Source organism: Peromyscus leucopus, chromosome 6 (genome assembly GCF_004664715.2).
Source record: "Peromyscus leucopus breed LL Stock chromosome 6, UCI_PerLeu_2.1, whole genome shotgun sequence".
Taxonomy (NCBI): domain Eukaryota; kingdom Metazoa; phylum Chordata; class Mammalia; order Rodentia; family Cricetidae; genus Peromyscus; species Peromyscus leucopus.
Genome location: NC_051068.1, coordinates 110489158 through 110549407, shown reverse-complemented (window position 1 = coordinate 110549407; position 60250 = coordinate 110489158). Strand labels below are relative to the sequence as shown.

Sequence of the window (60250 nt, the reverse complement as noted above, 5' to 3'; positions counted from 1 at the left end):
CATGATCTTACATGTACTGAAACGTCTCTGAATTTAGTGGCAAAACCAAAGTCTGTCTTTAAAATCTCTGGTTTTATTTGGGATGTGAGCCAGGATTCTCCTGTGGATCTCTCAAAAATAAAAGATTTCTGTTAACTGAGCATTGGCATGAAAGCTGGATCCAATTATGGTCTGTTGGTAGGACATCTTTTTTCAGCTGCCTCCATATCAGGGCAGAGAGTAGCTGAGCAAGGATTAGTAATTGGATATGGAGCCCTTCACATGTAGGTCATTAAATTCAGGCTGGCATCGCAGTGTGCCAGATCTTTCAGCAGCTGTTCAGTTGCCCCTGTGGGATCATTTTATAAATAATGATACATTTTCAGAGGTGATGCCTAGCATCCTCCATATTTAAGAGTTTTTAAGCTATGAGAAAATCCTCATTTTAATAATGTCAGCAAATTTTTGACTTAGTTATTTGATCTTGTAGTTGCAGAAGCAATCCGAAGTATGCAACAACAACAAAAAAGTACCAGCAAAAACTGCAGAAAAAACAGAAGCATATAAAAAGTTTAAGGTAAGGTCATGTGATATGAAGCAGTCACTGATTTATAAGACTCATGTTTATTTAACACACTAAACAGTCATGGAGTTTCTCTTATGACTTTCTATGAGGATGACTAAATGATTATCTCTGTCCTAAAGGAATAGGGGCTCCAGAAGTGAATACATACTTAAGATGCCTCTAGATATACAGGGACAAGTGAATGTTTCTTGAACAGATAGTTTCAGAGATCTTGTGATTTTGCTGTATCTTGGGAAGTAAGGAGTTTCCAAATGTAAAAAAGAAGAAGAAGAAGAAGAAGAAGAAGAAGAAGAAGAAGAAGAAGAAGAAGAAAAAAAAAAAAAGAATTCACAACACAGTGAAAGCAAAGACCAGAATGTGATGGTTTTACACAGTGGCTGAAAAGCAATGGATAGAATAAGGAAGAAAGGAGAAAGCATGGCTCTAAAGGTGTTTCTAATTTGAACAGTAGTAGAAATATAATCCCATTATCTGGGTCATTTAGAGAACACTAGAAGGAAATCGGACTTAAAAATTATTAGCAAGTTTGGGTTTGAATATATGTGGAATCTGGGGGATCTGCAGGCATCTAAATAGAAACAGACGTAAAACCCAACAGTACGTGTTTGTACTTTGAGCCAATAGAAGAGGTTTCCATGGGTCACAAGCCTATCATATCTGTGGAATCAGGAATGTAACAAAGGAGAGGAGTTACCTGCAGGGAAGCCTGAGAGGGCGTTTCCTTTTTAATCAGAGTACAAGCTCCAAGTGGCAATGTGGCCCCAATGATAGCAGACCTTAAGTTTTGAAAGAGAAGTCAAAAGTTGAATTTGGGTGAAATGTGGTTTGTAGGTATTGACACTGCTGTGCATTTTAAAATACTGAGGAGCCATTATAGAAAATAGTACAAAGGTTTCTATGGAAGTTAAAATAGAACAACATACATAAGTCTGAGAAAATGCTATCACTGCCTCATAGATATCTGCACTGCTGTGTTCCTTGTAGCATTCCCCATCACCAAGATAGGGAAACTAGTATCTGTCCATGTCAGCAAATGAAGGATTGAGAAACTGTTAAATATATACAGTGAGCTGTTAGCCCTGAAAAAAAACAAGATCTTGCCATCTGCCAAAGTATGAATGAGCTAAGAAGACAGTGTACTTCGAAATAAATATTTTATGTTCTTATTTATGTGTGGAAAATAATACTCAAGTGTGCAAAATTAGGGGATTAAGCGGCAGTTATGAGGAAGGGGAAGCATGGGGGAGGACAGGAAGATGTGAGTCGAAGTAACATATATAAGATAAACAAGTTGAGAGTAGATGTATAACCTGAGGCCTACGGCCATAGAGTTGTTCTGTATAGTATTTTCATACTAATGAAGTAGTTTTAGCTGTTTTCATCACAAAGGAAACAAAAAAAGTTGGTTAACTGTGAAATGATGGACATGTTAATTTGTTTCACCATAGCAACCTTTTTACTATTCATATCTAGCCCATAGCATCATGTTGTATGCCTTAAATGTATGCAATAACATTTATGAAAAAATAGAGTTTATGTGATTTAATCACAAATAAATATTGAGCAGCCTAAATAAATCATATCTCTGTGCCAATTTCCGACAATTGGTAGCCAGTTTAAGTTAGACCACAGATTGTAAAGTAAGAAGAGGGCTACAGACAGAACAGAATTTTAGGACACAAAACATGGTAAGAAATGCAATTATGAGCTTCTCCATATGTTTGGACACATTGGACAGTCACTAAAAATTCTGTTTTTGTCGATCTGGTTATGACTTTAAATCTGAGTACACTTCAGCAAGTTGGAGTGGTAGGCGGGGGTCAGAGTAACACTTGTGAATTCTTAATTTTATACTGGAGAGCCCAAATGGGATCAAATCTAAAACATGACTTGAAAGGTATCTAAAAAGAAGAAACAGCTTCTCGGCTGTATTTATTTCAACTGGCACTTTGGTTGACTTAGAAAAATAGAGAAAAAGTACCTTGTAATTGATAAATATTGAAGATGCTAGGAAGATGCCTAGGGAGGAATGTCTGTGAACCTCCTGAATATCCTCATAGAAACAAGTGGAGCATCTAGTGTGGCCAGCTGTCTCCAACTGCTGTCTTCCAACAGAAGAGGATCCAAAAGCCCTGAGACCAGGAGGGCCACAAACTGCCAAGCATTTGCTGAAAAGGAAGGGACACTACCGACACCAACAAGAAAATTGGCAGGTGGTCCAGCAGACTCAAGTCCAAGGCGAGGGCAAAAGAATGAGCAGGGAGCTCTGAAGTTGCCACTGTGGAATTTGTAAAACCTGCCTATTGGGGCGCTGCTCCGGGGCTAAGCCCAGCACTTTGGAGAAACTGCTGGGGTCTAAATTGAACAGGACCAGCCAATAGGAAGAGGGAAAAAAAAGTCCAGATGCAAGTGAAGGAAGGGCAAGGTGAAGGTCGTGACACAGGTTCACGTGTGCCATTTTACAAAAGTGACAGGTATTTGTAGTCTTGAGAGTAGGAAAGCAGTTTGACCCCTTCCTTAAAAGTCAGCAAGATGGCTTCCTGAATAAGGATACTTGCTGCCAAGCCAGAGGACCTAAGTTCAATCTACAGGACCCACATGATGGAAGGTGACTTGACTCCTGAAAATTGCCTCTTACCGCCACACCAGCTCCATGGTATAGGCTCACTCACAGTAAATGATTTTAAGAATCCCACACAAAAGGATTATGGCTGGATTGCATTTAAAGGTGCCGCAATACAAAAAGAACAAGGAAGCGATAGACGGATGAGACTATATCCAGCTTTCAGATTAAACATGGGGACATTTTTAAGTGATAAAATACGAACAAAACAAAAAACCAGAAAATTAAGAAATAGACTGGCTTGAGAAAGGAAAAATTTGAAGAAAGTGATGCTGAGAAAAGAATAAGTATTAAAAAGTGCTTGTGTGCATAAGACATGCCCAAAGGCCTAGCCAGTGAAATACAATAGAAAAAGGAAAGAAAATAAAGTTACAGGTGGCATGATTGTCTATCTATATAAAACAAAACAAAACAAGTTTCCTAAATCCTCATTTCACTAACTAGCAATTACAGCAGAATTTTAGGACAAAAAGTTAACACACAAAATCCATTGCTGGTTTATGTGCCAGCAATGTACAATCTGATCTTGACTTTAAAAAATGCTTACCCCCACCTTGTGTCATTGCTGTGGGATGTTCTGTATGGCAAATGTGTTGCTCTGATTGGTCAATAAATAAAACACTGGTTGGCCAGAGGCAGGCAGGAAGTATAGGCGGAACTAACAGAGAGAAGAAAAGAAAGAACAGGAAGGCAGGAGGAGTCACTGCCAGCCACCTCCAGGACAAGCAGCATGTGAAGATGCTGGTGAGTCACGTGGCAAGGTATAGATTTATGGAAATGGATTAATTTAAGATATAAGAACAGTCAGCAAGAAGCCTGCCATGGCCATACAGTGTTTGCAATATAAGTCTCTGTGTTTACTTGGTTGGGTCTGAGCTGCTGTGGGACTGGCAGGTGATAAAGATTTGTCCTGACTGTGGGCCAGGCAGGAAAACTCTAGCTACATGTCATAGTTAGAAATCTAATAAATTTGTAAAGAACCTAAAGGAGGAAGTCTGAAAGGCTGATGAAAAACTCAAGATCTAAGTAAATTCGGAGATGTTCTCATGGACTGGAAATTCAAGACCCTAAGAATATGGATACCTACTACCCATACTTAGATTTTTATGATTTTTAAGATTAAAAGAAACCAGAAAGCATTGGGGAAATACCTGAATCTAGGAATTGTAGAAAGACACAGAGGGTGAGCTAGTAGCCAATAATACTCAGAAGAAGAACCCAGACCTAAACACATAGATGTGGGGTATGCCAAAAGAACACAACAGCATAATTGAAAGAACTCATGAATGTATGTATAGGGCAAGAGGGGGGAGGTTGGATATGTGTAGACAAATTGCTAAATGGTCTTATTAATAAAAAAAATAAATAAATTAATTAAAAAAAAAAAAACAAAACTTAAAGCCAGAAATTGGGGTTAAAGCCTGAGAGGAATCAGAGGAATAGGAATAAGCACAGCGAACCTCACCTCACCAACTCTGCCGCTTCCAAAGAGACCTACTTCTGTATACCCACGCCTCTATGCCTTTCTATTCTGTTCTCTCATTCACCCTTTCAGCCCAGCTACATCACTTCCTCTTCCTGCCCTGCTCTGTCACTTCCTGTCTGTCTGTACAGACCTCCAGACTTCTGTAGTTTGTACTGGGATTAAATCCATGTGTCAGTCACCATGCCTGACTCTGTTCCCCAGTGTGGACTTGAACTCACAGAGATCCAGACAGATCCCTGCCTGCCAAGTGATAGGATTAAAGTCATGTGCTACCATAGCCTGACCTCTGTTTAGTATAATCGTTGGCTTTTTCCTCTGATCTCCAGGCAAGCTTTATTTATTACAGCACAAATAAAATATCACCACAGATATGGGGGAGGGTTTGTGAGTATTCTCATGTATATGTGGGTGTGGGTGTTTGTGAGTTCACGAGCACCGTGTGTGTGTGTGTGTGTGTGTGTGTGTGTGTGTGTGTGTGTGTGTGTGTGTGTAGAAGTCAGAGGTCAGCATCAGGTACCTTCCTCAGTAGCTCACCACCCTACTTTTTGAGACAGGGTTTCTCACTGAATCTGGAGAGTGACTTGACTGGACTGGTTGATCAGCAAGCCCTCAGTGTCTCCTGCTTCTCCCTTCCTGTACTCGTTTACAGCCGAGCACTGGGCTATGCCTGACTGTTTATATGGGTTGGGGATGTGAATTCAGGTTTTCATGTGTTAGAGACAAGCCATCTTCCTAAATCCCTGAAAGAACTCTGAATGATTAAAAAATAAGCAGTTACAGCAAGATTAAGTAGATAAAGTATTGGGCTATAGCTCAAAGTATAAAGTCTCTGTGAGTCCCAATGCAAAGGATTAAGTAAGTAATTGGGCAAAAGAAGAGAAGAAGCCAAAGAAACCCTGTTAATTCATGTCACTACTCTGCTGCTAGGGAGAAATGTAGCTCCCTTTTTAAAGAGGAGGTTGAGCATGGTACTTCCTTCCAAAGAGTCCAGAATAAAGAATGAGAATAAAAATAAGAATAATTGTCCATGGAGCATTCTAAAAACACTGATCAGTTAGGACTCAAAGTAACCATGCCAGTGGTAGATCACATTGATCATCTCAAGCAATGTGATAAAAACAAACCTTGAGCTCTGTGGTCATCTATTGGAATACTGCAGTTAATATTCCAAAGTTTCCAATAGAATATCTTACAGAATACCATATAGGATTCCCCAATATTGACACAGCCATGAAGAGCCCAAGGGGACGTGGCAGTCAAATGTAATGTATCCTGGATAGGACATTAGAACAGGGGAGAGGATTAATTACAGGCAGGTATAGTCTAGGGCCTCGGAGAGATGGCTCAGCAGCTGAGAGCACTTTCTGCTCTTTCAGAGGACTCAGTTTTCGTTCTCAGCATGGACATGGTAGCTCATGACTGTCTGTAACTCTAGTTCCTTCTGAGGGCTCCTGCACACGTGCTACACATTACACTCGGGCACAGACATAAACACATAAAATAAACATGTAAAACAACAAATGTAATCTGTAAGTATGGCTTTTAGTTAACAACTTGACTATTTATATTAAATCTATCATATGGATAGAAAACATTAGCCATAGGTATAATTGGATACAGGGTATATGAGAAATATTTGTATTTTTGTAGTTATATTTGGTGAATCTAACCAAAGTTTTTAAAGTAATAGAATATACAGAATGTAAGAAAATATAAGTAAGATATAAACTAAATACAAATAATTGTTATAATAATTAGTAATATTTGTTGGTTTTGGTGACTATTCTTTTAACCCCTTTGGTGCTCACCTCTATATATTTAAATAAGAAATTATCTCAAAATATTTGTATTAGCTATTTAGTAGTCTGCTTCCAAAATACAGTAGACCTATGAATAAACATACTTGCATAATAGTATTTTTTTTAATTTTTTTTTTTTTGAGACAGGGTTTCTCTGTTTAACAGTCCTGATTGTGCTGGAACTCACTTTGTAGAGCAGGCTGGCCTTGAACTCAGAGATTCACCTGCCTCGGCCTCCCCAGTGCTGGGATTAAAGGTGTGCGTCATCGTCACCACTGCTGCCTCCACCACCCGTTGCATAATAGTATTTTAAATGGTTTCATACTGAATTGATGAACCTTCATTTATTGAACTGATTCTTATCATTGAATAAACATGTCACAAAACGATGTGACATATTTTATATACTTTAAGATCAGTCCAATTCCACAAAATACTAACATTTAAAGGGTGTGTTTCCTCAAATAGTGGTCACGTCTTCATCTCAGTGTCCGACTTAGGGTCAATGTTTTCTGCTGAAGTAGATTTTGTTTTCTTTTGAGACAGGGTCTTACTACACATAGCCTTGGCTGGCCTAGAGCTTGTTACGTAGACAAAGCTGGCCCCCAACACACAGAGAATCCCCTGCCTCTGCCTTCAGGGAGCTAGGATTAAAGGTGGGTGCCACTACACTTGGCCTGAAGTAGATTTTTAAAGATAACTTTTAGAGGGATCTTTTAGTTGTATTTTTTTCCTTTTTTTCTGGGAACATGTTTGCTTCTGTTTTAGGATAGAAACACGTATTTACGTAGACTAGAATACAGTGTTGTTAATTGTGATAGGTGTCAACCACAAATTAATATTATTTACTCTGCACATTTCTAAGACAGTGGTTCTCAACTTTTCTAATGCTGCAGCCCTTTAATACAGTTTCTCATGTTGTGGTGACCCCAAGCATAAAATTATTTCGTGGCTACTTCATAACTGTAATTTTGCTACTGTTATGAATGGTAATGTAAATATCTGATATGCAGGATATCTGATACTTGACCCCTGTGAAAGGGTCATTCAGCCCTTAAAGGAGTCATTTTCATTGGTGATGTTAATAATTATGTGGTTGTCTGTTTTTCTTACCCTTTTAAGGTGATCTGTCTTCTTATCTAGATCTTCACATATCACCCCCACCTATTTGTTAGTCTGTACTTTGGTTGTAATGTTTTTGAGCCAGTGTGCTGTGTGTGTGTGTGTGTGTGTGTGTGTGTGTGTGTGTGTGTGTATTATTCTGCTTGAAGAACCTCTTTGCTTTGTAGAACCTCTTAAATCTGATGTCTGTATCTATAATAGGAAGAAAAATAGCTCCCCCAAAGTGCAGTGAACACCCATGTTAACAATATAGATTAATTTAGGTCACTAATTGACTGACCCCAAGTAAAAAGACTGTGCTAGGTTATCCACATAGGCCTGATATCATCAACTGTGCGTACACAGTGGAAGAAGCAGACAGAAGAGGCAGTCAGAGTGATCTGAGGCTGAAGGATTCAGCCCACTCGTGCTGATTTTGAAGGTGTAGAAAGTGGGCCCGGAGACAAAGAACACAGGCAGCTCCCAGAAGCTGGCAGCTGCAAGGAAATGAATTCCCCCTAAAGTCTTGGGAAAGCTGTGCACCATGCCCACACAGATTTCAGCCCAGTGATGCTCCTGTAGAAGTTCTGACTTCAGGACTGGAGGACAAAATTCTGTTGTTCGAAGCCAGTGACTGGTTATGATGGCTACAGAATTAACACAGTGCTTTCCAAAAATTCTGGGAAATCTTCAAATACTATCCCCAAATACCATATTTTACCTGCACTTTATCCTTCATCTCTTGACCAATCTTAAATATTTTATATCTTTTTTATTTTGGTGGTTACTTGAAAATGATTGGCTTCTGATTCTGCTGTAAATTAATTTACTTGTTTATCCCTATAAATAATTTGTCTATAAATATAATGAGTTTAGTTATATTATGTACACCTTTAAAATAAATTTGTACTTCTACTCAACATCTGATTTTAGGCTTGAAATTTCCATTTTAAAAAGCACAATGGAATTATTTTGTTATTTATTCTTTATTTTATCAAAATTAAATGCTTATTTTCTTTGTCCTCATCTGTTGGAATCACTTTTACTAGTTCTCTTCAGTCTGTCCACCCAGTTCTTGAGTGACCAGACACAGTATGAGAAACCTCTCAGGTTAGCATGATGCACAGGTTTTTCTGATTATTGACAAATACGTGTATATGTGTTTATGTATGTTTACTTAATTCTGTTTTGAAAAAATGACTATGCTTTTATCTTAGATTCCAAATGTCTCATAGTTAACCCCCAATTTTACTTTCATTAATTTAGTAATTTAATATTTCTTTATTTTAACAAAGAAAATCTTTAACAATACTTGTTAAAATAGTATATATATATATATTCTACCATGCCTTAGTATGAAAGAGGTCACCAAACTATAAGAATGTTCTTAACAAAGTATGTTTCTCAGGATTCCATGAAAATGCTAAGTCCCTTACTAAATTAAAAGTGACATCACACTTTAAAACAGTATGAGCTTTTAAGAGTGATTGAAAGTGTCCTTAAGTTTCCGTCCGTCCGTCCCTCCCTCCCTCCCTTCCTTCCTGCGGTGTCACACTCTTTCTAAGAAGAGAGCAGAATGTTCTGATGACACAGATGACTTTTCTTCTCAGGGCTGTCACACATCCTGACTTGCCACGTCCGTATCTAATAGGGTAACTCATTTCCTTCTAACCTTTAGTGACTAAAGTTCATGTATCTTCTAATCTAGGAAAATAAGTTAACTCCTAACTACCTATGATACTCAACAGGACACAGCTGTACTTTGGAATCAGTAATCCATCTTTAATTTCAAAGTTCCCTCATCTGTCAAGGCAACATGGTAGTGTGGTGGGTTGGGTACCACCAAAGGGGTTTGTAGCAACAATGATGTTTTAAAACATATTATCTGCTTTTGTGCTGACTAGTACAGATCAGTGTCTCTTTGTATTGTCAGCCTGGAGTACCCACCACAGAAACGAGTGTTCTGTCAACTTCCGTATTAAATTGTCAGTCTCATGAAAAGACATCCCCTTTAATTAATTAATGACAATGTCAATTTCATCCCATGTTCAAAAATTCAATTTCTTCTGAAATCCCAACTTGAATGTTTTTTAAGCAATCAACGATACTATATTTCACATTTGAAGGTTCATTTTTCTATGCTCCTTAAAGTAGTTTTGAACAATTAACCTGAGCCAAGAGGAAGTGACTGTTGTGATGGCCGAATGTAAACTCTAATGTTCACGCCAGCTTTTGTTACTGTATGCCTTCCTGTCCTGTCATTCTTTCTTGCTCTATGTGCCACGCCACACAGCCAGCGAATTGAGGAGATGTCTCTCACCTGCACCGTCCACTGTTCGCTCTGTGTGATAAAGCACCAAAGTCTGGCGCTTTGTGCCATCCAGAGTTCTCTGAATATGGAGGTGTTTGCCCTTCTTAGTTCATCTCAGCGAAACCATCATGAGAAACAGTTTCTCCAATGTCTTTGTAAAAAGAGAAATCTATAAACTGAATATAAAAGGATGATGGTGCGCATCAGAACAGCAGAAGCAGCTTATTTGTATGTCTTGTGTTGAAATGATTACTGACTGTAAAGCTTTCTAGTGGAAATCAAATGCTCAATGAAACAGCACTCCCTTGATTAGGTAATAGTGATATGCCTTTTATTGGTTGGACTCTGATACAAACACCTGACAAGGACTAGAACTTTACCCAAAGAGACACGTATCACACACCACATAGTCTAACGATAGCTGTAGATATATGCAACAGTGACTTTTAGGTGAAAATACAAGACGGTTCTTACACACTCAGGTAGGGCTCAAAACAGTTCTTGATTGAAATAAATATGTCTGTAAGCATAAGTGACTATCAGGGCTTTCTATGCCTACCTATCTAATGTTATGGACACGTTTGGGGATTTATTAAAATTAAAGCAAAGCTAGAAAGACTTGGTGTTTAATCTCAGCACTTGGGAGGTAGACAGGAGGATCATTGTGAGTCAAAAGCCATCCTATTTTACACCTCGAGTTCCAGGTCAGTCAGGACTGCATAGTAGAGTGCCATTTAAAAAAAATAGAAGTATAGTAACAACAGTAACTAAACAAAAAGCACGTGCCAAGCACTTCATTACATTGCATATGGACACCAGGTAGCCACAATTTTTTTCCAGTGAAGCGTTCTGTGTGTGTGAGAGACAGAGAGACAGAGACAGAGACAGAGACAGAGAGAATGCCCTTTTCTGTTTGGCCTCAGAAGAACTGGTAATAACAAATGCTCTACTCAAGAGGAGATTAAAATAATTTTCCCCTTTTAATTTTGCATATGAAAACACACTTCAAAGGAAATGCTTCAGTTTGGAGATTTTTAAATTTTACATTTCCTTTTGCAGCCCTATTGCCTAGCAGATTTAAGCTCCAGGTTAGGGGAGAACCCATTTTATAGGTAAGACATGGCCATGAGTATTTTCATAGGCATTCCAATCACCCTTGCTACCAGACTTTCTTCTCCCTCCCCTCCACACACACAGCATGCCACTTCAATTCAAAGTGTTAATGTTTCTGTCAGGACTCTAGTGGGAGTTTCCGGTGACAGGTGTTGGCAGGGTCAGCTAGTGTGGCTTTAGGTTACGAGGGCATTCACTTTAAAGAGGTTCCCTAACGAATATTCTGTGGCAGAAGTGGTGAGAACTCGGACTCCTCCTCCGAACCTCTTCTTAGAAATGCAGCTCAGAAAAGACAGGACTCTGGCCCTCAGTCTGGGGACCCAAACAGGTGTTAGCTGTTGGTACAATGAGAGGTCTGCTCTGGTGGCCTCAGTTGGCCCACTCACCCATTCATTAATGGTGGCCCTGCTGGTGTGTCCAACCTCTGTAGTTCACATATTAAGAACAATCAGCCACATTTCAGGGATGAAAGGTCTAATACAATTTATCAGTGGTGGTATGACTTAGTTTAAATTATAAAATTAAGAATGATTTTTATAATGGTTTATGAGTAGTATAAAAATTAAAAAATAAGTCAGGTGGCGGTGGCACACGCCTTTAATCTCAGCACTCAGAAGGCAGAGGCAGGCAGATCTCTGTGAGTTGGAGGCCAGCCTGGACTACAGAGTGAGTTCCAGGACAGCCAAGGCTACACAGAGTAACTGTCTTGAAAAACAAAAAACAAAAACAAACAAACAAACAAACAACCCTCAAAAATAACCATAGAGGATGTATTCTGGTTCAGTTAGGTTCAGTGGGGTTCGGACTAATTGGACCTCACCACGTTTTCATTATAAATGCCTGCTTCCACAGGCAGTCAGTGTTCTAGCTTTGGTGATGATTTTGTAGTTGAGCAGAAAAGTATCACAGCCAGTGTTTGTTTGCTTGTTTGTTTGTTTGTGTTGGCATGGCATGGCTCCTCGGTGCTTCTGCGTTTGTGCATTTGTAGGACGGTGGACTGGTTTAGTGTGGCTCTCCAGAGGAAAACTCCCTTGATTTTCCATCTTGAATGAAACAAACTTCTTCAAAGTGAAAGACTGAAAACTATAGCCCACCTATGTTTAATCATTAATAGTGAGCCCTTCCATGAACTTAGGTCCTGATTTTGGAGTTTGGAATCTGACCTTTCCCCTGTAGATAAACACTGTTGTCGCAGATTCTGAGAAGGGTCACTTCCTTGCTGGCTGCCATCAGGAGAGTCCGCTTCTCAGTCACTCCTGGGAAGTGGATGTGGTAGAGGGTAGCCAGGCAGCATGATCCTCTTAGCTGTGTTCTTCCTCTGCTTCTTCTCCTCATACTCTGCCTCTGTTAAAGGTAAGTGTACGCTGCCTTTTCCTAAACTTGAATCTCGTGTGTGTGTGTGTGTGTGTGTGTGTGTGTGTGTGTGTGTGTGTGTGTGTGTCTATGCTGGAAGAGTTCCTAACTACACCCTTTTTGAAAATATATAAGGTTGAAATATCTGGGGCTAAGTAACTAAGTGGAGATGAAAAAACTTCATTTTTAGCTCTATTTTACGAGAATGGAGGTCTCTTTTCGTTTCAGCCCGCCATCCCTCAGATCAGTGTGTTTCTGGCTTCAGTTTTCCATTCCTGGAAAAAGATTTGAGCTATTGTTACCTGCTGCTGGTGGACACACAGAAGGCAGTGCCTTCATTTGAATTGTAAAACAGGATTTATAAAACCCAGTCCCGAAATTTCCTTCTAGTTGCTTAGCAATGGACACCAAGAAGAGTCAGACCCAATGGGGGGAAAAAGACATTTGATTGCCAAAGAGTTATGAATGAAATGGCAAAGCATATATGGAATTCTGCTGGCATTCAAAAAGAATAGAATAATCCAAGTCAGTGAATTAAAGAAAATAAGGCAGTATGATATGGATTTAAGAAATAAGACATCTTTAAATATAGTGTTACTAGTTAACAGTTTCTGTTTTAAGATGAAAATCACTTTAAAAATATGTGAATTGAGTCCTCGGGGGAGGCTTTGCCCTGGAGGAGGTGGGAATGGGGGGTGGGCTGGGGGAAAAGGGAGGGGGGCAGGAGGGGGGAGAACAAGGGAATCCGTGGCTGATACATAGAACTGAATGGTATTGTAAAATAAAATAAAAGGAAAAAAAATCCCAAAGACAATGCAATATATGTGTGTGTGTGTGTGTGTGTGTGTGTGTGTGTGTGTGTGTGCGCGCATGTGAATTGATAACATCAGAAAAAAAACAAGAGGAGAACATTTCACAGGAAGGGTTTCAATGTCATGTTTCAAATGTATTGATAGGAAATCTTCTATGAATCCACCAGCTTATAGGCTCTTTGGGCTTCGGATTGTTGTCCCGTATAAAGCTGTCACTTTTTATAATTCATAAAGATACACTGTTAAAAGCATCTTATCTCAAGGTACCCTGTTATGGTAGGGGGTCATGTCTAGTGGTGTGTACTGGAGTGAGTGACATAATATGATCACACACAAACTTTTAAAATCTGTTTGTAATCACTGTGACTTGTGACCATAAAGTGAATGTGAAATTTCTACATGGAAAAGGAATAGCTGTTACTACAGCAAGATATAGAGGGTTAAAATTCAGTTATTTCACCTGGGCAAATAGATTCTTAAACTAGAGGGAATATTTTCAGCACGTTCGAAAAGTGTTAGTGTTTAAAATACAACCCTTCCTTAGGTGAAAAACTAAAACTTTTAAATCATATTTGACTTGAAATTGTTAGAAAGCAGTGTTTTATTGTTTGTCTAATATGATGTAAACAGTATACTAACCCAATATCATGATTATTTTGAAAAAAAATGGAGATATAGTAGTTACTGTGTCATCTTTTTTAATTCCCATTCTGTAAATGAAAAACAGCAAGCACACACACCAGCAGCATGCAGGCATGCCACCTGCGCATGGGGAAAATGTGACTTAGAACATGACAGCTTGTTGTGTACAAACTCAATGACAAATACAGGTTTTCAGGACCCAAAGCTTGTGCAATTGAGAGGCTGTCTTTGAGAAAACACCGCAGAAATATCTTATGCTTCCAAAGGTTACCGAGGAAAGATAAGGAACGTGCACAGATTGCTAGGGCCTCTTCCAAAGTCTTCCAAGGACCTGGGCGAGTGAGGGGCCCGGGGCTTCGGCTTCTCTTCCCGAGTTCCTTTCTTTCAGTTCAAAGACTTTCTTATACTAAATATCACAAGCATCCAATACAGGCCTTAATACAGGACTCGGTTCTCTCCATCTACCTGGAGTAGCCTTCGGGAGTAGAGGACCGTGATTTGATGGCAGATTCTTTGCCCTCACAGTGATTGATATTTAACAAGCAAATGACATGAGGTGGCTCTACCTTCTTGCTAACCATAGGATGAAGGGTAATGTGGAGGGCAGTCTAATTTATTGAGTGTGGACTCCAAAGCCCCAGGTTTTCCCTGGCTGTTACTGATTGTAGCTGGTAATAGTGGAGCTGTTCTCAGCACTGACTTGCTTTTTTTTTTTTTTTTTTTTTTTTTTTTTTTTTTTTTTTTTGATGTAGGGCTTTTACTTTCTTTTTGTTTTGTCTTTACCGAATATTAGCTTCTTTATTGCTAATTCCTCTCAGTCCCTGACCCCACCCTTATTTTTAATCCATTTGCACTAATCACATCCCATCTCTCCTTCTGCCTTACACTTTTCTGTCAGATTCTCAAACTCTTTGATTTCTTCCCGTATCTCCAGAGCACATCTCCTGGAGCCTCACCCTAACTCACCTCTGCTTTGCCTTCTTGCTTAAGCCAAGGAGCGGTGCTATTACAGCGCCTTGACCCTTGGAACAAAAATGCCATCTTGTCCACTCTAAAGAGCGGTAGCTAAAAAAGTAACCTTGGAGCACAACCTAGCCATTTGGACCATCTGAAACTCAGCATCTGATGAAACAGACCCTTGAGGACTGTTGAAAGTGGTAGGAGAAGCCAATGAAGATCAGGCCCTTCCTGCTCTGGCCATCATTGTCATGGTGCAGTCAAGAGCTGATCTGTCCTATGCTCCTTGTTACTGGTAACGTAAAAGCTAAAAAACATCAGCATAATAGTTTTGAAAGCTATGGACTTTAAGAAATAGTCCCTCCTACACATTTTCCACAGTGATTTTCATCAGAAGGCTTCTTCACGTAGTCCATAAACTCAGATTTCCTAAAACCCAAACTTCAGAGTCTACATGTGTGTGGGATTGAACTTAGAGTCAGTCTTTGTCAGCTCTTATGTACTGCTCATCTTTCACAACTGCTGTGAGGATTTGATAAGACAGCATGTGCCCTATATGGAATTTTATAGAGCGCGCGTGCATGCGCGCGCACGTAGGTCCAAAATATCCTTCCTGGCAACAAAGTAGTGTTTGAACTGCTGCAGAGCACCCATTTAGAATACAGAAGAGGTGGGAAAAGAAGAGGTTGAGAGAATTATAGACTGTGTCTCCTTCAAGGTCTTTGAACTCCATCTTCCTTCTATATGTCCTGTCCCAGGCTTGGCTGACTTGGGGTTTGAACTTTGTTTTGTGTGGTGCCATCTCTCACTCATCTGTCACTTGCCTCTTCTGGATTCCTACTGAAACCTGTGTCCTCCCTTTGAACCTTTGTCAGATCATGGCCCTAGAATGAGGTCAGAACCTCTTTCAGCTTCCCCCTCAGCCCTATGGACTTGACCCCGAGTCTCCCTGAAGCCGAGGCACCTGTTGAACCTCACCTTCCTCTGCTGTATTCTTTAAGTAGTCAATTCCATTTCTTTCTGCTTTTGTGTCCACATGAGCCCTGTTCAGGGCCTTTGCCCTTGCTGCTCCTTGTGAGAATGGAGTGGGAGGAGCAGAGTATGACTCTTGCTACAGATGTACACGTGGCCAGCCTCAAGCTGACCTTGCCTCACAGAGATCTACCTATTGCCTTTCCTATTGGACTTGTCTCCAGTAGCATGTCTGTCATTCTATGGTGTTTGCTCATACACTCATTCTATCTTATTTTCTAGCTCCTCATCACATAAGTATTAGCTCCATAAGGGGAGAAAATTTGTCTCCTTGTTTATTGGCATAGCAGTTGACCTAGAAAATTGACCATGTCCTAAGAGTTTCTCAGAGCATCATTGTTAAAGGAAAGAATGAATTCCTGGCTCCTTTCCTAGGAATGAAAGAGAAATCAATCTAAAATTTAAGAGGTTTGTGGTAAAAGTAAGAGCATGATCTTTAGGACCAGATAGCTATAGTTCCCATCAATCACCATTATTAATTGCCCGAGTAATCCTGGGCAAAGGGTGTAACCTCTGTGCCCTTCAGTTTTCTCATCTAATGAAGAATAGCAATGCCTATCTCAGAGCCAGATGTGGTGGTGCAAAATTGTAATTCAAGCACTTGGAGCAAAAGGCAAGAGAAAGAAGGGTTCCAGGCCAGCCTGGGCTACATAGTGAGACCCTGTCTCAAACAAGACAGAAAACAACAACAGAAAAAGACTGAGATGATTAGATTTTTATGAATGTCAGCACACATAATCTTGAGGCAACATGTCTTGGTCTCTTTTTCCTGGAGCCTGTGCAGTTGTTGCTAGGGGTGGGTGGACAGAAGCTGATGTAGACCAGGCTGGCCTCCTACTCACAAAGATCTACCTGCCTCTGTTTCCCAAGTGCTGGGATTGAAGGCATGCAGCAGTACACCTGGCTATGTACATACTTCTTAGGGGAAAGTAAGTTATGACTTCCTACTAGAGTTTACTGGCAAAGCAACCCCCGTGACACCAAGTAAGAACATACACACTGAATCCTTCTTGACTACATCTAGGGAGTGACATGGAAAACAATCAAAACCAGCTTCTGTGATCATAAACTCTGTGTCTGGGAAAAATTCAATCCTTACCCTTTGTGTGTCCTGGGAGTGAGTTAAACTGAGTTGGAAACTGTGTGAACTTCTCCTTTGTGTGTTTTTCTTTTGGCTCCCAATACTGACTTCAATGCTATTTGATATTAAATCCCCCTGTCCAGATTTAAGCTGGTCTTAAGATTTTATGTAATTAATTGTCTTTTTTTTTTTCAGGCACAGTTAATTTAAACCTATTTATAGGTGACTCTTTAATGTTCCATTTTTCTTTAAAATATTATTGCACAATAATATACCTGGGTATAGATATTTATTTATTTGTTTACTTGGGTTTTTGATACATGGTCTCACATTGTTGCTTAGGTTGGCATGGAACTCACTATGTAGTTCAGGCTTGCCTGGAATCATATTGCCCAGACTACCCTCAGCCTCATGGGCATCTTCCTGTCTCAGCCTCCAAAGTGCTGTGATTATAAGTATGAACCACCACAACCACCACTGAAATGTTCTTTGGACAAGTTTGCTAATTAAGCTTAGAGAGAAAACTACAAAGAAAAAACTTCTTTAAATGCAACAAGTATGCCAAATGAAAGAATGGCCTTTTTGATGACTAGCATTTGTTTGACACTCAGCTGTTGGAATTAAAAATTCATTAATTATAGTGCTGTAAAGATGGAACCGTGCTTTGGTTAAAAGCACTTGTTGCTCTTCCGGAGGACCTGGGATTGGTTCCCAGCATCCACATGGAAACTTACAACTGTATTTAGCTCCAGTTCCAGGAAATCCAGTGCCCTCTTCTGGATCCCTTGGGTACTGCATGCATTTGGTGTACATGCAATGCAGGCAAAACACCCATACACATAAAATTTTAAATAATTACAAAAGATCATACTGAATTTGTAAAGCAATTCCTGTCAAGACCTCTGCTTGAACTTACAGTCAAGTGATTGAAAGCAACATGACTGTTGTTTTAAAAACTATCTTATGTTCAACCTGGGCAATGTGAAGATGACTTGATAGTTGATAAAAACAATGGTTTTCTGAAATGGAAGCTTGTTTGTATGTTCATCAGTTAACTTACTTATGTGTGGGTTTTAAGCCGATGCTTTTAGTCGCTGGAGAAGCACATCCTCTTTGGTTCAGCAGGTGCTAGTTAAGCTCCACTGAGCCTCAGTGAACTGGAGAACGCAGTGGTGGTAAGACAGTATGTTCTCAGGCCTGACAAGTGCCTGACGATTGGAACTTGACCTGTGCCTGTCCTTTAATGCAGGTCACACAACTGGTCTCTCATTAAATAATGAACGGCTGTACAAGCTCACGTACTCCACTGAAGTGTTTCTTGATGGGGGCAAAGGAAAACTTGAGGACAGCGTGGGCTACAGGATCTCATCTGATGTGGACGTTGTGTTACTGTGGAGGAATCCTGATGGTGATGATGACCAACTGATCCAAGTCACGGTGGGCATTTTCTATCCGAATGAAGCAACACTGCACTACACTAGGGTTCAGCGATGTTAGAAACACATCATCCAGCAGCACTTGTTTTGTGCTATTGGATATACTTGGCTTGTTATCTTTCACAAAAACAATTGAAGCATCCATAATTTTGAAGATGTTGCTAATCAATAGTGAGTTTTCTCCAAATTGTTGAAGCAGGCTGCTCCGTGCTGCTGAGTAACTGAAGTCTGACCTCCAGTTCTATATATCATCTTAATATGAATGGGGACATTGTATTGGAATCCATTCAAAATGTCCTGGAGGAAGGAATTTGCAATGCATGTCATGTAAGGAACCATGGAGACTGAAATGGAGATATGCTAGGAGAGGCGTCATTTAACGGGTAGAATTACTAATGAGGGACAGGGCCTCTTATAGAAGGAACCAAGCATTCCACAGAATGACAGTGTTTGGTCGGCCATGATGATTTAGATCTGTGAGACTTTTTCTAATGTTAATATATTGTAATCCTACTTTCCAAGAACCTAATGGTAATGGATTCCTTTTAAAGTTAGTTGCTCTTCTGCAGGTTACTGTCAGATAGGCGCACTGGATCAAGTACGTGGAACAAATAGCTTTTTATAGTAAGATGTGTTGCAGCCCCGTTGACAACTCACTGCCATTTCTTTGGGTGTTTCTAGTGGTTGTTGTATTTTCAAAGTTGGATCAGGACATCACCATGCATTCCTCTGAGTCATTATCCCTAGAACAGCAAGCGTCCCTGCAGAAAACATTGCCTGCATTCATCCTTGTTCTGTAATTCTGCTGCTGACCTTCACTTTATAAACACAGGAGGCAGAATGGGCAGGAATGTTTCCAGACACATTACAGACAGGGAAAGGAGGAGGTAGACAGCCACTGTTTAAAACCAGTGAGAAAAGTGCCAGTGAGACAAAAGAGCCAGATTCAAGGCACATGTATTATAACTCAAGGTCACAGAGTTAAGTGTTCTCACCTTCAACTAGTTAAAATAGCTAATGTTAAATACCTTCCGTTTTAAAGTCAAAGCACTTGTCGAGTAACGTGAGTGACAAGTCCTGTGAATCAACGTTTGAAAGGATGACGACCTCGGTTGGTCTCCTTTACCACTTCTTTTTAGGAGGCAGATGTGGGAATGTTTTCCTAACTGTGTTCTTTTCTTGACTTAGATGACAACTGTCAACGTTGAAAATGTGAACCAACAGAGAGGAGAGAAGAGCATCTTCAAAGGCAAAACTGCACCGAAGATCCTAGGAAAGGACAACCTGGAGGCGCTGCAGAGACCTATGCTCCTTCACCTGGTCCGGGGGAAGGTGAGCCTCGGGCTTTCTTCCTGTTTCCTGCTCGGCCCCCTTTCAGCGGGTCGTGCTCTGAGGGACTCATTGTTACTACCTGTTTTCAGTGGAATCATTTCAAGAACTGAGGGGCAAAGGCTGCTGAACAAATGTCTCCAGAGAAAATCAAACCATGCTCTGAATTCTATTTCCTACCCAGCTTCTCTCTCTCTCTCTCTCTCTCTCTCTCTCTCTCTCTCTCTGTCTCTGTCTCTCTGTCTCTCTCTCTCTCATTAAAGTCATTGCAATAGAATGAAGTATTGGCTTCTGGATGAGAAACACTGCTTTTAAAGTGCATCTCTTATTAGCTATTAAACTAGGAAGGATTACAGAGCTATTGTAACACAGAAAATCATTACAGCATGTTAGGAAAGTTCAGGAAAGTAGGCAGATTAGAATGAAAGGTAAAAGTTTAGATAAGTAATATTAATGTGTGAGGGTATCTGTCTGGGCAAAGCACAAAACTGACATCTTCCTGCGTCATGTTGAAGACACAGCAGCTTTCAAAATATTTAGACATTCTTTAGAAATATGACTTGAAAAAGCACTAAACAGAGCAAAATGATGAATGGATATTGTAATATCCATCTAGAAGCCCAATAAGGAAATTCTGTAAACTTTCAGAAGTTTTACTTATGATTTAAATCTAACCTATTTTATAGTCCTACTGTGTTGGAACTGAAAGCAATTGTGAACAGTAAATGATCAGGCATTCCACATTCTAGTTTAGGAAGGTTTGGGTATCTTATTCACAAAGGAAGATGTGAGCTCAAGTTTAGTCATGAGGTAGAAAACAATAGGGAGATAGGGGAGTTACAGTTGTCATTTTACATGTCTCCAACGGTCAACTTTCTACCTCAAAATAATGATGAGAAGTACTGTAAAGCAAAAATGCCAGAAACCTCTTTGCAAAGCAGGATGCACATTTGTTATGAAGTACTCCAAGAAGGGCTCAGAGGCAGGCATGTGCTACATCACATAAACTCTGAAGCCCGGTCTCTCAGAAAGCCTTTCTCTTTCTCCACTTCTCAGAATCTCTCCCTTGATTCTAGCTTTGTTCCCATGTCCTGCTTTCTTTTATAGCAGTCACACCCTCTTGGTAGGCTGGAAACAGCCATGTGACTTCACCCCACTCTTGGTGCTTTGGAACCCACTCATGGCCTCCCCACTTCTCTTTTAGCCATCCACATTCATTGCTAAGTTACAGCTTTCAGCAGAGAAAACGCCCAATCCTGTTAATATTCCAGCCCCTCCACTCTCGGCTCCATGTCTTTCTTCCCCTTCCCCAAAGTGTCTCCACCTTGTCCTGACTGGTGTGTCCATAAAGCTTTTCCTAACCTCTTCCAAGCCCACCACCCCTTGAGTGCGTTATAATTCTCTGTCTTCTGTCCACAGTAGCAGCGGGTTTCTCATGAGCAGCATCACATCTTTCTCTTAGTGCATTCAGCAACTTGATTATAGTGAAAATTCAATGAATGTTTGTAGAGTAAAAGGATGAACACGAAAGTTGATGAGAAGCTAAGTGAACCAGTCTTGGCTTATGATTCAGTTAGTGATAAGTAAAGGGAACGCCGTGCTTACGGCGTGCTGAGCTCTGCCTGACCACACCACAGACATTGTCTCCTGGGCTAGTCACAGACCCGGGAGGTTGCTGCTGTGTTATACTCCTGTGGCAGATGAGGAACTGGAGTTCTGAGAAGTTAAGAAAATTTCCAAAGGCCACAGAACTGACAGGTCACGAAGCTGACACTTGAAGCAGAGTCTGTGACCTCCCTTCTGTGTGCCACTGCCCTCTCATCACCCTCCTGGGTCGACTTGGAGAATTCTCTGTTTTATTTTTCACTGTATGCATTCACTTACGTGATTTGCATATGGCTCAACTTTATTAACACAGAACACAGTTAGTTTCTTCTCTGGACCTCCAAAGTGGCAAGCTTCTTGAGTCCATTAAATATTAATTGCATTTATGGTCTTGACCACAGCCTATCGTTTTACAGTGCCTTTGCCAGAAGCTGAGTGCAAAGTCTTGCCGCGCACACACGTAAGAACTCAGTGCCTTCACTGTTCAAAGGCTGCACGCAGCTGCCACATCACTATTTCAGTGACACCAGTGTGCCAGCCCAACGGGAGGTGATGATTTGCTGGAGCCATGGGTTAAAGTACATCATTATATATCTCTCAATTGTACAATAAAGTACTTGGGAAAGGCTTGATCCTGTAGACTAAGAAGTCAAAGGGAATTTCCAGCCACATCGATGTTAGAAAGGTCATTGTCATTTCAGATTACAAGGAGAGCAGCTGCACAGGCAGGGGACCTGCTGATGGACAGCTTTCTTGGAGGACATTTCTGCCCTAGGCCAAATCTACACAAGACTTCTGGGATTTCAAGGGAATCTTTTTGTTTTTCCAGAGCCCCCTTTCTCTTCTCCCCATTTACAGCTCCCATATTTACATTAGGAAAGAACCCAACAGAATACTTAGATGCATATTCATTGTGCATTTTCTGTTTCCCACAATCACTCATTGACCATATGGAAGTGCTTGGGTACCATCTGATTTTGTCCACATTCAACAAGCTAAGTTGGGAACATGGCAGTTACCTGTTAAGTTCATTAACACTGACAAATGAAAGCTTCTGTTTGGTTTTGGTCTCTGTACTGATAAAATTAAGTTTGCCTCTTACTTTGCATTGTTTCCTGGTGTGAATCTGCTATCTAAACCTGGCTTTTCAGCTCCTGCTCCCACGCTGACCCTGCTTTTCAGCCGTGGGTGGTCCCTGTCAAAATCACCCATGTCTTCATTTGCTTCTGTCCCGTACTTCTTAACTGTGCTCTGTCTTATAGTTCAATATCAAAGATAAAATGGTGAATCCCTGTTTGTAGGAGTCAGTTCAACTTATTTTTGTTGTTTAGGCAAGGATGTAAATTTGAACTTCTGTTACTGAGTCCATGAATTATGGGGGAATCTTCTTCCTAAGGGAAAATACAGTTCCAAGGGAAAATGGCCCCAGATTTCACCACAGGATGCTGGGTTCTCCTTCCTGGCAGTCTGCCTAGTCTCACTCTCAGTTTGAGTTCCCCATGTGGAAAGCTTAGCTTACTGTTCTCTGGACTCTGATGACTCTGCATTCAGATCGGAGGCCTGAGCACTTGGGTATTTAGAATTCATTTCAGAACTAAATGAAGTTATCATCAGCTTTATCGCCCGAACACCATAAAACATACTCAGTTCCTCTTGTGAAATAGTGAATTTAAGATTACTTCTATGACAGTCACATGGGTCAAACTTCAAAGTTCCAGTTTATGAAGATTATCATTGTTCAGTAATTTGATGTTTGAATATGGATAAGGATGTCATCTTTACTTTGGATCAGATTGGTCTGTCCTAGAAATAAACAGTTTCAGCTTCTGAAATAACAGCCATACAAAGGACAAAACAAAAGGTTGTCTACTTTTCTAGTTGTAGGAAAACAATAAATATCAATAGAAAAAGCCAAACCTTTTTGGCTCTGTCTCTGGGTTTATGCTTTTCAGATTACTGAGTATGACTGTTCCTGCTAAAGGAAGGAAATCCAGTTTATAGTATAGAGCATCAGAGAGCCAGCTTGGATCTGAGAAGTTGCCAGTGGTTTGTTTGAGAATATGATCCCTGGATTTTCAGACAGTGAGGTCACTGTCACAGGTCCCTTTTAACCAGCACAGACAACACAATTCCAACACTGAAGGATTAGACAGGGGAGTGACTAAAACTGACTGAGGATACAGTAGCCAGAAAACCTGTCACTAGGCAGAGTGTGTCTAGGAAGTAAAAATAGAGAGTTGAGGCACTTGGAAAGCTGATTCAGGCACAATATTATCTCCTAAGACATGAGAAATTTTTAGGTAGGCTGAATTATTCAGATTAGTATTAATTAAATTCATCACATTACTGAACTTTAAATTCTATGTTTGTTTGGTTGGTTTTTGAGAAATAGGAAAGCGTTGGGAATTTGGGGGGCAGAAATGCTCTGCCTCAGCTTGTGTAGACCATAATAATTTTTACAGGGAAGGTGTGTCTGTCCTCTGCTTCTAAACCGTGTGATGTGCTTGAAGTCAATCCAAGGTGAAAACAATAAGCTGTCCTCTAAACACTTCTCTTCACTTTTTTGCACTGTTTCTTAAAGATGGGCTGACTCATTAAAATGATAAAAGATACAGTGCCAATAAATGTCAAGGGTAAAACAGAGCCAAGTCACTTCCTACTCCGGCCAAATCACTCTTCTCATTTCAGCCTTTGCCTACCTTCTAGTGAGAACCATAACCAGTAGTCATGGGCAGGCTGCGCAGTCCAAACAAGCCCGCCGGTCCTCCACCCTCTGCACTTCTACGCAGAGCAGCAGCGATGCTCAGGGACACTTGGGCCATCTGGGTTCTCTTCATGGGCGAACCTGGGCGCTGTCAGAGCCATTTCAGGAATCTGAACTGCCGTTTGTGGCGATTGTCATTCTCTTCTAAGAACCTTTCATTCATTAGTTTGTGTTTCAAGCAGAATTATAAGAGAAAAGTATGTGATGTGAACAAAAGGAACGCTCTAGTTTTTCTTCCTTGCACAGCCCTGGTTTTCCACAGAAATCCCCGACTCTGTAATGACCATCATGTTCTGAACCATCATTTTCGGCTCCTATGTCCCCTTTCCTGATGGCCTAGCTTCTTAGAAATAAAACCTGCTTCTTTTCACAAGAAAGAAATCACAGCTTTGCGCTGACAGTATCTCACACCATCAGTAGAGGTGAGAACCCGGCCCTCCAGATCTGATAAGCAGTGTACCATCGCTTCATTTTTGTTTCTCTTTCCCTTTAGGTCAAAGACTTCTACTCCTATGAAAATGAGCCCGTGGGCATTGAAAATCTCAAGAGAGGCTTGGCTAGCTTATTCCAAATGCAGTTAAGCTCCGGAACCATCAACGAGGTACTTAGTGATGATTCTAAGAATTCAGCATCCTGGTGAGGGGAAGGAGTGCTCACCTATAATCTCAGTTACTTGGGAGCTAAGACCAGACTTTGGGCAAAGGTCCTGAATAACTTAATGAAAACCAGCAGATCTCCACCACCCTCATAAAATCTGAGTATGCACTTGTGTGCTAGTACCCTGTGTAGCAGACAGAGACAGGTGAATTCTGAGAGTTCACTGGCCAGCCCTGCTGACCCAAATGGTGAGCTTAAGTTTCAGTGAGAGAACTGGTCTCAAGAGGATAAGGCAAAAAGTGATGGAGGAAAACACCTTATGCCCTCTAGGTATGGCCTACATGTATGCATATGGATGTTTACATACAGACAGACAGGTGTACATATATGCACACAGGTGTGCACACATGCATTTATCACATACATAACACACACATACCTCCCAAGCAATAATAAAATCTAATCTAAGAAGGCCTGGGGATATGGATCAGTAGTAGAGAGCTTGTTGAACATTCATGAGGCAGTTCAAGCCCCAGTACTACAAAATAAATAAGTAGGCCAATGAATAAGTCAATCAGCATCTTGTCAATAAGCATATCAAAATTGTTTGTAAGAATTTCTGCCTGTTGAAATTCTACAGAAAATTAAAAGTGCTGTTCTGTTTTAGAAAAGTTGACTTAAATTAGGTAGTCAGATCTCATTTACATATGAAATTATTTATTGATTAAAAACAGAGTTAAGGAATTATAACCAATTATATTAAAGGGACTTTAGATAATTGTTATATATGCAGAAAACTTTGGGGGATCCAATGGTTTCTAGGTGTCTCTGTCCTGCTGCCTTGTGGGGAGCATATTAAAAATACGTTAGCCGGGCGGTGGTGGCTCACGCCTTTAATCCCAGCACTCGGGAGGCAGAGGCAGGCGGATCTCTGTGAGTTCGAGGCCAGCCTGGGCTACCAAGTGAGTCCCAGGAAAGGCGCAAAGCTACACAGAGAAACCCTGTCTCCAAAAAACCAAAAAAAAAAAAAAAAAAATACATTCCCTGGATTTATCCCAAGGATGCTGAAATTGTAGACAAGCGAAGAGCTGAGCATCTGCAGTTTAATAATCTCAGATATTTGGAATGCAGTGTCAGTGTGCAGAATCACTACTTTACCCCAAGTCCCTAATTCAGTAAAGAAATAGAAGCGAGTTAGAGAATTCATAGGTCTCCAGCTATCACATCTGAGTCAAGCTGTACACAGTTTTCCTGGTCTTAGTTCACCCAGCCCATGGGTGGAGGGCCGAGGGAATGCGGCTGGACTGCTTGCTAACACAGCAGCCGGTGTGGTGCCAGCTCAGGGCCAAGGGGAAAGCTCGGAGGAGCGGAGCAGAGTCTGTATTGGGATGTTTTCGTCTAAACGCAATTTTTTATTATGAATGGCAATAAATTTAGTTAATCCCACGAGTTTCAAGAATTTATGACCATATTTCTTTGTTAAAATCACACACCATCTTGCTACAGCCTTTAAAAACACCTCCCCCTCCCTAGATAATTACCCATATGACCAGAGATTTCAGTTATGGTCAGGCAGTTTGTCCAAATCCTAAACTCAGAGAGAAGTAGGAATTGCCCATGGTTCCTGGGACAGCGGAGGAGGTGTTTTAAGACTCAATGAAAGAAAGTGAGAGTCAGTGTCCTGTAGGAGCCCTCCAGGATTTCTGTCCTTTTGTTTTGTCCTCCTGGGGTGGGGTGGGGTTCTGCCGTGGCATATTAGGAGCCCAGGAATCAAGCCTCTTCCTGGGAGAACACAGATGGTCCACACGACATCCCAAGCATTACGCTCTTACTTCCTGCTCCAGGTAGATATCTCTGGGGATTGTAAAGTGACCTACCAGGCTCAGCAAGACAAAGTGATCAAAATGAAGGCCCTGGATACATGCAAAATCGAGAGGCCTGGGTTTACAACACTGAACCAGGTACGTAAGGCAGATACTGCTTTCTTTGGGGCATTCGATAATGCTGTTCTATAGGGATTTAAATAGTAGGAAAGAACAAAGCAGTGTAACTTGAAGACATTTATCATTTTTAGTTTAGGTTACATTTTCACATGTGCCAAATGAATCGATATTTAATGTGCTGTGGGTGTGGGTGATGGGCAACGGTGTCAAAGAGGCACTCTGTGGAAAATCGAGAGAGGGCTGCTCTTTGACTTACATGAAGATTAAGAATAGCTACTTTCTACTTATTCACCTATGTCTTTACTTATGCAGGTGCTGGGTGTCAGTTCAAAAGCCACATCTGTCACCACCTATAAGATAGAGGACAGCTTTGTCACAGCTGTGCTTGCTGAAGAGACGAGGGCCTTTGCCGTAAACTTCCTACCAAGCATTGCAGGAACAATAGTATCGAAGTAAGACAATGCCAGAATTCTTATTTTCCTTCATCTATTATTATGTTCAACTTTTTCTCCTATACATTATTGTATGTGACTTGTAAATAGGAGTGTGTGTGTGTGTGTGTGTGTGTGTGTGTGTGTGTGCGCGCGTGTGTATGCATGTACACATGGATTCTTTATTTCAACTGAATTCCTTGAAAAAATTAAATTAAACCTGTTCACCGTCATTTTTCACACAATCTAGTTATGTATACAAAACACTAGTTTTTCCCATCTATTGATGACAGATGCATTTCTAAGAGAGCATATCAGAAAAAAGTCACTACTGAGACCATTTTCTGGGAAATAAGCTTTGCTGACTGTGTTGGCTCACAGATGACACGTGATTGCCTTGAACGTGATTTTTCAGAAAACAGGTCTAAATTCAGAAGGGCTGACACCCCATGTCTTGTTCAGCACCCAGGCAAATTTTCTCTTGGCACGATATTTTGAAAGTCTAGACTTAAACTTCCAAGCCTTTGAATAAGATAGTTACACCAGAAAAATTACATAATTTTGTTGGGGTTTAAGGTGTCCCTGGAGATTCTGCAGCCCGAGTGTAGATGGAGTAAGTTAGTTGGTTTTTACTTGCTGAAATAACTGCAGTTTTTGTATTGTTTCCTCTCTCTCACATACAAACATCCATTCTTATAATGTGCTGTTGCCATCTGGTGTCGCACAGGCAGAAACTGGAGCTGAAGACGACTGAAGCAGGTCCCAGGATGATACCCGGGAAGCAAGTTGCAGGTGTAATTAAAGCACTTGATTCCAAGTACACAGCCATTCCCATCGTGGGGCAGGTCCTCCAGCAAGCCTGCAAAGGATGCCCTTCTGTAAGTGTGAGCAAACGGCACTGATGCTGGATTGTAATTGCCCATCACCCCTTCTGCCTGCCCTCCATTTCTCCCTCCTTCCTTCCCTCCCTCCCTCCCTCCCTCCCTCCCTCCCTCCTTCCCTTCCTCTCTCTCCTTTTCTACAGTAAAAACTTCAGCTAATTCTATAAAGGAATCAATCGTTTTACTACAGATAGCAGGTGATTTGCCACACAGTTAACAGTCACTGATAGATTTTAACATCCTATGCAATGAGGTTAAAAAAAATACTGAAGTGGAGAAGTTAAGTTATTGGCTTGTTTCAAAGCTGAAAGATGCCACTGACTAATATAGAAGTTATTATATTTTCAAAACCATTGTATGATAACTATAATGTGTAGAAAATGACCTTTTTCTCAGTACTGCCCATTAAGCATAGATGCAGTCTCTGAACAGTTCATATCCCAATAACAGCATGACACTGGATTTCACACAAACAGTACTTTAAGAAGAGTAGGGAGCTCAAACTGTTTGAAAAGTTGATTTTCAGTGAGGTTCAAGTAAGTTAGAAAATGGTGCAGCTCTGCGGTAGATCTCACTTTGCCCCTCCCGAATACCAGATACCCTGCTGTTAATTAAAGTTCTGCACACCTTCACTAGTGTGCCCAAAGCCTGGCCTCAGATGTAGTTATGACGACAGTCATTGGGGGACCAACACCTCCAAACATCGGTCCCTCAAGTTCAGCACTGGCAGACAAAATGGCGCTGTGGAGGCATGGCCCCCAGGGGAAGCGGGCTGCTGTATTTCCTTCTAGCTTCATACAACCTATGAGATGATCTAGGTGACCATTGTGTTGTGGAGAACAGCTCCCTTTGCAAACTGTGAGCTCAGAATGAAGGGGGGCTGCACTGCGCCCGTGTTTTGCAGCTGGCGGAGCACTGGCAGTCTATCAGAACACAGCTGGAGCCTGAAAACCTGTCCAATGCCAAGGCTGTCAGCAGCTTCCTGGCCTTCATTCAGCACCTCAGGACTGCCAGGAGAGAAGAGATCCTCCAGATTCTGAAGTCAGAGAAGAAAGAAGTGCTGTAAGCCCCCATTGTTGCTCGGGGTCATCTGTCAGGAAAATGTTCTTACACTGTTACTGTCTTTTAATTATTTTTTAAATTGATTTACTTTATGTGTTTGAGCACTGCTACATGTATGTATGCACATCATGCATGTCTGCTGGCCCTGGAGGTCAGAAGAGGGTATTGGATCCCCTGGAACTGGAGTCACAGCTTGTTGTGAGCTGCCATATGGGTGCTGGGAATTGAACCTGGTTCTTCTGCAAGAGCAGCAGTGCCCTAAATCACTGAACCATCTCTCTAACCCTGTTTTTTGTTATATAAGAAGGACCCCTTTCAATCTTCTATCCTACCTCCTTCTGCTGGTCTGCACTCTCTAACTGCTGTGCCACAGGTCAGTAACAATGCTCACTTGTCCAGAAGTACATCAGTTTCACACTGATTCTCATGATGATTGTTTTGTGTCCATGAGTCTAAATTAGTACAGACTCCAGTTTATAATCATGCTCTGAAACGGGGGTTGCCTCGCTTCTATGGAATTGTGTTCTCAAGCTACTAATCAATTTTGTTTGTTTGATATATTTTGAGACAAAATTTTGCTCAGTTGTCCATGCTATCCTGAAATTTACTATATAGCCCAGGCTGGGCTTAAACCTGGGTTGATCCTCCTGCCTCAGCCTCCTTAGTGTTAGGATTACAGGACTGAGCCACTATGAGTGTGAGCTCAGTATGTAGTATTTATATTCATATTCATTCATATGTCCATTAGTGTGAAAAATCAGTTAAAATTTTTATCATGCCCAGACTCAACTAACCAATGATATTTTTTATGACTAGTTTTTAACTAGAATTTCTCCATGAAAGACAATAACACATTTGTTGTGGATAAAATAGAGCTATACCATGGTGTCTTTTTTATTTTTAAAGGGAAAAAACTTCTCTCTTACATATGAAGTTAAATAGTTATCCATTTTCTATCAATAATAGTGCTTGAGTTAAACTAGGCGTTTGAGGAATGTGTATATTTACACATCCAATTAGAGAAAAGTATTCAATTTGGGACTTCAGATTCTATGTATTACTCATAGAAAATATTTTGAGCTTAGTTTATGATTTTATTTACGTAATTTTAACTTAGAAATCTTGAAATTGTGTTTGTTAGGCAAGTACAGTGTAGTAGTTTGTGTGTTCTGAGAAAAGAGCGCGAACTAGGGAGGTCAAGGAGAATGGAGAGGGCTTTGGAGAATGTATTATTCATATTTTTTGTTCAAAGGGAAATGTACTTCCTTAGGAAGCTCACATTAATGGGTGAGTGACAGAGATTTGTAGTAATGTCACTGTAAGTCCTGATGTCTGACGTGACGCCTGCCTTACAGCCCTCAGCTGGTGGATGCTGTCACTTCTGCCCAGACTCCAGACTCACTGGAAGCCATCCTGGACTTTTTGGATTTCAAAAGTGACAGCAGCATTGTTCTCCAGGAGAGGTTCCTCTATGCCTGTGGATTTGCCTCCCACCCCGATGAAGAACTGCTTCGAGCACTCCTTGTAAGTCAGGGATGCTGGGAAAATAATGACCACGGGATGCTAAAATCAAAAATGATAAACAAAAAGCTTCTTTTTCTTCTTATTCTTTTTCTGTTTTTTCTTTCTTTCTTTTTGTTTGTTTTTTGAGACAGGGTTTCTCTGTGTAGCTTTGGAGCCTGTCCTGGAACTTGCTCTGTAGACCAGGCTGGCTTCAAACTCACAGAGATCCACCTGCCTCTGCCTACTGAGTACTGGGATTAAAGGTGTGTACCACCACCGCCCAGCTATAATAACAAAAAGCTGCTTGAGCATAAGCAGGCATTAACAGTGGATCCAATCAGAGAGGAGGCCAAAGAGAGAGCCCACCTAGTATTCACATTCAGAGTTCGCTGGCCTCTTTTCTGTGCATTAATCACTGACAGCACAGCAAATCTTCTCACTTAGCGTCTTTGCAGGCCCAGTGATCAGAACAACCAATGCTTTATGACAGCCTGAAGATTACGGCCACCTATCTTATCATGTGGCAAAGGAGAAAACACTGGAGTGGAGAGTCTATGTGATGCTTCAATAAACAATTAGAGTTATTTTGACTTCAAAAAACTTCATGCTGTTTTTACATCCACATTGATGTCCTTGGTTCATATAAAGACTAGACTAACCTAAATAATCAAATCCCTGAACCCTGAAGGGTTCACAGATGGACTAGATCACCTGGGATCAGGCATTCTAGTAATCCTTGGTGCAAAACTAGACAACACGTTTCTAAGTGTCTCAAAAACAAATTCTGAGTTTGCTGTCTAGAAACACAAAATCATTTTTAGGTGTTTGTTACTTTGTTAACTGAAAGTGCCCCTTTGGAATGCTGAAGTGTTCTGATAACCTATTATTTGATCTCTGTTTGGCTACAGAGTAAGTTCAAAGGTTCGTTTGCAAGCAATGACATCAGAGAAACAGTTATGATCATCATTGGAGCTCTTGTCAGGAAGCTGTGTCAGAATGATGGATGCAAGCTCAAAGTAAGTGCCACTGTCTCATGTCACTGCTGTCCAGACTGCCCAGTGTACTGCCATGCTGCCAACTCAGCCATTCCCCAGCCTCAAACCCGCTCCTTGTTCCCTTTTTGCCCAGCAATCATTCCCATCTCACTTACTTTACAGTTCAGTTGCTCATTAGCTTTCTTGTTTATTTCTGTCTGTCACTGGGATGTAAGCTCCACACAGTGATGAATCCTTGTTTTTCAATACCAGTTGCTTAAATGATTCCTAGTATATAGATTGTACTCAATAAATGCTGTCTAGAAAGCAAATCACCCATTAATCTTCCTCCTAATACATATTTGTTGATAGTCTTCTACATATGTACTTAGGCTTTTTTTTTGTCTTTGTTTTTATTTGTCTTAGACAAATTGTGTGTGTGTGTGTGTGTGTGTGTGTGTGTGTGTGTGTGTGTGCTTGTGTGCTTGTGTGCATGTGTATGTGTGGTGGAGCTCAAACTCGTAGCTTTGCATATGATTCTACTACTGAATTTCATCTGCAGCCTTGCCTACTTTTGAAATAGGGTCTCACTGTGTAGCTCAAGCTTGCCTGGAATTCGCCTAAGCAGGCGTCAGACTCAACCTCCTACCTCAGACTCCCAGGTGCTGGGATTACGGTGTGTTTTCATACTATGCCTCCCCCTGTGCTTTTTTCTAGATATTTTGCAGTTTCAGATCTCAAGTTTAAATCCTTAATTGATTTTGAGCTAATTCTTGTACAGGAGTTAGTTAAGGATACACTTTCATTCTGCTGTATGTGAATGTAGGTTTTCTCAAAGCCACATTGAAGACACTGTTTTCCCCATTGTATGTTCTTGGCATTTTTATGGAAAAAAAATCATTTGACCATTGCTGTGTAGGCTTATTTATCCCAGGTTGATCCCACAGGCTGTTGTTTCTATAAATTTATGCCAACACCATGCCATTTTTATGACTGTGCCCACCCCCAAAAGCCCCCAAGCAACAACAACAACAACAAACCCCCAAACCTAATATATGATGTAGCCTGCAAATTTTCTGTCTATCCTTCAGAAGAAAATCTACTGTGTAGATATTGGATGTGATGTTCAGCTTATGACTCGGAGGCACTTGCCCCAAGTAGAGTTCATGTCAGATGTTTCCTTGTTGACTTTGTCTGGGTAACCTGTAAAGTCCTGTGTGTTTCTTGGGTTGCAGTATGTCTCCTTTCAGATCTCAGATGCTCTGTTGTTGCACTTATGGATGTCTGTAGTTCTTACTGTTCTCTTGATGACTCAACCCTTTACCACAATTGAATGATCTTCTTCATCTCTTTTGAGTGGTGTCCTTAGAGGCTATGGGACTCTACAACTTCCTCTTTGATTTGGAACCTTTTCTGTAATGAGTGCAATCATCATATGTGAGTTTTAGTCATAGGAATTGACTTGCTGCTGATCACCTAGAACTTTGTATCTTTATCATATTTTTGAAAGTATCTTTGCTTGCCTGAGTAGGCTATCAAATATCTCATCTGTTACATTTAAAAAAGAGAGAGAGAAAATAACTCACTTTGTAAGCATAACTAAATATGGAGAACCAAAGTAGATTAAAATCTAGCAATATCCATTAAAAGCCTGTTTTCCTATTTTACAAGGTTAAAATGCTGAATATTATATATAGCCCCCTTTCCCTCATTCTTATTATGAGCAAGCATTCAGTCCCCATTTTCTTCTGCTAAAGAAAGACATCACTGTGTTGTTTTTTCTTCCAAATGCTTGTTATTAAAAACAATATGGAGAATCATTCTTGAGACTCCACAGGGAGCAGCCAAAGATAGAATGCATGATAAGCATTTGAGAAAGGGTCACTAACAAAGGGATGTTAAATTTTGGCAGAAATCAAATTTAGCATTACATCTAAGATATTAGAGCTGGGCGTTGTTGGCGCATGCCTTTAATCCCAGCACTCGGAAGGCAGAGGCAGGCGGATCTCTGTGAGTTCAAGGCAGCCTGGCTACCAAGTGAGTTCAGAAAGCGCAAAGCTACACAGAGAAACCCTGTCTCGAAAAAAAAAAAAAAAAAAAAAAAAAAAAAGATATTAGAGAATGACAAATCTCTACATTTTCAATTCCAATAATTATTAAATGGCTGATTTTTTTAATCAGTTTCTGTGTTGAATATCACATTGTGGCTAAAGAAAAAATCCACATGTAAAAGCACCCAGTCAGCATTATTTAGTGAGCCCGGACTTCATACTTTATAATGCACGTGCAGTAACCATGTATTCATCACAGCATGGCCATTCACCCAGCAGTCATATTATATTGAGTACAACAAATAATGGAGAGATGACTCACATAAGCAGGAGGGTACATGCAAATATTGCTTTATTTTATCTAAGAGTCTTAAGCACCCATGAATCGTGCTATCACCAGGAGATCCAGGAGCCAAGCCCCATGGACGCTGTAGTATTAAATCATGAGCAAAAGGGTCTGGGGTATGGAACCACAGCTGCCTTTGTTTGAGGTGCTGAGGCAGTTCCCTCCACAAAGAATAACTGAGCTTCATCATTGACTGTTTGTGTTTAGAGTGTGTTAAAGACTAAATGCCCATTATTAATTATGTTCTGCTTCTCTAGAACATGTAAGCATACATTTGAGAAGACTTGGTACCTTTAGCAAGCTTTACTTGGCAGCCAAAGCAAAGTTCCCAGAAGTTGATTTTTTTTTTTTTTTTTGGTCTGAGTGTGAAGTTGGGCATTTGTCTAAGGTGTGTGGTGTTTTAGGCAGTGGTTGAAGCTAAGAAGCTAATCCTGGGAGGACTTGAAAAGCCAGAGAAAAAGGAGGACACCACGATGTATTTGCTGGCTCTGAAAAACGCCCTGCTTCCTGAAGGCATCCCACTCCTTTTGAAGTACGCTGAGGCTGGAGAAGGGCCCGTCAGCCACCTGGCTACCACTGTTCTCCAGAGATATGATGTCTCCTTCATCACAGATGAGGTAAACACATGAATAGAAGGAGGGAGGAAAAACACTTCTGGTAAACCAAATGCCATCTCCTCTCAAGTTCCTCTGCTTTTGTTTTTGTTTTTTCTCACAACAATCACTCCATTATGCTTAGAAATAACTCTTAAGGTGTATTTAAGGCTATTCTAAATCAGCCTCACATTTTGAACAGAGATGTCTTGTATCCTGAAACACATTTTCTTATCTTAAGAAACAAACTCTAGTAGTTGGCCAGGTAGCTAAATTCTCTTTAGAAATATCTTTGCTTTTGTACACTTCAGAGCACTGTTAAAGTTTTCAACTGGTTGAAGTATGTGACCTCAACTGCTCATGGATGGTTTTCAGGAAGCCTCCTACATTGTGATTTTGTTAGAGCAGAGAGTGTTTCAATGGGAGCTTCCCTGACAGTGTTTACCACTGAGGATGCTGTCTGCCGCTGAGTGTCCTCCTATCATTTTGTATGAAAGGTAGTTGGCTGTGAGGCATGAGGTGTGGGCTTTTAAGAATGACCAACCTAGCTATAATTCTGGGTGGTCCTTTCCTGGTTGTTTGTTCTTGGGTAGGTTACTGAACTCCGACAAGTCTGAGAGCAAGGGCAAGATCTGAAGAAATGGGAAAAGGCACGAGACAAGAAGAACTGAAGAAAATAGCATGGTATATGTAGAATAAAGATTCAAGAGAGGTGTTGTAATCCCTTAGAGAAACCAATTCTTGAAGGATCTAAAGTAGTCCTGTGAAACCTGTGTTAATTCCTCTTGGAGGCAATGCTTCCATGACCTAATCATGTTCCACTAGACCCCACATCTCAAGGATGCTACCATGGTGACACCACCGTACTGATGACCACATGTAAACCTTGGGGAGACACATTCAAACCGCAGAGACTGGTGCAGAGTGCCAGTGTGGGGAGACTGTGCATGAGCTGGGCTTGGGAATATTTGCAAACTGTTTCTCTTTTTAGTATGAACATAAAACTACTTTTAGAAATGGGCACATAAATTTTCTATTAAAAAAGAGGGGAAAGGAATCTGAGCTCCTTTATTGTAAGAGAATACCAGTTCACATTGCCTTCTCCCCCACAAATTCCCATTGCCGTGGCAGCCTTAGAAGTCTATATTAGGTAATACCAAGCACTGTTGCAAAACACATGGACTGCAAAACCTTACAGTTGATCCACAGTTTACTACTCCTGCTGTGTCTAACGTGGGTTAGGGAACATGTGGCTTTGTGTCCACAGCAGTCCTGAAAGAGATGCGGAAGGCATGCCAGGTCTTACCTGCCTCTGCCTAAGTGCCATCCACATCAATTCTGTCCACAGTCCAGTAGCCAGCCTAGTCACATGGGAACAACCTAATTCAGAGGAATCTAGCAAATGCAGTAAGACATATATATCTAAATATTCTCTTACTACAATATCAACTTTAAATTATTACATTAATTTGTTGAGTGTGTGTGTATGTGTGTGCATGCGTGTAACATGACACACATGCAGAGTTGAGGAAACAACTTTTTGAAGTCAGTTCTCTCCTTCCACCACGTGGGTCCAGAGGGTTGAACCCATGTCATCAGGCTTGGCCACAGAGACCTGTATCTGATGACCCATCTCACTGTCCCTACAACATCAACTTTAAAACTCCATGGGTGTGATAAGGTGGAACATCTTCTAACAGGTGAAGAAGACCTTGAACAGGATTTACCACCAGAATCGTAAGGTTCATGAGAAGACTGTGCGCACTGCTGCTGCTGCTGTGATCTTGAAGAACAATCCTTCCTACATGGATGTGAAGAACATTCTGCTGTCTATTGGGGAACTTCCCAAAGAAATGAATAAATACATGCTCACCTTTGTGCAAGACATCCTGCATTTTGAAATGCCCTCAAGGTACGATGTATTCCATATGCTTCTTCTTACTCGTGCCTATTTGTATTTTGATGTGGTGCATACATAGCTAACAATCATGACCTGGTCATTTCACAAGGTAGTGTTACATAAACCCAGTGAATGTCAAGTTTCTCCAAAGAAACGCTTTACTGAGTCAGATAAAACAGCTTCCCTTTCGCTGGTTGAGATTTGGAACTGTTACTCTGGGTATCCACTCAGTGTGGTAAATATATAGATCACCAAATGTTAAGAACGTTTTAAAGTCAAATTGCATTTTCAACAGGACTATTTTTGTAAGTAGCACAATGAGATGAAGCATTCTCAACAAATGCTCTTTCCTCTTAACTTTTCAAATGTGAGGAATTTTTGAAGACTTCTGTCACAACTCCCCTGAATTTGCTGCTGAAGTTACAAATCTTAGTCACAGCCCACTGTTTAGGAAAAGCTGGGGTCTGCCCAGCAGTTCCCGTGGACTTTGGTGTGCTCGGTCCCTCGGTCCCTCTCGCTGGACTCACTTCGTTCCATTTCCCAAGTGCCCCTTCCTAATTCACTCTGAACTTCCCTCTTGAGGGTGTCTCCCCCAAAGCTCCTGCTCACTGGAATCAGAGAGGGATGTTCATCTTCTCTGCCATACACAAGGAACACTTCCCCAGGGAAGATCCAGTGTGCTCATCCTTGGGAAAAAGAAAAAAGGAATAGGGTTGGGTGGAAGTAAAAGACAAGAAAATCAAAATAAGAGGAACGAGAAATCGGAAGCAGAAGGGAGGAGGGAAAATTAGCAAGAGAAGAAGGAAGAAGAAGAAGGCCATTTGGAAGGAGGTGAGTGGGGTTGGGAGCAGGAAGAAAACTGGGCCTTGCTGGCCTGTATAGATCAGGTTCTTCTGTTCCTTCCTTGTTACTGACACTCCTTGGAGGAGGCCTTGGTGTGTCTGCTGCCTCTGCTTTGGGAACCTAGCGATTTGGGGACAGGAAAGAGGAGGTAGTGGGGCAGAGAGCAGCCTAAGAAACGGAAAGAAGCCGTGGTAAACATTTACATCCAATTCTCAGTAACAAAACCCTTAGAGCTGGAAGGGATGTTAAGGTCAACTTTGCTTGGTATGGGTCTCTTTCCAGTGTAGGGTGGTTTTGTTTGTTTGTTTGTTTGTTTTCCTGGCAAGTTGTACCAGACTCCACTTGCCTCTCCCCGGTGCCAGGAAGCTCACTGCCACTTAGCAAACCTGTGCCACTTTGGAGACTTCGTTATTGTGTGTTCCTATACACTGATGCCATCATATTGGCTCTGGCGCACAGCAGAGTGTGTCTAATGTTCATCCACATGGAAACCCTCTGAATATTTGAGAACATGACCTTTCACTTCCAAGCCAAAAACTGAATGAACTGGTGATACTGGCACACAGGGAGATATAAAGTACCATTCCTTCTTGCAAAATGTTTCTGCCTCAGACCTAGGCCTGGTTTACTTTAGTTGATTACTGGCGAGGGGGAAGAGTGACATGTTGTAATTTGTAATTTTACTATTACTGATTGATTAGTATGACCTGATGAGAAATGAAAAGATCTCAATGCTGAGTACATAACCAGGACACAGGCCTGAAGTAAGAGGAGAGAACCATTCTCCTGTGGGCTTTATTGAGCTTTTTCTGTAGTGGAAAATGCATAGATAGCAATCCTGGAAATTGACTGTTTTAGATCATCTGCCAATGGTGATTTTAGAAGTTATAGGAAAGTAAAGAAAATGTGTGCAGTCCTGTTTGACACAGCTTCCTTAAATTTATATACTATTTTAACAACACAGCTATGATGACTCAAACTGTGTTTTCTGTCCAAAGTGTCCACCAGTCAGCTGAAGACATCTCATTGCTGGGCACCCTTACCCTTGTCCTTTTGACACCAAACTAGTTCGATATTTGAGGAATGAAGGGAAAGCCCACACCTGGCCACTGGTGCCCAGCTGGTACTTCCTCCAGTCTTGTGGCATGAGGAAAATGTGGCCTTCTTCTCATAACGCTGAGGATTTGGTCGCATTCCCAATTGATTTGGGAAACAGACACTGCCGTGAATGAGAAGTCTTCTCTTCTGTGTTACAGCAAAATGATCCGTCGAGTCCTGAAGGAGATGGTTGCTCACAATTATGACCGTTTCTCCAAGAGTGGGTCCTCTTCTGCCTATACTGGCTACATAGAACGTATGTGACCCCCAAAGAACGTCCCGTTCCACCCCCTTTCGTCAGCACTGCCAAACTGTTCCTGAGTCCTGTGGTTATTTTGTCATTAGGTAGCCCCCGCGCGGCATCCACATACAGCCTTGACCTGCTGTACTCGGGTTCTGGCATTCTGAGGAGAAGTAACCTGAACATCTTCCAGTACATCGGGAAGACAGATCTTCATGGTAGTCAGGTACCTTATGTCCCATGAGTTACTAATCAAAGAAACTGGTGTGAGGAAAAATGACATATACAGAGAGTAGCGTTACAGAACACGCTCGTAAGCCAGTGGTGGTTTCTGTCATAAAGCTTCACATCTGAAGTTGAAACCAAAGTAGTTGGGTTTGCTTCACTTTCCAGATGTCTGTCTGTAACTCCAAACACACACACACACACACACACACACACACACACACACACACACACACACAGACTTGAAGTTGTGCCAGACGTCTGTCTGTAACTCCAAATACACATACATGTACAGACTTGAAGCTGAGCCAGAAGTTGCTAGTAAAACTTGCAATCATAGATGCATTGCTTGGGTGTTTCTAAGTGTTTAATTTTATGCCCTTTTGCTCATCTCTGCAGGGACTGGTTTCTCCTACAAGAAACTTCATAATACAATGTACAGCTCCAAAGAGTTAATTCATATTTCTCCAGTACTGCTAGGAGACAAGAATCAAGTGTCGGCAGTTGAGAAGTGGTTGAACTTTAGTCCAAAATTAAATGATGATTTATTGTTATTGTGAACTATACCATCAGTTTAGTTTAATGACTCTCAGATTGTAGCCTTCTAATTGAAGCTATTCAAGCTTCAGAAATGATCCATGGCTGTGGGAATTTGATATGAAATGTCCACATTCTTCAGTAGCGCCATGGTCAGAATCTCATACCCTCCATGCCAAGGCATTGCCATTTGCTTTCTGATATGCACTTGAGAATGCCAAGCATACAGTGGTTAGTGCCTGACTATGCAGGATTGAAAATATGCAAAATTCTTTACATGCTAGTCATCAGGGTGCGAGCTTCCGCATAGTGTGGCCTTGTTTTATGGTCGGGGTGAAAATTTGACATGGAGGGGTATGAATGTACCCTCTCAGAACAGCAGATTGGGCGGCACTGCCATGCCTCTCCATCTCCTTTCAGAGGCTCGAGAAGATGGCAGGTCCACTGTATGAGACAGGGTGGGGAGATTAAGCGTCTCCAACAGAAGGCCTGTGGTCTTTGTAGTCACAGAGAAGGCATTCAAGCCCTGCTTCTGCCTCATACTAGCTAAGTGAATATTCACCCGTCTTCACTCATCTATTAAATGAATAAAATCTTCCATACATGCAAGGGTGGTTTTGAAGATTACATGGAGAGAGCTAATTTCTATTATGTTCAGGCACAGAGGTTTGGTTTTTATTCTAGCCTAATTACAGATGATATTTAGTCTGGGCCCTGGAAAAGTTCTGTTTGTAGCTCAGGGGCATCTCCATCGTTGTGGAGCGGTGGGGGCGGTGGTCATCAACCTTGTGTCCTTTTCTCCCTAGGTGGTCATCGAAGCTCAGGGGCTGGAAAGCTTAATTGCGGCCACTCCTGATGAAGGGGAGGAAAACCTTGACTCCTATGCTGGCATGTCAGCCATCCTGTTTGATGTTCAGCTCAGACCTGTCACTTTTTTCAATGGATACAGTGATTTGATGTCCAAAATGCTGTCGGCGTCTGGTGACCCTGTCAGTGTGGTCAAAGGGCTTATTCTGCTAATAGACCATTCCCAGGTAACTCTCTACCTCTCTCAGCCTGCCTGAAAGTGTCTATTGAGTCCTGGCACAATGTGTGTGTGTGTGTGTGTGCATGTTTGTGCACAGTAAGTAGGTCTTTGCACAATCAGAGCTTGTGGAAGCTAGAGGTCATTCTCACATGTCTTCCCCAGTTGCTTTCCAGCTTCCTTTTGAGACAGTCACTCACTGACTCTGGAGCATGCTCAGTTACATTATAATGGCCAGGCAGCAAGCCCCAGAGCTTCGGCTCTCTCCACCGCCCCTGCACTGGGGTTATAGATGTGCACTACCGTGCCTTGATTTCGTGTGAGTGACGGGGACTGAAATCAGGTCGTACGCTTGTGCAGCAGACACTGCCCACCTGAGCCTCTCTCAGCCCACCAGACACATTTGAAGCGTGTCTAGAAAGTGCAGGTTACAGCTCTGTGGGTCTCGGAGCTCACCCTCTGTGCATTTGGTTCTCTTGCTATCGTTGCTTTCTCCTTCGCTAGACACAAGTACCATTTGCTTTCTCTGTTATTAGCTGCTTCGTGGAGAATGCCTGGGTGCAACAGAGCAGAAATGGCATTACCTGCATCCTTGGCTTTCCTGCACTCAGAGCTTGGCTATTTATCCCAAATTCGGGAGCTGAGCTAGCTGGCATTGTAATGACAATGATTATGAAAATCAGTATGCTGCCTCATTTTCATGATGTCATACTAGTGAAGGCCTGATGAACCACTGCTCACCCCAGCCCATGTTTCAGATTCCTTCTTAGAGAAGCTTGCTCATTCGTAGAGAAAAGAAGTACTTTCACTTCCTTGACCTTACTCTTCGGGATTTTTTTTACCGTGCTCCTTGGCTCTAAGTCTTAGAATACTCCCTTTTATATGGAAGGCTTTCAGTGACTAAGACACTATGGGATTCAGATGCTATGCCCAGGTGGATTTTCTGAGAAACAGAAGAGGGTTCATCTGAACAGCCTTAAAATGAGTGATGCTTGCATTTTTTCTTTAATGTTTTGACTCATGTCCTGCCTTAGCACAATGTTATAAAAAATGGAAGAATACTGGGTAACATCTTATGAGGGCATTGTTATGTACTCTAATTCACATTTATTATATTGATGTGTTATATGGAGATTTCATTTAAAATTTACATACTGTGAGGCTGGCTTCTTTTGATATGGTGACATCATACATGGCAGCCTGAGTTTGAGCTCGGCTTTTACCACTTCCTTGGTGTGGTCTTGGGAAGGAAGCTACGGAATAGCTTCAAGTCCTGGTCTCCTACTACAAAGTGAGGCAGTTACAACAGATCTGAAGATTTTTATCAGCTGTATCATTCTTCACTGAATCATTTGAGGATTCTGTTTTTTTAGTTTCTGGTTATGAAGTCATGGGTTTTAAGAGCTAGGAAACCTTAAGTATCACATTTTGTTAAAACGTACCCAAAAACATTAGTGACTAGAAATAAACATTATGTCTCTATCTTTATAGCTCCTTATATAAATTCAAAGTAGATATAGATCTCAAAACCAAAAAAAAATTGATAGTTTGATTTTTATGATGTAATAAGCATTTGGAAATAGGCAGTCCAGGGTTAACACAGTAATCCTCAGGGACCAGAATCTTTGCACTTCAGTTCAGCCTGCCTAACTCACTGTGTAGAGCAGGCTGGCCCCAAACTCATAGAGATCTGCCTGCCTCTGCCTCCCAAGTGCTGGGATTAAGGGCTCGCACTATCATGCCCAGCCTTACTCTGACTTTTAATCTCACACTGGTCAACCTGTGACTCTGTGATGACCACTCCCCTTCTGGCACAACACCCAGACCCCTAAAGAAGGAGGAGAAGGATGAAGAGCTGATGGCCATCCAGAAGCCTGGATAGAATATTCCTGACCACAGTGGTGTCATGAGGCTATCTCTAGCTGCAAGGGAAGCTGGGTTTTCCAGCTTTCCGCTGGGTGTTGGTGCACTGTGGAGAAAAGCAGGTTTCTTTTCATGTGAATGAAGAGGAGAACTAGAGGTGCCACTCATACTCTCCAGTCCTCTAGTCATACATAAATAAACACTGAGTGCTGGCAGACCTGTAAAGGGCAGAGAGTGACTATTTCAGGCTTCAAGAGCCAAATGGTCTTGATGCACCTATGCAACCTTATGATTACAGAGTGAAAACAGCCATCAGCAGTCTATTACCTGAGTAGAGCTAGAGCTGTGCTCCAATAAAATGCTATTTACAAAAACGGCCAGTGAAGCAGAATGATTTACTGCAAGCTATAGTTTGTTAATCCTTGACTTAAATTTTCTTGTATGGTTTTCCTATTCATTAAGATACTGCACCCTAGGCAAGGTGTGGTCTATGAGAGAGTGCCCCTTCACTATTAAACATAACCAGTGTCCATGTGTGTCAGGCTGAAGAATTCAGCAGATCTGAGGTTATTTCACCAATAAGCTGCAGAGGCCCCAGGCTCTGCAGGACACTCCAGCAATGCCATCCTAGCTTCAGAAGCACATACCACTCCAGGTCAAGTGCTGACATTGAAGGAAACACTGGCAGCTGGCAGCCTGTCACAGCCACCAGGGCAGATAAAATTACTCAGTGCTCTCTCTTTCTCTCTCTCTCTCTCTCTCTCTCTCTCTCTCCCTCTTTCTCTCTCTCTCTCTTTCTCTCTCTCTTTCTCTGTTTTTGTGTGGGTCTTTCTCTGTCTCTCTCTGTGTCTCTGTCTCTGTGTGTGTCTGTCTGTCTCTGTCTCTCTGTGTCTCTGTCTATCTATGTGTGTGTGTCTGTCTTTGTCTCTCTCTCTGTCTCTGTCTGTCTATGTGTGTGTGTCTGTCTCTGTCTCTGTGTGTGTCTGTCTGTCTGTCTGTCTGTATCTCTCTGTGTGTGTCTCTGTCTCTCTATGTATATGTCTGTGTGTGTGTCTGTCTGTCTATGTGTGTGTATATGTCTGTCTCTGTCTCTGTGTGTGTGTCTGTCTGTCTCTGTGTGTGTCTCTGTCTCTCTATGTATATGTCTGTTTGTGTGTGTCTGTGTCTGTCTCTGTCTGTTTCTATCTCTCACTGGATTACATTTCAGCGATGGTATCCAAGAAAGAGGAGCCTCTTAAGCCAAGAAATAACATATTTTCTTAAGTAGAAGCAGTGAGATGAGCTGTCAAGATGTCAGGGCCTATTCTATAAGAAACGCCTTGTTTCATTGTTAAAAAGCAAAGGGATCACATCAACCACAAACCCAAAGTTCCAGCATCTTCTTCCTCTAGTCCCTAGACAAAACATTAAATGAATGTATACTCTGGGCCAGCTGAGGACTTAAGTTTATACTCTATGTTCTTTGCAATATTCCTCCGAACAGACTTTCTTACAGACTGTGGAACAAAGAGCTGTAACTATGTGACAGCTGTGTACAGCAGCTGAACAGTCCCATCCTTAGACACGGTCTGGGTAGTGCTCCACAGGAAGCCTCTGAGCCATCGTTTCCCTGTCAGTGAAGAAATACAATGGCTCCAGTGGAGAGCAGCATGTTTGACGTCTCATGTGTAAGGCTTTGGGCACACAGGTGCTCAAAATCTGTTAGTTCCACTCATTTAAGTTTCTTAAAGAACTAGAACCTCCCCACTGTATGGTTTAGTCCCTTTTCCAGAGTCAAGGGAGGGGTGGGGTGGGGGAGATGGGTATGTCGGTTTGTCCTCATAAGTAGATCCCGTAGAATTCCTTGTGACTACATACATATAAGAGCTCTTCCTTTGGAGGAAGAGAATCACCGAGAAAGCCAAAGTGTTTCTCCAAGTCACTTGCAGTGAAAATGCTCTTTTTTCTCACACGGGCATTTTAGCTGATAACTGTGAAGTGCTCTTTTCTGTGGCCTGGATGCTTTGACATCCAGCTAATGTACAGCTATGGGAAGGTGGGGATCTACATCTCAGGGTCCACTGGACTAAATGGATCAACAGGTCTATAGATCTCCAATCAAGAAAACAAGATTATGCACAGGAAGGAGTATTTCTGAGGCGGGACACTATAGGAGTTACTTGGCAACAGGCATGGGCACGGTGTGCAGCAGACCTGGTGCCATCCCTGGTTTCCAGAGGCTTAGGTACGCCTTTGGGCATGATTGTTGTGGGTTTTACAGGACAGGATGTGATTCTTTACATTAGTCATGAAGCATGACTTAGTCCCTGCATCCTATGCGAGGCACATTTTTGTCCTAGTGTATACATGGCGTGAAGCATGCTTAGGGATGTCCTCTTATGTGTCCCAACCCTGGCACAGAGCAGTCAGGAGTGTTCTTCAGAATGAAAGCGTTTTCATATCAGGGTCACACTTTCTTATTCTTCTTGGGTGTGAACCAGTTCTCTGAGGTTTCCTGCCATATTTGATATTTCTGTTTGTTTGAAATTCAGAGAGAACAGCACAGTCCTTTCTAAAAAGTGCAATCATGGCATTTGTGCCTGGCAAATGCATGGCTTTTTTGGTCTGCTTATGGCAGCTACACAAAGAAGTTAGTCATGCTCTTAGCTGCCAGGAACTCTTAACGTCTTTGGAGGAATACCAGAGTGAAGGGTACAGAGCTTCATTACCAGAATCATTATCACATTCAGCACTGCCTCAGACCGCCTGATTTCAGTCTAGCACGGAACGTCTTCAGCCAGCATCACCCCACTTAATGCACATGGAAAGTAGGGGAGTTAAAGTCTGAACACAGGCAAACAATACAAAGCAGCGAGCTTCGGGTGATAAGACAACCAGCCAGGAGGCCATCCTTTTAAACGGCCACCATGCCTTTGGGAAATAAAGTTGAGTTTGTGCTAGGCTTGACCACTGTTTGGGGTCATTGCCAATGTCAATCAGCAGGGTGCAGAAGCTTAGTTCAGCTGCTCCTCTTCCTGTCCTTTTCTAGCTTACCTAGGCAGTTCCCGGAACTGCACTGGGAATTTTCTTCCTGCCTTTTTGTTTGCCAGAAGATGTAGTTGCCTGTGTTTGCCCCAACATAAAACCAGAGAAGTGCTTAAGGACTTGAAGAGATCATTTTGTCCAATCTCATGTTTCCAAAAAATGCCATGGCTGGGCTGCTGATGGAAATGCCTTCGTCTTCCTGGTCCAGGGGTTCTCAAATTTAGTTGTGTCAGAATCACATGAACGTATTTTAGAAGGAGGTCTCTGGGCGCCCATCCCCAAGAGTTTCTAAGTCAGTAGGTGTGGGGTACCTGAGAATTGCATTTTGAAACTTTTCCTAGATAGTGCTGACTCTCTACCGAAAGCTACACATTGAACATGAATTGCCCCTCCAAAGAGAGGCAATGATCGAAGGAAACAGCCTTCTCGGTTGATACTCCAATCCTCCACTCTTTTAACTGACTTACTTAGCAATGCCTTCTTTTGGTGCCCAAGATTAGGGTAACATATTTCCAAGCCTTCTTCACTGGGGGTGTAGTTTGATGGCAGAGCAGGAGCCTAGTAGGTGAGAGGCCCTGAGCTTGCGCTGGAACAAACAAGTGAGCGTCAATAGGAGAGTCCTCCAGCAGCACAGGTCGAGTGTTCACTGTACAGCAGGGAGTCAAGTGTGTCTCGGTTAGAGGCATTAACTAATTTGTGCTCATTACTGTATTTTTTGCTTCCAGGATATTCAGCTGCAATCTGGACTAAAGGCAAATATGGAAATCCAGGGTGGTCTGGCTATTGACATTTCAGGTTCCATGGAATTCAGTCTGTGGTATCGTGAGTCTAAAACCCGAGTGAAAAATCGGTAAGCACAATGCAAAGAAATGCAGGGCTATGTCTCAGGTGCTGTCTACACTTCCGACTTTTACATATCTGTGCTGTTCGTTTGTGATTGTAAGCGTGGGGTAGGAAATGATTGTGGGAGTTCATTACATCCATAGCATCTTAGAAATGGGTTGATCGAGCATCAAGGGTCTTTCTGCTTCTAAAGACACCCACAGACAATGCAGATCCACATGAAGGCTCATTCTCTTCATATTTCACTTTAGTAGTTGACTGTTCTCTTCCTCGGGGTTTCTATTGCTGTAATAAAACACCATGACCAGAAACAAGTTTGGGAGGAGAGTCGTAGTGAGGGACGGCTTGTAGTCCATCCCCAGGGGAAGTTGAGGAAGGAATACACAGCAGGAACAGAGGGCAGACAGAGTGCTGCATACTGACTTGCTCAGCCTGCTTTTTTTACATAGCACCCAGGGCCATCAACCTAGGAGTGGCAACAGTCAAGGGGCTGGACCCTCCCACATCAGCTACTAATGAAGAAAATGCCTTACACACATGTCTGCCTTGAGAGTCCCTCTTCCCAAATGACTCTGACCTGTGTGAGGCTGACTTCAGGCTAGCCAGCACAGTTGATCCCTTGGCAACCTGATGAACAAACCCATTACTGTTGAACCATAGCCTTCCTTTCTTGTTCATCCCCAAGGTCTCATGTGAATATTACAGCATAAAACATAAATTTAAAGCTTATCCCTGTTGTTGGTATTAGGATCTCTCTTCATTTGCTAATTCCACTGGGTTAAATAAAATGATAATCTCATTTTTAACCAAATTTTAATTTTTTTTTTCTGAATGAAAATCAGAAATAAAAGGGACGACATGACTGTTGCTAGGTATGGTGGAGGAGAAAGTTCACTGTAGATAAAAGAGAGAGCACAGCCAGAGGCAGGACATTGAGGAGGTGTAGAATGAAATGACCGAGCCTGGCCGTGTGAGGAGAGCTGGGTGAGGGGAGACCCAGGAGAATAAAGGGTAGACAAAAGGGGCTGGGTATCCAAAATGGCTGGATGACATAGGGAAGGGCAGCTGAGGGGAGGGCAGCCCAGCCCTTGGGCTGGAGAAGCTTAGGGTATGGGGTGGGGTGTGCCAGCCATAACCTGTAACAGGTAGGGGCTAGGGGCTGCTGGGAGAACCTGGTGGCCAGGTCTGCTTTGATATGTTAAATAGGCACCTCAGATGCCCATTCGTCCCAGGTTTGAGACCTAACATTTTCATTGTGTATTCATTGTATGTAAGCACACTTCCACGTAAGTATACATTGTGTATTAAGGCCATTTCCTCTCCACTCCTCCCAGTGTCCTTATTAACTGTTCTGTCTTCTATCTTTCATTTGCCCATTCATTCACTTAAATAATATCCCTTAAACATTTGTTTGTGTGTAAGACAGTAGAAGATTCTGGTAAACAGCTGAAGATTAAAACAACCCGTTGGCTTGTTTTCTACTGAGAACAACAGCAGTATTTATATTATATAAAAAATATAATTATTTTATAATTTGCCAGACAAAAACTAGTATCTCTCTTTTTTAAAATGTATAGGCATGTAAATTTGATTTCATTGTGAGCATAATTTGCCATCATTTTGTTGAAGTTTAAACTGCTTAAAGAAATCCAAACTTGTACTAGATTTTTTTTTTTAACGTCTTCGTTGTCATCCAAGCCATATGCCCTAGTCATCCAACCTGTCTGTCTGTCTGTTGTAAGTGACCTCTGCTAAACCCATCCTGTTTGCCTGCACATATCTCACTGCAGGAAGGGCTCTTTGTCAAGCAGCTCTCTCAGGTGTCTTGGCAACCATACACATGCCTCTAGCCAACCTTTGAGAAGTAATGAAATGGAGCTGAAATAGCTAACATGAAGCCGACAGAGAGAGTTAACAAGAAAATTATCATAAATGTCAGGTGTCCTCTTGATGTGTTCATACTTCTCTTTAAGAAACTGTGGGTGTTTCTGGGATTGAGAAAGGACCAGATTCCAGGCGTGTTTCATCTCAGTCCTTGGTACACACATCCCAAACACCATTATATGTGGTATGCACTTGGCTCCCATGTCTAGAATTCAAAGCAAGGGTGTCCAGAGAAAGAGCAACCCTTCTGTGGCCAATCTCTGCCACCACCATGTCCTGGTTCCAACAAGGCTTTATGTGTGTTGAGGTCACTCTCCATTTTTAAGTGTTTCCTCCCAGTCTGCTGGGGCCATGAGTTGAGACTTGGTGAAGTTCTCTTAGTCCTGCTCAGTTAAATGTGACAATAAGCGATGTTTTTCAAAACTTCCAGGGTGGCTGTGGTAATAAACAGCGATGTCACCGTGGACTCTTCCTTTGTGAAAGCCGGCCTGGAGAGCAGAGCGGAGACAGAGGCGGGTCTGGAGTTCATCTCAACGGTGCAGTTCTCACAGTACCCGTTCTTAGTCTGCATGCAGATGGACAGGGCCGAAGCTCCATTCAGGTAAACGCACGCTCACAGGAGTCCCGGAATGGTTCCCGGTTCCCCAAGAGCTTGCGCTCAATCCTTCACATGCAGTTTGAGAATCAAAAGAATACAGAAGAAACCCAGTAAGCAACACGTTATCTTTAAAGAAGTGAGAAAACGATAGATAAAAGAAACAAACAACTCATTTTCTAACATGCCAAAGATCCGTTCATTTGATATGGAACTGAATCCTATTTAATCTAGAAATAACTTTTTAAGGAAACAAAGGGGTTCAGTTTACTGTAGGAGTTATCATATAGTTTCAGAAAAAATACCTCATGCGCAATTTCTGGCTGGTGTCTTCACAATTGCTTCCTGGTCAAGGTACATCTGGCCATCCATTTCCTATGACCCAAGGGAATCCACAGTTATTTGTGCAATGGCCACCTGACCTTGTTTAAGTTTGGACCCAGTCTTGAGAATTTGGCATTCTGAATTTTTTTTAAAGGGAGGGGTGGTTACAAAGCTTAGGTCCATAAAGCCCTATTGTACAATTGCCCGTGGATCTTCACAGCTCCTTTCCATTCTGGGCCTGCCTTCCATTAACGCCATGTCCTTGGGTCCAGTTGCCATTCTTTGTAACAGAACTGTCCATAGTAGTTTATGAAGGTTTCCTTGAACTGTGTCTAACTGCAAGGTATAACTTGTACCTTTGAAATAGCAAATCACACTTTATATCATCTTTTGTGATAACCATGGCAAAGTTGAGTACCTTATTTTGCTGGTACTTCATGATCCATATAAAAAATACGTCAGTAAATAATTCAAGTGCAAATACCAGTAAGTCACATTTTCCTAGAACAAAAATAGTGAACAAACATTCAGAACATTAAATATTCACTAACATTAACTTATGTTTATGTGTGGAATAAGTCTCCATAAATACATGTAGTGACCATAAGCCCAGCCATGTGGCTGGCAAGACTGGTTTGCCATTTTACTTGGGGCATAGGCTGGGAATAGTTCCCTCTCAACATTCTGCTCTTAAATCCTGTTGGACTCAATGCTTTGACAGGGAGTGCATTTGGGGTGGGGCTTCTGGAATGGGTGGCAGCAAGGCCTGTGAGCCTTAGCAGCATCCCAGGAATTCAGTCCTTCATTCCAGAACCAAGCGTGGTAGGTAGGACTCTCAATTTCCAGCCAGTCACATGTGCTTATCAGTATCAGAAGAAAAGAGGAGAAAACAGTGGGAACATGCTACAGGATAGTACCTCCAACTTCTCTGCAGACAGGTTTCCAGAGCAGGGCAGAAGCACCCTGGGGCCAGCATGGGTGGCTTGACTGTGTGTAACTCTGCCCTTCCTCTTGTGTTTCGTAGGCAATTTGAGACAAAGTACGAAAGGCTGTCCACAGGCAGAGGCTTTGTCTCTCGAAGAAGAAAAGAAAGCCTAGTGGCTGGATGTGAACTCCCACTCCATCAAGAGAACTCCGAGATGTGCAACGTGGTATTCCCCCCTCAGCCAGAGAGTGATAACTCGGGTGGATGGTTTTGAAACGGATGAGTGGTGTTTCCCTTGGATCCATTTCTTTGAGAGCGACATGCTTCGATGTGCCTAATCTTTGCTCTCTGAGAGCACAGTGTTTACATATTTCCCTGTATTTAAGATGTTGGTGAAGAACAGAGGAGAACTTCCATTAATTAAATTTGAGCCTATTCAGGAGATGCCCCACAGTGTCGCTCTGAGTCACCATGCCACTTGCAGCAACATGCCGACGTTTCGCTCTTTGCAAAAGTCCTAGCAGGTACAGTGAGTCTGGTTTTGTTCTAAGAAGAAACTAGGGTCTGCATAAAACCAAGACAAGAAAACGAAAACCCCCAAACCATAAAAGCTTAGGCAAATGTGAATTGACTCAACAACTTTCAGCAAAGTGAGCCCTTGACGGAACCTTATGCTTGCTTCTATGAAACACACTGCCTAAGTGGGGCAGGAGTGGAGGGACCCAAGCGAGCCATTTTTCTCCCCTTTCTCTTCTTCTTCTCTTGATTTACTTTTTTTCCCCCAGTGTATTTTTTTTCAGAAGGTTCAGAGAGAGGGTGGAGTAAAGACTTAAAAAGTTTTGTTAGTTGATCTCAAGAATTAATATTTATGTTTTCTGGTAGTTTTATAAGCATCAAAGAGACAGCATTAAGGTGTACTGTGACATGTCTCTGCTGGCCCTGCAGTGGGACCACTTGGAAGTCATTCACTTTGGAATTAGCATACAGGAATAAAAAATAATTGAGTCTTGGAGCATCCATTAGATTTTTCTCAGGATATGTCTTTTTGATACCGTCGTGTGGTACACAGCTCTTTGTAGGGGACACCCTGGAGTTACCACTTTATACCTCAATTGTGTGGTGGTAGAAGCATCATCTGTTTGACTACAGTTTGTGCAACATCCAGTAGAGATGGGAAGAACTGTTGCTTCAAGAAAATGATGGATTTCTATTTCAAAACTATAACATTGAATAAAGACTCTCTTTATTTGTATGAATTAAAAGGCCACACCAAACATTTAAACATATTTATTAATAAGGAAGATGTGTTTATTGTAATACCTGCCCCCCCCCCTCAAAAAAAGTCAGGTGCTCATCTGTCCACTAAACAGATGCATAAAATGGAAGTTTAGCTGAATTAGAAAATGAATCGTGATGATGAAATAAACATATGGAATTGACTGAGCTCCTTTTGTCCTGTATTGTTTTGAGTCCATGGTTCTCTGATGGAGCTGTTTATGAGGCCAGGGATGCACTGAGCTAAGCCTCTGCAGCAAGCCAAGCCTGCAGAGTCTCTCGATGGGTAGTGAGCTCTCAGAATGGGACAGCACCAATGTGTCAGGACCTGGCAGCTTGCAAACAACATACAACTCAAGTTTTCAACAAAGCAACAGAGAGGGCACACTTGTTTTCATGTTACTCAAGTGTGAAAGGGAGTCAAAAACTGAAGGTGGGTGGGAAGGTGGAAGGTGGTGATTGGCAGAAGACACTGTCCTGATGCCACAGGATGGGCAGGTTGATCTGGAGCACAAGCTGAGGGGTCATGGAATGAGGAACTTCCGTTCTAAGCCTTTTGGATAAGCCACAGCTGCCTCTGTGAAATGTAGAGTAACCATTTCTCTCGAAGGCATGACTGCAGGGCCCTAAGCGTGAATGTGTGGTCGTGTTCCATTTGCCTCACTGGCTGAATCCCATCACTAGGGAATGGGTAGTACTTAGCATGCTCCAACATGCTCCAAAGAGACAAGAATCTACAAACCTAAGTAAAGCAAAAACTCCTTTTTAGAGAAACAACATAGGAATTTAAGAGAACTAGACTCTATGCCAGGATGGGAAATGAGACATTTGAGTCAGAAACTTAACTTTGGACCCACTTGGAGTCCTCTAGTTCTGGCCGCTAACTGCTGTGAGTGTGAGAAAGCCTTCATGATGTGAAGAGGTTTGGAAGCTGTGGGATTCTCTTAAGGTGGGTTTCCAGTCTCTGCTCAGCCAGCACCTGCCTACACACCTTGAGGATTCAGCCTGGCTTCTCTTCCATGAATTGTGACAGCCACCCCTGTCCTTGATTGCAGGATGGCCCATGGCAATTTGTCCCCTGCTTCTCACACCAACATTTCAAATGCTTGGTAGGCTTTCAGGGTTAATGGCCACTGAACCAAACAGTTAATTTATTGGTGGTGAAATTGAGGCACAGAAGGTATTTTCTGACCTAGAGAATGATAGAATTAGGACGCATTTCTGAGCAATGTCACCGCACCATCTGCTGTTGGGTCCCACTGTACTATGTTTGTCTTATAGTTTCAAAGGTTTCCTGCTAAAAGGATCTGGGTGGTAGGCTGTGTAAAGATGCAACAGCAGCTACAAAGCCTGAGGAAGAATCCAAAGTTCTGGGAGTTCTTGTGTTCCTCTATAGATCCTGGTCTACAACTGTACAGAAGTCCCTTTCCACTCTATCCGCTGTAGATCTCTTTCTCTTCTTTTCCCTTTTTCTTTTGCCAAAAGTCCCTTCCTCTTTGAAGTGTGTTTGGACCAACAGGCACGTTTGAATTTACAATAACATGTACATTTTTGGCAAAATCTCTATAGAATTAGAACTTACACACAATTGTGTCTTGTACTAATGGAATATGATGTAATACTTGTTATTTGATGGCTGGCTTCTTTCACTCAGCATTGTGTTCTTAATGTTTGTCTACACTGTAGCATAATCAGTACTGCATTCTTTATTGTGGTTGAATAGCATTCCATCACATAGATGTATCCTTTGTTTACCTGTTCATTAATGGAAGGATACATGGCATGATCTTTTGCTTCAAGGGCCCCTAAAAATGCAGAAAAAATGCTGCAATGTGATAAACATTTTCAGCAAAGTAGGACAACACACTATCAACATAATGAAATAATAGCTTTTCTATTTACCAATAACAAGTTTTCTTAAAAAAAAAAAAAAAAAACAGGAATAAAATTCTGTTTATAACACATTCAAAAAATTCCCAGGAATAAACCTACCAAAGGAGTTAACAAACTTCCATAATGAAAACTTAAAGACCTGTGAAAAGAAACTGAAGAAGACAGTAGCAAATAAAAAGGCCTCCTATGCTCATGGATTGACAGAATTAATATCATGAAATGGCTACACCAAGAAAAGCAATCTACCATGAGCCTCCACCAAAATTCCCATGTCATTCTTCACAAAAACAGAAAAAAGAACTCAACGGTTCATAAGGAAGCACAAAAGACCTGGAAGAGCAAATGCAGTCCGGTACAGAAAGAAACACTGGAGACACAGCTGGAGACACAGTGGTGCCTGACCCCAGGTTACACTATGAAGCCTTTGTAACGAGAACAGCTGGGAGCTAACACAGAACGGACGTGTGGACCCGCGGGATAGAACAGAGGACCCAGAAATAAACCCACACAGCTACGGCCACCTACCTTTTGACAAAGGTATTAATTAGGCCCACAGATTAGAAAAAAGACAGCTTGTTCAGCACACGGTGCTGGCACAAGATTGAAACTGGATCCATATCTTTCACTTTGTGCATGTACACACACACACACACACACACACACACACACACACACACACACACACACACGCTTTTCAAAATGGGTCAAAGACCTCAGTGTAAGACTTGGAACTCTGAAACTGTTAGAGAGAAATTCAGACAAAATCTCAAGACAGGCATAGGCAAGGACTTTGTGTAAAGAGATTCCAATAGCACAGAAAATCCTAAGAATTGACAAGTAGAATTACATGAGATTAAGGGTTTCTGAACAGCTGATGAAACAACCAGCAAAATGGGGGTAACCCCCCCAAACAGGAGACTGTCTTTGCCAACTACACATCAGACCAGATATTAACAGCTGCACTTTCCAAAGGCTTTTGTTGAGGTTCGAATGCACAGTGCCTCCTACCGGCTCCTGTGTGAGCACTCGGTGCCTGGCTGGTGGTGCTGATCTGGAGAGCTGTGGAACTTTCAGGAAGTTGAGCCTCACTGGAGAAAGTAGGTCACAGACAGTAGGCCTGGAGGTTTCGTAGCCCAGACACACTGCCTGTCCACTGTTTCCTGACTACAATGTGCCTCACGTTCCTCCTGCCATGCCTTCTCCATCATGATGGATTGTATCCCACGAATCATAAGTCAAACAATCCCCCCTGATTTTGCGGGGGACTTGGTCATAGCAACAAACATAGTAAACAATCCAACCTGCAAAAATTAAGCACCCCCAAACCAAAGTAATGTGATTAGAAAATGGACTGCTGAACTGACCATTTTCAAAGAAATGAAAAAACCATCAAGGACTTGGAAAAGTAGTCAACACGTTTAGCCAACAGGGGAGTGTGAATTAAAACTACACCCAATTCTATCGCATTCTAGTCAAAATGGCTAACATCCTGGAAACAAAACTTAATTGCTAGTGGTGATATGGAGAAAGAGCAACAGTTATTATTCATTGCTGGTTATTATTATTAACGGTTATTATTCATAGGACTGGTAGAGTCCCTATGGAAATCACTATGATTATTTCTCAAAAATAAAAACTAGAGCTACCATATGATCTGGCAAGGATGCTCTTGGGTATTTACTCAAAGGATTCTGAATCAGCATACCACAGAGATACTACATGTTCATAATAGCCAAGATGTGGAACTGGCTCACTTGCCCATCAGCAGATGAACTGGTGCACAGAGTACATAAACACAGTGGAGCTTGGGCCAGCTATAGAGAAGAACACAATCCTGACATTGGCAGGAAAATGTATAGAACTGGAGGTCATCTTATTAAGTGATATAAGCCAGACTCACAAAAGACAAATACCACATTTTCATTTACATGTGATGTCTAGATTTCCAACCCCTGTGTGTGTGTGCACGTGTGCATGTGACATGAAAGTAGAAAGGGGACAATGAAAGGAAACGAATAGGTAAAAAGGGAGGAAGACAACAGAGAGTGACAATATTTATGACATAAACAGAAGGGAGGACTAAGCAAGGCAGGGGATATAAGATAGGGTGGGGGAGGGGCTGTGGCAAGCATATATGTATATATGTGACAATGAAGTCCATAACTTTGTGTGCCAATTTTGAAAACATTGAAAGCTAATAAAAACTTATTTGAAACTCTAACACATTTATAACCGTGTAAATGGAGGCTCAGTGGTTAAGACCATGCATTGCTCTTACAGAGAACCTGGGTTCAGTTCCCAGCACCTCCATGGTGGCTCATAACCATCTGTAACTCCAGTTCCAGGCCAGAGTGTTGAGCATAAGTGACTATTGAATACTCAGCTATGAACAGAATATCTATATGGCCTCCTTCCCCAAGCCTCGGGGAATGTGATGGAGAGGGCCGGAAAGAATGAAGGACAAGGAGCATTGTGAAATGCTCTCTCCTGTTGCACTAATGAGCTCATAGCAGCTGTGGTGACCCATAAGCGATTGAGCCTGTCAACCTTCCAGTATATGAATGGGAGTAGGGTCGTGAGGCCCCAGCCCTAACTGGGAAGACAGTGGCAGTTAACGGCTTCTGGGGAAGTGTGAGTCATTTTTCATTACTAGTGTGCTCCCGTAAATAACCCTACCCCACGCCCACATGGACGGGCAGCCGCAATTAAATTGTAGGTTAGTTCAAACAAAGAAACAAACAGACAGCCCAACAAACCAACACGGGAGTAAGAAGTGGACCCCCGTGGGAGTGGGACAGACTTTAGTGGGGGCAATGGGGGATGAATGTGACCTAAATACATCATATATCATGTATGAAATTCTCAAAGAACAAATAAATAGTTTTCCAAGTTCTGTTACTTACATCTTCTCCGGCTATGTTGTGTTACCTCAAGAAACCTTAAAGCAAACGATGCAACTTACAACATCAATGTGTTATAAATGTGCCCATAATCCTAAGGAAAGGGGGGGGAGTGGATAGCCAAGAAGTGATACTTGAGCTCGGCCCCAGGATGTCCTCAGCTCTGTCCCAGGCACTGTTCACCAAAAATTGGCCTCTGGCTCTGGCTGTCCCCCAGTTTACCATCTGGGTCATCTGAGCTCCCAGAGCTCAGTCAGGTCTACAGCTTCAGCTGGAGTGTGTAAACAACTTGTGCTCGAAGAGACCCAGCTGTACAGCTGCAGACCATGTGGTAAGATTAAGAACAACACAAAGATCCAGATTCCCAAATTCTCCATCGCTGAAATGAGTTTTACTAATTATTTCTCTTCCACCCTGGGGTCACAGGTGGTCTAGAACATCAGTGACCACCCCCACCCCCATTAATGAAGGTTTAATTCATTTACAGTTGACTTGGAGTATCACATAAACCTATAAACTATTTCCACCCTTCTATTTTTACTAGAAAGATCCCTGCTATCATCCTCTAGGATTGCACATAAAAGTGTGCACATTCTCTTTCCAGCATACACTTAAGGCTCAGGTGACCTGATTTCTCGGTGAGTCAATTCCACCCTGCTCTGGGGATCTATCCCCACACTTTTATACTTGTTCCACTCACTCTGCTTGATAATCAGCTGTGTGAACACAGTCGCAGAGCTCTCTCATCCAGTGTGAGGTAAAGGGCTGAGACAGGGAGGGTAAAAGGCACACGTGGTCTCATATTCTGAAACTAGGAAGGTGGGGGCCTTAGTTCAGTAACTATCTGAGCGGGGGCGGGGGACATGGTCCATGCAGAGCACTTGGATGATAGACAGTCCCCAGAAGTTAGGATTCTCTATGCCAGCCAAAGTCTCCCCCTCTGTTTACTACTTAGCACACATGACATAATCGCTGTACACTGTCCTAGATACTTTGCAGAGATCCAATCATTCCTTGCTCCCAACTGCCCTTCCAGGGAGCGGCGATCACTTTACAGTATTATCTGTATAGAACCGAAGCACAGGAAAGGCTAGTGAGCTTCTGCATTTCACTCCAGCCTCATGGGCATGACTCTTCAGGAACATCTTCTTCTGCCCTTCAAGGCCCACCTTTCCCAAAGAAGCCCTACATTTACTTGGCTGTTCCTTCCTAGTCTGCCATGTTTCCTCCAGCCCCTCTACATCCTGTCCCTTTCCCTGCTCACAGAAGCTGTCGGGATGAAGACACCTGTTCTCCAAGTGCTTTTTCCACGTTCCCAGATGGGATCAACTGCACCGACAAAACTGACTGTCCTTGGTTGTCTCTCGCCATCGTGTTTGAGGGTTTTTAGCTTTATCCCTTTTTAAAGTTTTTATTTTTAGTGTGTGTGTGTGTGTGTGTGTGTGTGTGTGTGTGTGTGTGTGTGATGTGTGTTAGAGTCCAGAAGACAGTTTCAGGTCCTCTGGAGCTGGACTTACAGGAAGTTGTGTGCTGCCCAATGTGGGTGCTGAGAACTCAGTTTGAGTCCTCTGCAAGAGCAATATGAACTCTCAACCACAGAGTCATCTCTATAGTCACTAAAGGTTTGTTTCTCTTGCGTAAATATCTTCCCAAGTGAAAGGTCTGCTCTTCAGACTAGAGCCTTGAGTACAGTCCGCAATATCCTCTACGCAGCAGATGGTCTGTGTTCACCAGCTACTATGCAAGGCCCTGTGGCTTCCATGACATTCCCAACATGATCTGCTCTCCAGATTGCTAAGGGTCTTTCAGGAAGACAGGTCATTGTTACAACCTCCATAACTGAGCTGTTTATTTTGCTCTCACAGCACAGCGCTCCCATGCTGCCCTTGTAAGAACAAAAATAACCAAGGATCCAAAAGCAAAGGTTAGCTCTGGAGATGTAGTCCAGTTCACAGAGTGCCTACACGCACAAAGGCCTGGGTCTGATCCTCAGCACAATAGAAACTGGATGTGGTGGTCCATATACATAATCTCAGCACACAGGAGATAGAGGCAGGAGGATTAGGAATTCAAGGCTATCCTGTTACACAGTGCGTTCAAGGCCATTCTGGGTTATATAAGATTCTATGTTAAGGAAGCCAAAGAAAAATATACAAAAGAAACTAGGTTAACTTTCTGTTGAAAAATGAAGGGAAATTATTATTTCTTAAGCCCTCAGCTTAAAAAAAAAAGTGTTCATACAAATCCCTAGCATTTTCTGTCTCCAGCTTTGAAACAATCTCAGAGGATAACAGTACTGGGCAAGAAATAACTTACTGGATACTGCCGCACTGACACGGTGTGGTGAGTAGTGCTCCGGGCGCAGCCGCTTTCCTGCTGCTTCCTCACGAGGTGGCCACTGTGGGTCCAGAACATGTCGGAGAGCCACCCAAAGGCTCCGCAACACAGGCTGCCTCTCGCCAGCCCCTCCATCTCCTTAACAGGCAGAAAGTGAGTCTGTATTTGTGATGCACACAGGTGACATTTCCCAGGTAATGCTCAGGCTACTGGTATGGGAATCCAGTTGGAGAGCTCCTGCTTGAGGGAGCTGTGACCCAGGGACTATGGGAGACCCCTCAAACCACAAGACAGTCTTTTCTGATGTTTGTCCACCAGGGACCTCATCCTCCCATCCTCAGGATGCTTTAACAAGTGAGCGCTAAGACAGAAGTTTTTAACGGAGCTATTTAAGGGATGGCTTGTCATTAGAGTACAAAGTTTCTTTAAAACTGATATCTTGCTTGTGTTGAGGATAGCCAAGAGCTCTCTTAAAATCCTTTGTGATAAAAAATTTGGGAGGAGGGGACTGGACCTGTCTGGACTGAATCTACCAGGTTGAGCTGAATCCCCAGGGGAGTCCTTGCCCTGGAGAAGATGGGAATGGGGCGAGGGTGAGGGGAGCGGGAGGAGGGAAGACAGGGGAATCCCTGGCTGATATGTAAAATTAAATCAAATTATAAAATTAAAAAAATTAAGAATGTTCATTCCTTTTATTCAGTAATTCCAATTACAGGATTTTGTGTCATGGAAATTATCAAAGATGCTTGCAAAGAGTTATGCTTAAAGGTACTCACTGCAGCATTATCTGCGTAGCCTCAAACGACAAAACCTAAAGACACTGTAGTGTGAGACTGGTTAAACATATCCTGATGCAGCAGTGGGAAGAAATAAGATGTAGCCATTAAAAGTCATCCAGGGGCTGAGGAAATGTCCCAGTGTGTGAGAGTACATACTACACCGGCGAGACCTGAGTTTGGATCCCCAGCATACATAAAACCTGGACATGACCACCTTCGCTTATACTCTCGGCATTGGGGGACGGAGGCCAGCAGATTTCTGGAGCCCACTGGCTAGCCAGTCGAGCTGAAACAGAGGTTCACGTTCAGTGAGAGACCCTGCCCCCCAAAATAAGGTGGGGAGTGGTAGAGGGGGACATTTAATACTGTCCTCTTCTAATAAAAATCATTAATAACACCTCTGATCTCCACATGCACGTACATGGGTACACACGCTTTCACATCAACATGCATGCAACACACGTATGATTATCCCACCAAGAAACATAAAATAAAGATGTAGGCTTTCAATATCATGAAGCAAAAATGCAGGTTGCCAATTTGCATGTAAAGTATCAAATGCACCTTAGAATATTTAAAATTTTCCAAATTTCCTTCATTGAACTTGCATTACATTTTAAAATAAAAGAAGTTCTATTCCTTGACGGACTGAATATTTCTAAGCAATCTGTGTAACAGTGGATTTGAAGTTTCCAAAGGCAGAAGTAACAAAATAGAGGCATGTCATAGTAGTTACTATTTCTATTTTTTAATTATATTTATCAATAGTATGTTTGTAAGTGAGTGTGTGTGTTTGTGAGTGAGTGTGAGTGTGTTAGTGAGTGTGTGTTAGTGAGTGAGTGTGTGAGTGTGTGTGAGTGAGTGTGAGTGTGTGTGTTAGTGAATGTGTTAGTGAGTGTGTGTGTGAGTGTGTGTTAGTGTGTGAGTATGTGTTAGTGAGTGTGTTTGTGAATGAGTGTGTGAGTGAGTGTGTGTGTGTGTTAGTGAGTGTGTGAGTGAGTGTGTGTGTGAGTGTGTGTGTGAGTGTGTGTGTGGATTTCAGTACTACAGTATGCACGCATGCCATACTCTAACGTCCACCTAACTTTACAGCAGAGATGCAGACTTAGGGGATAAAAGTCATTAATAAGAAAGATAGAAGTGAATTTCAAACCCAGATATTTTTGTCTTCAAGAAATCCATTCTTACTCTCCACGAAGGAAGCAGATGTTGCCCGCTGCTTAAGGCTTTGCTAGGAAATGGTACAACATCATTTTCATCATCTCCACCCATGGGTGACTATAAAATTAAGATGTGGTAGATAGGATGGCAGCCACCACCTCTAAGAGAGGCTTGCCAAAGGACTGGGTG

General features: G+C 42.1%; 1 protein-coding gene across 1 annotated transcript; it reads left to right on the top strand.

Moving 5' to 3' along the window:
• The first annotated feature begins 12190 nt into the window (after positions 1 to 12190).
• LOC114683344 (microsomal triglyceride transfer protein) lies at positions 12191 to 51160 on the top strand. The gene is made up of 18 exons (XM_028857630.2): positions 12191 to 12351; positions 18125 to 18312; positions 19500 to 19643; positions 24503 to 24610; positions 26451 to 26567; positions 26862 to 27001; positions 27708 to 27858; positions 28766 to 28923; positions 30279 to 30447; positions 31335 to 31442; positions 34202 to 34414; positions 36091 to 36302; positions 38390 to 38487; positions 38577 to 38698; positions 40041 to 40268; positions 45871 to 45995; positions 48303 to 48473; positions 49816 to 51160. The coding sequence occupies exons 1-18, from the start codon at positions 12291 to 12293 to the stop codon at positions 49988 to 49990; spliced, it is 2688 nt and encodes an 895-aa protein (XP_028713463.1). The 5' UTR covers positions 12191 to 12290; the 3' UTR covers positions 49991 to 51160.
• Positions 51161 to 60250: the final 9090 nt, after the last annotated feature.

Coding starts and splice junctions, on each gene's coding strand:
- LOC114683344 (XM_028857630.2), top strand. CDS start 12,291: ATGATCCTCTTAGCTGTGTTCTTCCTCTGCTTCTTCTCCTCATACTCT. Junction 28,924..30,278: donor TCAGAGAAGAAAGAAGTGCT/GTAAGCCCCCAT, acceptor CCTGCCTTACAG/CCCTCAGCTGGTGGATGCTG. Junction 38,488..38,576: donor CTATACTGGCTACATAGAAC/GTATGTGACCCC, acceptor TTTTGTCATTAG/GTAGCCCCCGCGCGGCATCC.